This window comes from Acinonyx jubatus, chromosome B3 (assembly GCF_027475565.1).
Source record: "Acinonyx jubatus isolate Ajub_Pintada_27869175 chromosome B3, VMU_Ajub_asm_v1.0, whole genome shotgun sequence".
NCBI classification, from domain to species: Eukaryota; Metazoa; Chordata; class Mammalia; order Carnivora; family Felidae; genus Acinonyx; species Acinonyx jubatus.
Genome location: NC_069386.1, coordinates 94378321 through 94450409, shown reverse-complemented (window position 1 = coordinate 94450409; position 72089 = coordinate 94378321). Strand labels below are relative to the sequence as shown.

The 72089-nt window shown below is 35.1% G+C and overlaps 1 pseudogene; it reads left to right on the top strand.

Moving 5' to 3' along the window:
* The first annotated feature begins 14830 nt into the window (after positions 1-14830).
* On the top strand, positions 14831-63803 carry LOC106985088 (tigger transposable element-derived protein 1-like; annotated as a pseudogene).
* Positions 63804-72089: the final 8286 nt, after the last annotated feature.

Sequence of the window (72089 nt, the reverse complement as noted above, 5' to 3'; positions counted from 1 at the left end):
CTTGCAAAAGAATGACTAATCTCTTTTGGTAGATGTGTAAAGAGTAGGTTGTAGAGGATTTATATCTATCAATCTATCATCTATATATATTTGTATGTATGTATGTATGTATGTATGTATGTATGTATGTATGTATGTATGTATTATTTCTGTGCCTGGTAACTTGTTTCCTTAACATTTGTATAGCAAGAGGCAAGCTACTATGCACTCCTTGGAGTCTTATACTGTCCATGTCTGTGAGGTGGGTTTCAGAGGCCACATCATCGTTTACATCATAAACTACCTGTGTTACAAAGTGTGCTCAAATTGTTCTTTATTCCTGAAGCCAGTAAAGTTTAAATAATTTGACCAAGTGCATACTGAAGCATGTTTGCATTGCCTGAAGCATGCACCATGAAAGATGAAAGCCTCCACCACTATAGATTTAAACCCTCTAGTTTTCCAAAAGTGCAATGTATGTTCATAGTAAAATCTTTCTGCTAGTGCATTTTAATTCTGGTAAAAAGGCATAGCCTATGGAAGTTAAGACAGAGCTCATTGTCCACAGAATTTTACACTTGGCCTTTGTTCTGAGTTTTCCAGAAAAGCCCTCATTAATACCAATTTTCCTGACAGCTTTCATGATGTGGACACATTAATACTAGGAACTGGATTGTGATCACGAACATAAACTACTGAACTGCTGTCAGAGAGCAGTGACTTCAAATCATTTACAGAGGATTTAATGTAGTGAAGGAAATTAACCTCATCAAGAACTTAGCTTGTGTATGAAGAAATATATTTGTTACTTCCTGGTAAAAATGGGGAGAGAACATGCTTTCATGGTTCTAATTGAATACGGAGCATCAAAACATGGGAGTTCCCCTATAATTTCTACTGATGTAGAAATCATTTTTTTACAATTCTTCCTTTAATAGCCCAACAGCAGCAAACTACATCACGACTGTTTAAAATTCTGTGTGTTTTCGACAATAAGACATCTCACCTTGAGCAAAAAGGCTTAATGATGCCTTTTCTTTCAAAATTTATGGAGAAACACCTTTATATTCTTAAATCAGAAATTGGCATTTCCAAATATTCTATTAACATAAAAATGTAACAATAAGTGAAATAGCTTTCAATTTCCATTTTGGAAGTATTCGTCATGGTTCATTAATTTTTAATAATGTATCATCCAAGTATGGTCTTAGGTTTCCTGTGATAACAACTTTGAGGTTCAGCGTATTGATCCCTGTATATAGTCCCACCAGATGGACTCAGACTTCTTGGACCATAGTAAGAGGTAGGGAGCTACATCTAAGGTGCAAGCTACTATAATGACTAGAATTTCAAGCACACTCACACACCCCCAGTTCTATCTTTTCCCATTTGAATCTCCCTCCTCCAATAGATATAACAGGCACTAGAGGAGCCACAGCAATGTGGCTTTGGAACAATTGACTTATGGGAACTCAGAACTACTAAGCCAGTTGAATAAAAACCAGTTTCTATCAGTTACCAATTTCATCCATAAACTAAAATCTGTTTATCATCAATCTCAACTCCCATCTGATGCGCTAACTCCTACCCGGACTTTTGTTTTCAGGCGAAGCTGCCAAGACAATGTGCTGCTTCACCTCTGGTTACTCTTTTCTTCCCTTCTGTGAGGATGTTTCTCATTAAAAAATGTTACCGACATGAGGGGAGGGCAACACTATCCAGATAATCAAGAATGGCTATGCGAAGTGCAGGGCTTGTCAAGGCACTGTCGCCTATGTTGATGGGGCATTATGTTCTTGGTTCATCCCCCTTATGTGAAGAAACATTCTGATAACCTTTGATGTCTCATATGCCTAGGAATATCTTCTTGACCAAGACACTCTTACTGACTAGACTTGATAGTCATGGCTTTCTTTGGACCAGGCCATATTTGCCCAAAATTTCCAGATTCATACATTTTATTTTCATACTTTCAAGGTAAAATCAAAAGTAAGCTCAATTTTATTAAGCTTAAAAAGACCAATCGTTATTGTGATGTTGATAACTTAAAATTTTACTTTCATATTTTTCTCAAAAGTATTATTCTCATATTAAACAGTGAAACGCAATATGAAAACAAAATTCCCTTCTATACTCCATAAATCCTATCACTTACTTTCTAGGGAAAGAATAAGTTATGATTTATTTGATCTAGACTAACACTATACCACATACATCTTCAAACTTATTGTATTTCCTGAAACTCACTTTTAGGAAGGATTCTTTTTTTTTTTTATTTTTTTTTATTTTTTTAACGTTTATTTATTTTTGAGACAGAGAGAGACAGAGCATGAATGGGGGAGGGTCATAGAGAGAGGGAGACACAGAATCTGAAACAGGCTCCAGGCTCTGAGCTGTTAGCACAGAGCCCGACGCGGGGCTCTAACTCACGTACCGCGAGATCATGACCTGAGCCAAAGTCGGACGCTTAACCTACTGAGCCACCCAGGCACCCCAGGATTCTTTTTTTTTTTAAGCTTTTAAAATTTATTTTGAGAGAGAGAGAGAGCATGAAGGGGGGCAGGGGAGAGAGAGAGATGAAGAGAGAGAATTTGAAGCAGGTTCCCTGCTGTCAGTGCAAAGCCCAACATGGGGCTCGATCCCATGAACCATGAGATCATGACCTAAGCCAAAATCAAGAGTCAGAAGTTTAGTCTACTGAGCCACCCAGGGGCCCCTAGGCAGAAATCTAAGTGGGGAGTGGAAAATAACCACTGTGGTTTTCTGGCCTTAGTTATGATTTTGTTGAATTTCCACCCTCTTATGATTTCTAAGAAAGGAAATAACTATATAGTTCACCTAACTTACATGAAAATACAAAAACAAAACAAAAACAACCTTAATATTTAAATTTATAAGAAGTATTCTGAAAATCATCCACTATTTACTGAATGAGTAAAAGGTCACATCAGTAGCTCTTTTCATTTATTTTTTATACATAAAAAATAGCAGGATTTGCTGGATAAGTGTATTTTATAAATTAAAAAGATATTTCATATTTTAAATTTTTAAATGAAGTAACAATTTATACTTTAAAATACTGATCATAGTAATAATAATGATGATAAACTGTCTGCCTTTTTCTTTTGTTTTTGGATTTTTTTATTTTGCAAATATGGCAGGAAATAACGGGTAAAACATGTTTGCACAGCTAATTTTTTAAGTTAGTTTCCTTTTCCTTAGCATTTTTCGAGTTGCTGAAAGAAGACTGTGGAAAATGGATCAATTACTGTTCAGCTAAGAGTCACAAGGTTAAATGTTAAATCGTCACCTTACAATAACAAAAGGTAGTTAGGAGTGTTTAATTTCATGACCATTGTTATTTTTTGATTGAACTTGCAGAGGAATGATACAACAACCTTTATTAGAAGGGTGCAACATCCTTGAACTATTTTTTTTTTTTTTTAAACAAGGACACCCATCCACATTCAGGCCAGAATACACTCTACCATTTTGCACATGAGAAAATGAGCAGCACAAATGCAAAGTGAAAGTGGATATTGACTATTCCTTTCCCCATGCTGCTGCCCTTCTGTGGGTAAGAATATAATCTGATTAGGGCCGACAGAACTCTCAGGGATGGGTAGCAGATGCCATAAAGAGAAACATAAGTGACCATCTGCACCCTTGATGGTAGAAAGAATGATTTGATGTCCTTGCATGTTTTCAAAAGGTTTGCTGCCTAAGGCACAACTGCAGATGTATTATTATATGTGTCAAATCTAAAATTGTATGTGTGGGAGGGTGTCCTGGGAGTAGGGACAAGAACCACCTTCAGCATGGAGAGGACCTGAATGGGATTTGTCTGTTACTCGTCTGAGCTCCTTGGGCTGCTAAAAGGTAAAGTGATACTGTATTTTGACAGATGACAAACATCACTGTAGGTAAGAACGTGAAAGGGAAGCACAAAGAATTTCCTTCTCCTTTCCACCTAAAGAGATCTTTTGTGGTATCCTGAGTTTATGAGGAGATGAATCAAAATATATATGAATAAAAGCTTTTGAGAGTTGTTTTAGGAATAAAACAAGGATAAAAATAACCATGTTAAAAATGATTGGAAGTGTGTGTGAACTGAATTCTTGGGAGCAAAATAAGTTTGGCAGAAATTATACTTGTATCTCTCCAAGCTGTGAGCTGCCCAAACTTCCAGATCTCAGTAAATACACTTTGATCATGACTGTGATTTAGCTCTTCTGGGATTTGTTCACTACTTCATACCGGTTGGATCTGAAGGCTGGCATTGTAAGACTAGTGTCTAGATCCAGAAAAATTGCTATGACCATATTTAATCATGTTTTTCCTAAGGGCTTCCCTCTGCAATTAGAATAAAATCAGTTCAGAAGGTCCTACATGGTCCTGTCCTCTCCAGTCTGCACTTGCCCCTCTTTCCTGCTTCACACTGCCCTATGTTCTCTCCTGCTTTCTCTGCTCCAGCCACATTGGCTTTTCTTTCTTCAAAAGGGCCATCCATAGTCATTCTCTCCACCTGTCATGGCCACCTCCCTGTCATTCACTTTTTAGCTTCAATAGCACTTCCTGCAAGAAACCTTCTTCTGCATACCTTATCTAAAAATCCCCCAAACCCAGCCACTGGCTAAATATAAACTTGCTTTATTTTTTTAAATAGCATTTGTCCCTGAGAGGTTTTTTTTTATTTATTTGTTAGTTGTCTGATTTCCTACACTTTCAGCTCCACATGTGAGCTCCATGAGGGAAAGATTTTGCTTATTTGTTTACTACAGGGTTGTCACAGAGTGAACCCTCAATTAATGATGAGGCAGAGACTGGAACATGTACATATTTGATATACCCTGGAACAGTCAGGGTTGAATAAGAGTTTCTTATTTTTGACTAAAGAAAGTCATAGAAATAAAATTGTTAAATACAGCAGAATAATGGAATGATTTCATAATGCTATGATAAATATGTAATTTTCCATAAATCTTTTCAAAGTATGATATTTCAATGTGTTTCAGACTAGTCTACAAATTATCCCCTGCTATTTTAACTCAACAAAAAGCTTTAGCTATTATAAATTTATGTACACATATTTTAGAATTATTTCAAAAAGTTTTACTTATTTTTCCCCCCTGATTGTAAAATAAACCAGTAAGGTACTATTTATTGCATTTAAAATGGCTAATAAAATAAGTGACTGATCTAGTGGTTTTGTTTTTTAAAGCAGAAAATAACAGGGTAATACTATGCACATATATATTCAACTAGATAAATGTAATCAGCATTGCCAGATGCAGTTTGAACATTTGCTTGATTTATTTCTAAGTCAGACTGTTTATCCATGTCTCTTCTAGGGCTTGTAAGAAGGCATGAATGATAAATTAATTGAAGCGTCCTTACACTCTCATCATCTTTCTTTTGGTCTAACTGCAATAGATCCTCTCCTCTTCTTGAACTCCAGATTTCTCCCCAAACACACCTCACTCCTTGAGTATAATCCAATCTTCTCTGTGACTTCAATAATGCAGAGCTGATCCTATCTTTCCCTTTAGTGATATAAATCAATTGACTCTGTCATTCCAAGGACAAATTCCTCATTGTAGTGCAAAATCTACTCAAGACTTGAACCTCTCTTCCTCATGCGTCCTACTTTAAGCCATATCCTAGTGACCCCTGCTCTCCCTCTCTCGGTATATATATCTGCACCTATTATTTATTCTGCCCGAAATATCTTACCAGTTCTTACCTCTCTCAGATTTGTGTGACTAATTCCTGATCACCACTGAAGCCTGGTTCTCTTATCTTTTCTATTTAGCAATCTCCTCTGAGCCTCTGAGCCCTGTAAAAGTCCTCTAATAGCCTTAGAATTCCTCTATTATAGCACACATCATTTTTTTTTTATAATTGCCAGTTTGTCTATCTGCATCATTCGATTTTGAAATCCTTGAGCAAAGGGAACTTTGCTTTACATTTTATTTCTCTAGCACAGTACTTGAAATGTTATAAATGTTTAATAACATGGTTCTGAATAATTAGTAAATATAGAAAAGAGAAGATAAACAAATGAGCAATTTGAAATGAAATGTAATAGCCTTTAAGCACTGTGAAAATAGATACTATCTTATCTGGATTATTGTATCCATTGGGCCTATCACAGGTCTGACACATGGATGTAATTTGATAAATATATTAAATAAGTAGACAAACCAATTTTAAATTAGACAATATATATCATTTTTCATTCCAAGTGACTCAATGTGGAAAGTCTACCCAGTAGGATGGCAAGGTGGCTAAAAATGAAACTCTGGACTTAGGGGGCTCATTGATAGTAGGGTTTTCTGAAGACTAAAGAAGGCAGTCAATAAACAGCATCCAGCATATGCTCTAACACCTCAGGAGTGGTCAATTAATGTATTACCAATGTTATTTCTACTGCCATGACTGCTTTTCCTCCTCTTCCCTCTCCTTTCACCTGCACTGCTCGATGACAGAGAGTTAGAAACTTAAAAATGAGAAGGATAATGTAAAAATGATGTGCTTTAGTATGTATGAGTAAAAACAAAATCACAGACTTTTTAAACTTGTTACCACTGTTACAGTTGATTTTATATGTCAACCTGACTGGGCTAAGGGATGCCCAGACAGCTGGTAAAACATTATCTCTGGGTGTGTTTGTGAGGATGTCTCCAGATTGCCTTTGCACACAAAGACTTTAAAGATCACCTTCACCAGTAGGAATGAATATAATTCAATCCACCCAGGGCCAAATAGAAGGAAAAGACAAATTTGCTTTCTTTGTTGAGCTGGGAAATCCATCTCCTGACCTTAGACAATGGCACTCCTGATTCTTGGGCCTTTGGATTCAGACTTCTTCTTACATCATTGGTCCCCTTGTTCTCAGGACTTTAGATTTGGGCTGGAACCAGCTTTCCTGGGCCTCTGGTTTGCAGATGGCAGATCATGAGACTTCTCAGCTTCCATAATCACGTGAGCCAATCCCCATAATGAATCTTTATATATCTACACATAGTTCATTGTTCTGTTTCTCTAGCGAACTCTGATTAACACAGCTTTTAAAGCATAAGCCCTGAACACTGAGTAATGTCTTCACAAAGCCAGAAATAATGGTAAATCCTCAAAGCCACATACCTGCATTTTTATAAATAAGCAAATTTTATATTGGCATTAGAACATTTATAGTACATCTCCACAAATGGAATAGCACTAATTTTAGTCAAATACATATTTTAATAGAAATTAAATAGGAAATAGTCAGTGATAATAGTGAATGTTGAGAATGTAAATGTTTATGCCTATATAAAGATGAATTGCCAGGCCACCCACATATCTGCAATGGAATCCAAGAATTTTCAAGTAGTATGATTGTTGCCTCCAGCCTCAAATTCATGACATTCATTTTCTAATTAAACATGTTTGTCTCACTGCATTTTGTGTTGCTACAATCTGATTCAGCACTAAACTAGTTCAAATTATTTTATATTTTCAGTCTTCTGATTCATTGATATGCGTTATATGACACACTCTTTTCTTTCCACACAACCAAGTAGGAAATCCTTCATTTGTATTCCTTACAGTTTGGGTAGCAATCTGGATTTTCTGTCAATATTCCATGATGATATATGTTCAGGAGACTCATTCCCCAGAATGCCAGGGATATTTATAGACTTGACTGGTAAGAAGGGCCAATGTGACTTTGCCAGTGTTCTAACAATTGCTTAGAGTATTTAGCAATGAGTCATCTCATAAGTAGCCCACCATCACAGAAGCTGATTGCTCATTGTACTCACACAGTGATGATAATAAATAGCCTCCATACAAGGGAAGATGAATACAAACTTTGCCATATTCATGTATATTACACTACAGATTTTGAGACACCTAAACTTGAATTGTTAGCACAGTTTTTGTGTGACGTCCCCAACAACAAAACCCCACCTAGTCCATTATTTGTCTTTCTTTCTTGTTTTTTTTTTAATATTTTATTTTTTTAAGTAATCTCTACACCCAATGTGGGGCTCAAATTTACAACTCTGAGATCAAGAGTCACACACTCTACCCACTAAGGCAGCCAGGTGTCCCTCATGATTTGTCTTAAAATAAGCAAATTCTAGATAAGATGAGAACATGAGAAAAAGTACTTAACACCTTTTCTCCGAATTTTCCCATGACTTACATGAATTCTCTACACATGGAATGAAAATTGCAGGATTAAGAAAGCAGTTGGGAAAAAACTCTAGGCTATAACTTATGGCTTCTGGATTGGAGATGATAAAGTTCTATAACATAGAAGATAAGTGTGTGGTGAAGAGGGAATGGAGGAGGGTGAGTCTGAACCTCAAAAAACCTTCACATAGATTCCTTTTTATTTATGTATATGGAAGTTGACTCTTCACGGGGATTCCTACACCAAACAGAGGGCTAGAACTTTCCACCTACCACTTTTTCCTCTCCTGTGTCTTCTTTCTTTTCTTATACCAACTCCTTAACTCTCTACTAGGGACCCTTAATGATGGATGTGTTCAAAGAAATGTTTCTTCTTTTTTATTAGACCATTTTCAATGGTTTTTTGAAGAACAAATTCTCCTTGGTCTTTCTTTTGTACTGATACTAGAGAAGTCTAAAAAATAATGATAGTGACAAAATATAACCTGTAGTTCTAAATATGATCTAATAGTGTTTGTCCAAAAAAAGGAGAACACATTATGAGTATATGAAATGCCAAGATTAATATAGCCTGCATTATGGTAAAATAAATATAGTACTTCACATAGCAAAAAAACAAAATAGGTAAGCAGAGAAGAGACTTGATAAAAACTCCCAAGAAAGAGAGAAAAAGCTTAAATCAGTGGAATTTATAGGAAAAGAGATAATATTTTAAAAATTGTGTATTTTACAACTTAGAATATTTAACGTCTCTGAAAGACAGAATAAAACAAATGAAATCATTTAAGACATGATAGGACAAATATTTCCTTATCTAAAACAAAATAAAACAAAACAAAACATGTCTGAAACCAGCATACAACGTTATAAATAAATTTTATAGAAAGAGATCCATGTTTATACACATGTTTAACCTTCAAAAACAAATAACTAATCCAATAATCTTTCAAGCATGGAAAAGAAAAATGAACATGCAAATGTACCAAACCTAGAAAGAAATAAAAGTCAAACTGACTCAAGACTGTTTTATGACATTAAATGCCAGAAGAAAATTGAGTAACCTCTAACATTTAAAAAGCTTTGGTTAGTGTGCAAGCCACGTTATAGTCTATCTATGAACAAACAAAAAGGTATTTTTAGATATGCAAGTAATCAGAAAACTAATGATTTTTCTGAATAAAATATTTGATTCCTTGTATATTTTTAGATTCCAGAAAGATGAATCTAAACAGGAAACTCAATAGTGGAATGTAAGGGCTAAAAAAGACTAGGCACAAAGAATGAAAACATATAAAGTATAGAAATAATGAAGAGACATAATCTTAGATAAATGTGGTGTGTCTATGTATGTGTGTGTGATTCTATGTGGTTGTGAGTGTGTGCTCAACTGTTCGTTACTTGCTCTACAGTCTTTCTACCATAATCTAGCCTAGGGCTATTCTTCCTTCACTTTGTTAACTAGCTTCCATCAACTTGATATTTTCCACAAATTTGCTTAAAAATTTAGTTTATTTACATAAAACCTTCTCATTCTCCTCACCACAAGAGATTTATTTTGTCTTGGGTTTGTTAACTTTTATTCCAAAGAGATGAGAGGATGGGAAGCAATTCTGTTTGTCAATTTGCCAGCTATTAAAAATAAACTATGGCTCTGTTCCTTATTCTCTAAAGCATATCCCTTTTTTATATGTCTGAATTTGCAGTTATTTGCAGCAAATGAAACCGATATGTATTAGAGGGAGTGAAGGGGTTTTTTAAGTATAATTAACATACTTTGTTCTATTAGTGTCAGGTGCACAACATATTAATCTGACAATTCTTTACATTTCTCAACTCTCACCAGGATAAGTGTAGTCACCATCTGTCACCATGCAAGGTTATTGCAATATTATTCACTACATTCCTTATGCTATACTTTTCATACCCTTGACTTATTTTATAACTGGAAATTTGTACCTCTTAATTCTCTTCATCTATTTCATCTATCCACTTGCCCACTTCCCCTCTGGAATCACCAATTTGTTTTCTATCTTTAGGAATCTGGTTTTTTGTTTGTTCATTTATTTTGTTAATTAGATTCCACATATAAGTGAAAACATATGGAATTTCCTCAAAACACTAAAGATAGAATTACATATGATCCAGTAATTCCACTACTGAGTCTTTACTCAAAGAAAACAATACCAATTTGAAAAGATGTATATCCACCCCATGTTTATTGAAGCATTATTTACAATAACCAAGATATGGAAGCAACCCAAGTATCCATCAATAGAAGAATGGAAAAAAGCAGATGTGGTTTACACACACACACACACACACACACACACACACACACACACACATTTATATATAATGGAATTATATATATAACATATATAATGGAATATTACCAGTCTTAAAAAAGAATGAGATCTTACCATTTGTGACAACATGGATGGACACAGAGGGCATTATGCTAAGTGAAATATGTCAAAGATTAAAGTTTTTTAATATATATATATATATTTAAATGTTTATCATTGAATAATCCATTTTACTTCTATAGTTAGGCATGCCACATTGATGGAAATCATGTTTTTAAAATATTTTAGCAATATTTAAGAAATATTTAAAATTCAATTGTTTCTCTACTTAAAATGAGCTAGGACTTAGTCTTTTTATATATTTTTTTAAAAAGTGAAAGGGGTGATTTTATCTTTTGTAATCCAATCTACATCACATTCCTCTAACTATAACATTTTTATCCTTGCAAGTTTCAGAAACTCTGTATACTCAATTATGATATTTCATGTGGAAGACTGTGGTTCTGGGAAACTGAACTCTTGAGGTTTAGCCACAATTCTCCAATCTCTCGGGGGCTTGGGCATGTTTCAGCCTCCCTATGTTATAGTTTTCTGATTTATAAAATGAAGAACCTAAGTGACTTATTAGGTTCTTTTCTTGTGTACATCTTTCCAAAGTTTAAGGAAGTAGTTTGGCAAGTGTAACATAATTTTTCCAATAGCATTTTGAAGAAATTTATTATGGTTTAATCAGCATTGGGCTGGTTTTATGAGTATCTGTGATTTTATAAAGAAAATTCTTCAAGCAAAGCCATCTAGGGAAGCATACCTTAATTTAAAATTGAAACCATAGGGAGAGACGATAAGACATTAACAAATAATCTAAGAAATGGACTGCCTAGAAATAAAGACTGGATTCCATCTTTGTCTCTGGAGTTGATTAGCAAAGACGAGAGGCGTTACCAAGGGAAAGCAAATCCCTTTATGTTTCACTTTCTTAATTATTTCATTCTACTCTTAAAAATTTATGTATGAATTTCAGGACACCAGAGAATTCAGAATTAAAATGTGATATACATAGAAGTCATAATCTGAAGATATTTTAGGAGGATGATATCATGAACCTCTGTATTAATTTTTTAGGAGGGAAATAAATTTTCCCCTGTTCTTGTTTCAGGGCAGAGTTTCCCCTCCTAGGACATAGTATGATGAACTTTCTTCTTGAAGAAACTGTATTTATATGAAGTCCTTGTGTCTAAACAACAGAATTCTGGGTCTAAGAATAAGTAGGCTCCAAGAGGTAAAGAGTCTCATTGCAAATCTACTCCAAAGAGACAATGAGACATTACAACTTCAGGTGCACTTTTTTTTTCTTCTGGAAAAAATATGTTTGGGTCTTTTAGAGATAAGAAGTTAAGTTTGATAGATCTGGGTTTTAGGGTCGAAGTGCCTCTATGGTATGTGATCACATAGTTATGTTATAAGCAGATTTTTATCCTTTTAGTGAGTGTTTTTTAAGGAAAGAAAAAAAATTCTATATAATAAAAACAGGAAGATGTCTCTGGGCCTAGTTAGAAAGAAAGAAGTTTCTTGTTCTCATGGAGTCATGGGAGGTTGAAGTCTGAGAAGTTACTGAGATGATAATGGAAGCAAAAACCAGCAACTCAAGGAAAGAGTGATGGTTAATTTTATGTGTCAACTTGACTGGATCACAGGGTGCCCAGATATTTGGTTAAATATCATTCTGGTTGCATCTGTGAAAACTTTTCTGGGTGATATTAACATTTGAATCTATAAAGTGAGTAAAGCAGACTTCCCTCTCCAATGTGGACAGGTTTCACCCAATCCACTGAAGGCCTGAATAGATCACAAGGTGGAAAAAGAGAGAATGAATCCTTTTTATTTAAGGGTCTTCGGGTTGGGACATCAGTCTTGTCATGCCTTCAGACTCAGATTAGAATTTACATCATCAGCTTTCCTGATTCTCAGGCCTTAGACAATAGATTTGGGGGACTTCTTGACTTCCACAATCATGTGAGCCCAATCCTTTAAAATAAATCTCTTTACACACACACACACACACACACACACACACACACACACCTCCTATTGATTCTGTTTCTCTGGAGAATCCTGACTAATACAAAATCCCTTGCATAGGAGTACTATTTCTGGATCTCAGGTGACAAAACTGGCAAGAGACCCATTCTCCTACATTTTCACAAAGCTTACCACCACCTTGGCGTTCATGTTAGTGGCGGTCTTAGAGGAATTGAGAGACTTACCCTTGGCATTCAAGTAGGTATTCTAACAGACACATTGGAGGGAACATGAGAAATCTGATAGCTTAAGGAGGCATGCTAAGGAGAATCTAAGTGGGATTGTTACTGAGATATAAATTCAGGGACTCACTAATAACCAGAAAGCACTTAGAAGGCGACCCAAATCTATGTGTAATTTCAGCATTTTATAATAATTTGAATATCAGTGTAAATAGGTCTTAAGTGTACCTTTTTCAGACATAACCATTATATACAATGAACTTGTATGACTAATTGCCTATCCCATTTTACCCAAAATATGTGTGGCCTCATGCTTGTTATCTTTCAATGATGCAGTCATCCAAATGCTTCCACATAGTGAAAAAGATTCAGCAGTTTCCACTTTTAGCTAATTTTATTGAATAACCAAGTGAAGGCTGAAGACTACCTTTGGTTAACAAAATAAAAAGGAAGAAAAATGACCTTTTACTGATCTGGGGATAGAGGGAAATATTTGAGAACATCATTTTTATCAAGATGTTTACTTCACCCACTACAAATGTTGCAAGTTAATCCAAAATGCTTCCTCATTAGGAATAAAGCAATTAAAAATAACTACAACTGCATAACTGTGCCACTGTTTTTAGATGCCTAATTACAGAACCTCTTCAGGGCGATGGAAATGTCAGCTCATTAGAACACAGTTTTTATTATTTGAAGCAGACTACAACCAATATAAAAGATGCCATCTTAAAGTTAGCCATTTTGCATGACAGGATAGATGATTAAATTATTATTTCTAATCCCTTAACTATACATTGAGACTAGTTCTGGATGAGCTTTATTTCTTACAGGGACAATGTGAAGGGTAAGAAGAGAAAGTAGATTTAAGTTATGTCAAAGTGTTTAATAGGATGATTTGAAATTCATACTTTAAGAAAAATTAACATATGCCTTCATTTTACAAAGACCATCAGTTCTCTTTCACCCTGATCTATGTCATTTGAAGTTTTGCTGGAGCTGGGTAGTATTTCAATTAGGCAGCTGTTTTCCCTCACTGAAATTCTTTCGATATCTTGACTAGTAGAGCTTAGTGAGGATGAGTAGTATCAGACACATATACTCAGGAAGTGAAAATCTCATATTGTTTACCCCCTGGAATATACATGACACCTACCCTTGAGTGATTCTATGAGGCTCCATCGGTAAGTCTGAAAAGCCGGGCAGGTGATGGACACTGATGCTTATTTCATCCTGGCAGAGGCAATGAAGGAATTCTCCTGACCGCATGGTATTCAATACTGATGCCGGCAAGTGCTTTACTATTTCTCCTGTCATAACTATGAGTGTGTTATTCCAGTGAAGCATACATAGCTCATTGTGTGTGTAGTTTGACAAAACAACTTTAGAGTTTCTGTGGAAATCATTTGTCGTTTGTTTCTAGTTCTCGGCTTTCCAATATAGCTGGGAAACCTTGAGCACATCCTTCTCCATTCTGGACTTTGGTTTTCTCTGATGGAAAATCAGGCTGGACTCATAGTCTCTGAAGTCTCTTCTGGTGTTGAAATTTAGTGACTTCATTTTAAGAATTCAGTCTCTCTCGGTTGTCAAAAGAATTGCACATTCCTTTGGTACTCATTAAAGTGATTTCTACTGCTACCCTCCTTCCATTATTTATATTTGAAGAACAGAAGTCTGCACTCCCTCCCAGTCAAAAGGAGATCTACATGCTCTGTAGGAGAACAAGAGGGTTTTATATTTGTGGTGTTAGTATGGGAGAATAAGTATCAATTTCCTCTGGCCATCTATAATAGCTAGTTGAACAAGTGAGTCACATCAGGATTCTATCTTGAAGTGACTAATGAGGTCTTCCAGAGTATGGAACGGGATTTAGCCTATTGTCCTAGAGTCTAAAGCTGAGGACAAAATTACTACGTACCCAATAGTCTTAGGTGAAAATACTATGGAGCAGGTGAGAGCAGACAATTTTCTTTGGGGTTAAGAAGTTTAATAACTCAGCTCCTTGCTCCTAACTCTACCCTCAAGCTAGCATAAGAAGATGGTTGAGAATGTTATCCACCTCTTACAAAGTACAGGGCCCAGGGATGAGAGGCCTAAAGCCAAATGGCCCCCCAAATCACTTGCAAGCAAAGACTAAGTATACTTGCAAACAGTGGAGTCAGAAATCGTATTCTCCATCTTTATGTTTGCGGAGCTTTAGAACCTGCTGATGCCTCTGGCATCCAGATAAGAGCAAAAGGTGGAGAAAATGCTCCCAAGAACATTTTGGGAGCTTGGCCTTATGGTTTTTATGACTTGTTAATTCTTCTCCTCTACCAAGGGAAAGAAAAGTGTGATATTCGAACTGAATGGTAGTGTCCATCTCTGATTTTTGAATAAGGATGAACTGTTGAGCCAGTGTGTGCCACAAAGATAAAGGGGGAGGTGGCTTTGGTATGCCTGAGAAGGACGTGGAGGGTCATTTCTCTTGTGCCTGGGGCCCAGGATGAGGGAAACAAAACTTCAGCTGTGTCTGTGACTTCATAATGAAGAGCAGTGGGCTTAGCTGAGGAGAAGGGGCTGTGGGCAGCTACTGATAAAGGCATGCTCAACTTGCTGGCATATACCGAGAGCATATCATGTGAAGACTGTCACCTAAACAGAGATCAATAAAGATCAATAAGAACAGACTAAATCAGAGTCAGACCTTCATTGGGAGTCAGAAGACCTTGCCTTGGCCTAATCCCTATTCCTGCAACTTGAGCACCACCCTGGAGCCCATGCATAGAAAAGAGACATGGAAGAAATGTTCTAAGGCCATGTCAGATCCTTTTTTATTTCAGGGAGCCACAGCCAGGGAGGTAATCTGACCTCAGGTACAAGAAAAGATCAAACTTTGAACTGAGTTGAGAATAATTTTTAAAAATGAAAATAACGAAATTTTATATGTAAATCTTTACATGAAAATAAACAAATAACTACAGAAATGAAGCTGTTCTATTAACACAAGGTGACAGAGATACTGAAACGGAGCCAAGATATCTTGATGTGTTCCCAGCATGATAGAAGGATTCATTAGAATATAGTTGGAGATAGTTATCTGAAAACACAAATTATATTTAGACCTTCAAGAGTTAAGCCTCCTCTAAGAAAAGAGCCAGCCTTCTCCTTTACTCACCTAGAGACAGATTTGGGATGGAACTCACTACTTTGGCTTTAAAGCCACAGAATATACTTTCAGTTTCCCAATTTTTCACAGCTGTTCCAAAATTCTTTCTCCAAGTTGAAAGATTCAGAAAGGAGAGTATGAATGAGACACAGATCATTTACTGAGGCACACATGGCAAAATTCCATTTCTTAAATCTTAAACCTGGAGGTAAACAATTTCTTCTTGTAGTTTTCTAGACCCCTACCTTACTCCCAACCAGACCAAGTATTTGGTCTCTGACCTGTCTTAGAATATTAGGCCTCCTATTGCAGGGACCTTACCCATTGACTTACTTTCAGTTACACTTGATGACTTTCAGAGGCGGATTCTGTTGCATTCTCATGCTAGTGTTACACAATCTGACACTGTGTACTTACAGCTCCTGCTCACTATCTCACTGAGACTCACTGCTTGCTGTTTTCACAGAACATTCTTTGAATATAAAACAACTCACTGGTCCCTATGGGAGAATAGGATATATTGACCGTTGACTGCTTCTTTCATCAACACAGGATTTCTCATGCAGCATTTAAATCTAAATATTACAAGGAAAATATAAAGAAAGATACTATCTTAAACCTAGAAAGATTTTAGGAGGAACTTTTTATTATTAAAACTGGCTACCTAGACAACCTACAAAACAATCTGAGTGAGGAAAAACTCTTTCAAGCTAGATCAGCTATAATAATAAACTTGTAATTATCAGATCTGAATGAAGAGATAAGTAATCTTTATTGTAAGATGAAAGTCTGTCTATGCATTTCAGTTGTCAAAACCATGACTGAGTCCGTTGAATTTTTCCATATCTCAGATGTTAAAAATTTAAATCTCCACTCTGTCTCTTTCTAGCTGAGCTCAAACTTAGTCCCATTTCCTTTTAAAATACCTTCTAATTGTTTACTGCAGAATATGGTGCATAGAAAATGCTCAAGAAAATCAGTTGTTAATATTAATATGGTCATCATCAATAAGATATGATTTTAAAGATACTGATATGCATAGGCATACAACCTGAGTATAGTTTTCTTTCATGCCGTGCCTGCATAGGTGGTTTGTGGCTTTAATCCATTTTCAGAAACTATTAGAGGAAGATGGATACAAGTCTTCCCTTTATTATAAAGAGAAGGAATGAATTACTCATATTTTGCATAAACTTCTGACTCATTACATTGCTTTAGAAGAATTTTGTGGAAAATTAAGAGTGCTACATATATAAAAAGCCATTTGGAACAGAACTACATTATTGCTTATGCTATAAACATTATAAGCAAATACAGTAAAATAGTTGTTTTCTCCATATTTCTTACTTTATGCCCTTGGCATCTATACCCTGCATTATTACTAATACAGTTTTGAGTTCTATTTATATTAAGTGAACAGATTGTGAATGAATTGGTTGGCTAAGAAATCATAAAACAACAAAAGCAACCTCTGAAGGCACTATGGCCTTGCTGCTAAAGTAGAGGCCAGGTGGCTATAAAAATAGACCTAAAAAGCCAGTGGCTTAAACAAAAGAACCATTTATTTGTGCATCGTGCAATCACTAGGAAGTAGGCATGCCGGACCAGGTGTTAATCTCATACTCAGAAGGAGGAAGAAAGAACCAGAAGAGAACACATTTGGTTCTGAAGGCAACTTCCATATTTGGCACATGTCACTTCACAGATATTCTAAAGACCAGGACTCACATAGACACATGTGGCCACACAATATCATCTTTAACTGTGTGCTTAATACTGTTAATATTGAAGACAGAGATTGTGGGAATGTTGGCTTAAAACCTATGTCCAAATATATCTTGAGCTACGTCTACATTCACAAAGAACTGATTAAAAACAAATAAACTGGAAAATTTCTGAGTTTTCAAAAGAATTATATTGTTAACCATACCAGAAATTTGGCTTATAAAACCCAATGGTTCCACCTCTAAGATAACATCAGGGCCCAAACCCACAGAAAGGAAGTGTGAAACGTGTAATATGGCAAAGGAGACAGTACTGTGTCTAACTCATATGTGGATATGTAGAATAATACAAAAGGAAGATTTATTCCAATGGAAAGTTTAGGTTTACAAAGGACGATAAGCAAGAAAGCTCCCCCTTGACAGCAGGACTTAAGTCTCAAGAAGAAACTTAACTCCATGTCTACGGAAAAAAATGCCTCATGATTTTGCCCTGTATGTTATCAGCCAATTACACCTCAAATTTTTCCATTTTCTAAAGGGGAAAATATTGTTTTATTTTTATTTCCTTTTTTGTCTTGCTTCTCTGATTGTTCTTATGGTTATCTTGTTTCTTCTCCACCCTCATGTATTAGCAATGTGGTACCCAAAATATTAATTTATTAATCACTGGACCAGGCAGCGTCAAATCCAGACCTAAGGGAGAGGCTGTGAGTGACTCAGATTTGAGGATGGCATGGCTTCTCGACCAGTCCTAAACTGCTTAACTCTGGAGCATTATCTTCAAGGTAAGTGGATGTGTATCTTGCCAAGTTACTATATTTGGGGGATCTCTTTATTACAGTAGTTTAGTCTGTGTTTTAAACCAAGGGTCTACAAACTGTGGCCCATAGGCTAAATCCAAACTGTCACATATTTTTGTAAAAAAAAAAAAAAAAGTTTTATTAGAACACAGCCATGCCCATTCATTTACATTTACATACTGTCATGCCTATTTTTATGTGACAGGTGCAGAGTTGAGTAGTTTTAACAGAACCTTTGGCCTGTTAAATCTAAAATATTCACTATCTGATGATGTACAGAAAAAGTTTATTAACTCCTGGTCTGAACTCCAAGCAATGTAAATATATGGGGAAAAGACAATGTACAAAATGGCTAAAATAGCTATTTCCCTGAGTCATGAAGATCTATCTCCTTTTCAAAGGTTTTCTGGTGGAAAAGTAAGAAAACAGCAGGAAAGAGAGAGGGTGAGACAGAGAAAAGGCTCTGTATTCTTCTTGGAGTAAAATAATGAATTTGATTAGCTTAATTAACATCTCCAATGTTTTCTCTTTGCTTATGTATTACTACCAAGGTCCTCAGTTTTGCCTGTAGGCCTTGGCCTTCACTACTACCTTGGTAGAGAAAATCATCTTAGAGTCCCATGCCTTGTATAAACAGAGTTTAGCATTCTCCAGGTGTGAACAACTTTTGATAAACCTAACACTCAGGAGAAATTTTCCAGGTAAATGGCAGTAATTTCTCTTATCCTGGCAATCCTACTTCTGCTTTACCGCTTTTACAGTCCTTTTAGTATTCAGTGTCACTTAGGAAAATGTTCTTCAATCATCCAGGAACCTTACTAAAGCCGTTGCTACATCTTGATATGAGCCTACGGAAGCCTACTGAAATGTAGCCTCCTTTAAAGTCATTTTGCCTAAACTTTTACTCATCTTGCTATGGCCTTCATTAAATATAGTTGTATCTTAGCTACAGTGCACATGACCTTGAATATGCCTAACCAATCTGATTCCTTTCATCACACCTGAAACTTACTTCCATTCATTTTTATAATTATTCCAGTTACTTACCTATCATTTTAAGAAAATCCTGCCATCTGGCCACTTTATAAAACCACTTTAACAGTTAAAACACTATATTACATTTTATAAGATATTCACTTTGTCTTTTCAAATTACTGTCACATGCCTAATATAACTGAGGGGATAGTCAAGAGAGTAAGCTCCTATAAGCATATTGAAAGCAGTAAAGTCTAACCCTCATTAGCACTTGGGAATAATTGCTGCTCTATGTTGCTAGAGGAATGCTGGGAGTCTGGTTGTCTTTGCAGCTTGGGTAATCTAATGATATCTCATACTGGGCTTCTAAAGATAACATTATCTAGAAGTTCTTAACATCTAATTTAATCACTGATAAACTTGATGCTCTACTGAGTTTTTATTGAAGTGGGTTTTCTCAGGTTTTTTGTTTTTGTTTTGTTTTCAGCAAATAGTACTACCCCATCTATACTTTCTCCTGAGTTGTGTTTCTTCAGCCAACCTACCTGAAGTTATCTAATAATAGTTGAAATTTTCTACCACAGAGTATAAAAATAATAGATTAAGGTTAGTAAACATAAAGGAAATTAAGGGATGGTAACTGGATATAAATCATGTTACACCAAAACCATACTTTGAACCTTTTTTTTTTTTTAATCAGGGAAAGGAAAGAAATTTTGGAAGTCTTTTTCAAATATTGTATCTGTTCTCTTTATGTACTAAAAAGCACTTTGGACAAGGTTTTGCACATGTTTTAGTAAGAATATTTTAGTCTGAACTCCTCACGTTAAATTATTGTACCTTGCTCTATTGACCTTTAAAAGGCATAACAGTGTGTGGGCCTCTATAAGTTGTGAAAGCATATATTACATGTGGGAGTATTCTTTCCATCAATTTTTCAGGTGAATTGGAAGCTTGAGAAGTTTGTATGAGACCCCAATAAAGTCTGGAGGCCTTATCCAGTTAGGTCCAAGCTGTAGTCCAAGATCACATTTAATGTTATAGTTAATATCCATGTTTAATAAGGATTCTGTATGTAATCTCTGGCAAAACTCAATTAGAGAGTCACAAAACAGAACTTCTAGGTTTTAGGAAAAGGCCAAGATGTCAAGATGAAAGAGCTCACTATTTGAAACGTTTCACTTTCTGGCATGCTACTGAGCAGTAACTGAAACTGAAATTAATGGCCAAATGACCACAGCTACTTATCATGAAATGGGTATTGTGCAATTCACCAACTCATCATTTTGGGCAGGAGCATCAACATTCCATTATCTGATAAAAATTGTGTTGTCAGAATTGAACCCAAGCACTTACAGAGGGCCCAGAAAAATTACACAAACAGTTGGTTCAGAGATTTATTACATCTGCTGCAGTAATCTCTCTTCCTTAACTTAAAACTATGGCTTCATGGGAAAAAATTCAGGCCTGATATACACTAAGGAGATATGGCCTAATTAAAGATATACATGGGTAGCTGGGTAGGGTGCATGCCTCTTTGGTCAAAATCTAGAGGAACAAATCATTTGGGGTTAGCTCAGATATAAGGTAATACCTAAAAGGAAATAAATTCAATGCCATATAGGTTTGATTCAATGGTACTCTCAGACAAATCATTTGCTGGTGGACATCCATCCTGAAGACCATGTTTGTAATTAATGTGCAAGCTATTTTGATACTCTTAATTCAGATTCTCATTATTTCCTACTCTCACGTGCTTTGGTGAATTTAGCACAATGTTATCAGTTAGACTCCAAAAGTATCACTTTGACTGTGTTTACTCCATATTTGGAAAGACTAAGTGGTAGATTCTCTACTGTCCAACAAACTGAAAATCTCATTTGAAGTCTCCATCTTAACATCTCTCTAAATTGCTCTTCTATCTTGATTTCTATTTATTTAATAATTCAAAATCTACATATTTTAAAAATATAATAACTGTTTCTCCTGAGCTGTGATCACACCTCAATTTATACAAATATATTTTTGCCCTATTCCCAAACTTTTATCTAACAAAATCCTAATGAAGATTTAACTGTTATTCCATAAGATTTATTTTGTTATGACTCTAAATTGGAGGTGATCCATTCTGGATTTTTCTGTGTCACCTGTTCACACAGCCCTTGTATGCCACAGGGTATTAATGGCCCATGAAAGTCTTTTTTTTTTTTTTTTACTTTTTATCATTTAACTTTAATTTCCTTATGATATACCAAATATATGAGTCCAAGTTAACCCTAATATCATGTATTATAAATATCAATGTTTCTTCTCTCATCCAACCTGACTTCTAGATTATAAGTTATTTGAATGCAAGGTATTTATATGATTTTTGTTTCAATCTTTTGTTGCTATAAAGAATATACCAAATCTTACATACACTGGCCAAATCATTGTAGAATAAACAAGTCCTTAATGTCTACAGTGAGTTTCCTTTGGAAAAAAGTGGTATTAAAGTACGTTTCCATTGCTTAACATAGTCCATTAACACTACAATAAAAGATTTCTTATTACATTTATTCCAGGATAATTAACTATTTGAGTGGTAGAAATAGTGTAGATATATTTATCATTTTTGCCATTACTATAGAATTTGTTTGTAAGAAGTAAATAACAAAATGAGAGTCAAAGAAAGAAGACATTAACTTATTCTTGACAACTGTTTGACTATGAAAAAAGATTTTTTTGAACCATAAAAGATATGACATAAATGCTTATATAGCAATATGAAAGTGTTAAAATCCATTAACACTCAAATTGGAATAATAATTCAAGTCTATTTGTTGCAACATAAACACGATTATGCAGAGAGAATTTATGTACAACTTTAATATTCTTTAAATGTCATAAAATGTTTTGAACATGATTAAATTAATAGAATTTGAAAGGCAAGCAATGTCATTTATGTTAATGTAGGGTTAATGACATTAAATGGAAAATAAACTTTTACTTCAAAAAAAAATAGCAAAGTCCAGCTAAAAGGTAAATAAATGCTGGAATCTTGAAAAAGCTACACAATACTTGGTAAATTTGATAAAATACACATAGCCTAAAAACTTTAAGCCATGTATAACTCTGTGTGCCTATAAATAACACTGTCTAGAAATAATTACTGAATTCTTAGCAAATTCAATTCAACAAATTGAATCTCAGATTATAATTTTATAAACCTTTACTCTGATAAGGATGATAAATTGGGGAAAAAAAGCATATTGTCTCTTATCTTATGCAAAGTTACCAATAGATTTAGATAGCAACATAGCAATTTATTCATGGTCACTTATAGACTATGGATGGCCACACACATTACTAGCCAACAAAAACTGGAGCTGGGAATTAGGCCAAATATAAAAGGGTTTTGCAGGTACATTCAATCAAGTAGTTCAACGGACAAGTCCAAAGAGGATAATTAAGGGCAGATGGTAATTTTGCACATTTACTCAACACTCAGAAACAGAAAACACTAGAGAAATAGCAAAATTAGTAGGATGATAGTGTGCTCAATGTGATACTGGCAAAGTTTGAGGAGCCTGTTGCAAAACATCCGAGAGGAAATGTGCAGTAAACAACCAGATCTGTGTACCTGGAATTCAGCAAAGGTTTTTGAAATAGTCATCAGTATTTAAATGATTATTGAAGCAAGAGGAGACAAGGGAAATCAGCAAGAATAATCAGCATGGAAAGAGAAGATTAGTTAAGTATACAAAATACCAATATGTAAAAGAAGAAAAGGGGAGAAAGAATCACCCATAAAGGAGATAGAGTGGGAATAGCCAGAGACATAAAGGAAAAAAAATCAGGAGAATAGGATATCAAGAAGGAAAAAGTTATACATTTCTCAAACACCGCTTAGAGGGCAAGATGTATGAAAACTGATGACCTATGTAGTGGCCATCGGAATAAAAAGACATTGATGATCTTGGAAGAAGAATTTTAGTGAAGGAAAGAGGGGCAAAGATTTCCATGCATTGAAACAAAACTATGCTCTATGTATCTCAAGAACAGAACACATAAAAACTACACCAAGACGCATCAAATTAAAATTTCTCAAAACAATTTTACAAAGAAAATCATAAAAGCAGTCAGAGCAAAAAAAATATATTTGTATAGGAAAAAGACAAGGATGATAAGCAAATTTTTTTCCACAAACAATGGAGGAGAGAAAATCATACAACAACATGTTTAAAGTATTGAAAGGAAAAAAAACCTGACAATCTAAAATTTATACCCTTTTTAATATCTTCCAAAAATTAAAATGAAATACAGACATTTGAGACCTATAAAAACTTAAATAATTCATCAAAAACATACCCTCACTACAAAAAATAATGTTGGGGCGTCTGGATGGCTCAGTCAGTTAAGCATCCGACTTTGGCTCAGGCCATGTTCTTGTGGGTTGGAGCCTGAACTGTGTTCAGTTCTGAGCCTGTGTCTGACAGTTCAGAGCCTGGAGCCTGCTTCAGATTCTCTGCCTCCCCCTCTCTCTGCCCTTCCCTTGCTCATGCTCTCTCTCTTCCTCAAAAACAAATAAACATTAAAAAAATAATAATGTTAGGAATTACTTGTCTGCAGAAGGAAATATGGATCAACACAAAGGAATGGAGAGCACTGTAAATGGAAGTTTTTTAAATGTTTAACCCATTACATTTCTAGGTATTTACTCAACAGAAGGAACATGTACATCCACACAAAGACATACAGGATTGTTCATAGCATCTTCCTTGTAATACTCCCAAATTGTAAAGTTTCTAATGTCCATCAACAGGCAAGTGGTTAAACACCCTGTTGTGTATGACACTACTCAGCAATACAAAGGAATGAACTAGGGGTACATGCATCAAAATAAATGAATCTCAAAATAATTATCCGGTTTAAAACAAACCAGATGTTACAGATAAAAACTTTTATTTTTACAAAGTCTATAAAAAGTAAACCAATCTATAGTATAGAAAACCAATTAGTAGTTGCCCCCAGGACCTGCATTAATAATTTCAATATCATATGAAGAATCATTAACAAAATTAGCAGGCGAAACACATATGCACCAATAGAGAACAAAGACAGTTGTCTAATTAAAAGATGCCTTGTAATTTCAGCAGTGTAAAACTTTGAAGTTCAAACCCACTGGAAAGGAAAGAGGCTGCCACAGGAAAAGTGTCTTTGATAAAATGGGCAATTAAACACAACATGCCCCCAAAAGAATATGATTAAAACTAATATTTGGCTGTAATATGTATTTTGGAAAATGATTGAATCATGTACAAATACAGGCATTAAAAGCTTGAATGTGATATTACTGTGATTTTACTTTAACCAAAATTTTACTTCAGTAGTAGGAGGGCTTTTGATTCACTTCCTTCCACTGCCCATGCTGGTTATTCAAAAGGACCTTAAAATGGCATTTCTTTCTTATTTGTTTCCAGGGAACACAAACGTGCATGTATAGCAAATGGGAAAAATCATGTCTGTCTAATCAAATAGTTGTACCTGTTAAAAGTATCAGGAAATAATGTAGTGAGAATGTGATTTTTTTAAACTTTATTTATTTTGAGAGAAAGAGATAGAGAGAGTACATGCACACAAGCAGGGGAGAGGCAGAGAGAGAGGGAGAGAGAGAGAGAATCCTAAGTGGGCTCTGCAGGGCAGAGCCTGATATGGGGCTTGAACTCACAAGCTGGGATATCATGATCTGAGCCAAAACCAAGAGTCAGACACTTAACTGACTGAGCCACCCAGGCGTCCTAGTGAGAATGTAATTTTTAAAAATAGGTTTTATATAAAATGTGTGTGCTACATAAGATGTGGGATGATGATCTCTCTATTACATAGCACTATAACTCACAAATAGTAGATAATTAAATAAACATTCATTTATTTCCATCCAATTTCAGAATATATTAGTAATGGACCATGTCTATTTTTAGATGCTTGCATGATAGTGCAGTGAAATATAAATATTATACACTACATTGTTATTACTAATTCTTTGCCATGAGTGACACAGAACAGGCACTATGACTCAGAATCACCAAATTATGATCATTAATGAACTCACAAATTGTCAAAGTCCCGTTCATCCAGATATCTGACCATTTCCTGATTTTTTATGTACAAAAATAAATTGCATTGATTAAACAACTTTTGACTTCATCCTAATTCTCAGTTTCTTTTCCTTGCTATTTGGCAAAGAGGTAAAATAACTATCTGGTGGTGAGCCCAGCCCTCTTTGTAATGGCCTCTGTGGGGATGAGTCACATGCCATGCAAGATCATATAAATTAGCCAACATGTTACCATTCATTTTCCCTTCCTGGAAAAGCAAAAAAAAAAGGCTAAAGTAAGTGTGAACATTCTGGTCTTCCAAAGAAGCATGGGTGATAAAGCCTAAATTTTCCAATGGCATGGCTAGTTTCACTGCTAACATCCGCACATACACATTCATACATACCCACCAACAATCAACACACTCAAGATACAGCAAGAAGGCAAATGCACATGCTATAAAGACACACTTTTTAAAGCTGGGGTGGAAATGAAAAGAAATGCCAAGCTACCAAGATTTCTACCATACCCAACCGAGTCCTAGTATTACAATTTCTTCTGAATTCATGTAATGGTCTATCTTCTTCACTGATATGAGGCCTGACCCAAAGTGTTAACAGAGTTTTTGGGCTTAAGGTGTGTTTTGCAGTTTCAAGCAATTTTTTCAGACCTTACATAAAGTAAAAATTCTGACTTACAGCAAATCAAATTCTTTTAAAAATGCATTTCAGAGCAGTACATGGTACAGGGGAGCCTTCTTGGGAACTCTCAAAATGCTACCACATAGATGAATGCCTACCACCTTTATGAAATCTCCAGAAAAGTCTGGAATTAATTGTTTTTGGAATTCTGAAAGGAGGTTTAAGTTCACAAGACTTTGAAGAAACTCTTTCAAATAAAGAATTGTTCACAATGCCAAAACAATAAAAATTAGAATCTCAAAGTTACAGAGAAAATTAACTTGTAAATTAATTTAGATTTAAAATCTTTAGAAATGGAATAATGGAAATGTATAGTATATCTGCTATTTCATTGTGAATCTTAATATTCAAAATTGTATGTCATATTCAGTTTTAAATCTTAAAAAAGCTATTTTAATAAAAAATTACTAAGCATGTTACTTTTGCCATTAAGAAGTGATCATGGATTTTTAAAAGATAAATGATTTTTTCAGATGAAATTATCTCTCATGTAAATATTGATGACAAATATTTTTAAATACATGTTATAAAGGTAAATGAATTATTACATCGCTACTCTTACTGGTGAACTTGAAATAGCAATATTTCAAAAAGTAGGGAAAATATCAAATAGCATTAAGTCAATCTATCAAAATTTCCATTTCTCACCCTCTTTCCTAAACCAATTCCAGAACTAAATGTACCAAGTTGTTAAATCAATAGTTTGAAAGAGCACATCTCCAGATAAATGCAAACGATGACAAGACTAAATAAATCTGATTACATCCTTGCTACAAAAGTTATCTCTGAGACCAGTAAGGCATACATGAATGCCTAATTGCTTTTGCTTATTTAAACAAAGATGTTTAACAATTGAAGAAGCTTGTAAAAGTCATTTGGTCTCTAACAGAGTAAAGCAGGGAGAAAGTTTATTTCCGTATTTCTACCATCTTCGAAAGTACCGCGAGAGGAAGTCCAATTATTTGAATGGGCACATATTGTGTCCAAAAAGCTACCTACTATTGGGCTGCAGGAATAAAACAGCCAAGGAAATATACCTTTTCTCTAGATTCTGAGAAAAATCACACAGGTTTTTCAAGGCCAAATAATAAGGAAAATGTTTGCTTCAAATAGGTATTGCAAAATATATATTACATTAAGATCAAGGGAATTTTTTTTTTAATTCACTTATTTCTTTTGAGAGAGAGAGACCGTGGGCGTGCATGAACGGGGCAGGGGCAAAGAGAGAGAATCCCAAGCAGAATTTGTGCTGTCAGCGGAATCTGACGCAGGGCTGAACGCCACGAACCTTGAGATCATGACCTGAGCAGAAACCAAGAGTCCGACGTTTAATGTGCCACCCAGGCACCCCAGGATCAAGGGATTTTTTTTAAATAACAATAATGTCAATGTATGGGGAAGGAATAGATATTGGTGAGAAAACAAATTGTCACATTTCTGGTGGAGGGGAGATATAACATATAAATCTGTAAAAATATATGTATGCTAATCTATCAATTTTACCTCTGAACATTTATCTTAAGAAAATAATCATGACTATATATAAAACATTACCTAGAAGAGTGAAAATTTTAAGTACCCCAAATGCCAAATATAGAACATTAAGTAATGTGATATATTCATATAGTAAACTACTGTGTGGTTATAAAATGATGTAAAATGTATTGAGATAGAAATATATTAAGGAAATATTGTTAATTGAAAAACAAACATTATTTATTCCCATCTTTTTGAGGTTAATGTAAAAATTAATAATTAGAGAAGGCATATATTGAATTATTTCTTAGCAGAAAATTAACTGCTCTATTTAGATATCATGGATCCTGTTCCAGATCCTCAGGATTCATTGTAAGGATGCATTGTTTATAGATCATGGAACCTTACTCTTATCTCGACCATGTCTGATAAATCCAGGCAACCATGACCATTTGGCCAGTCTGGACCAATTACATCTTTCTCAAAATGTCTTCTGAGAATGTATTCTATAATTTTGTCTGTAATGTGTAAACTTGTGGGATGTCAGAAAAAACCTCTGTTTCCATGTCTGGAAAACAGAGAAAGATGATCTGTCAGGAAAAGAGATTGAAAACATTAACACTCAGGGAGAAGAAAATATCAGAGGCTGAATAAAACAAACAAAAAACAAAAACCAACCAAACAAACAAAAAAACCCAGAGCATTCTGGTCTGTGAATCCAGCTCATGTCTCAGTCCTAGCTGCAGTCTTTTTTTTTTTTTTTAATTTTTAATGTTTTTTTTTTATTTTATTTTTGAGAGAGAGAGACAAAGTATGAGTGGATGAGGGATAGAGAGAGAGGAAGACACAGAATCCAAAGCAGGCTCCAGGCTCCAAACTGTCAGCACAGAGCCAGCTGCGGGGCTTGATCTCACCAGCCGGGAATAATGAGCTGAGCTGAAATTGGACAGACACTTAAACCAACTGAGCCACCCAGGAGCCCTAGCCCTAGCTGTAGTCTTAAGTTTAATGCAAGAAAACCTTGTATCCACATAATAAATTCCTCATTTCAGCTAACGTTACCTTCAGTAAATTTCTATGATATGTCAGTAAACATTTTCTCTGCAAAATTTCTGGACAGATATTCATCCAAATGTTAATAGTGGTTATGAACATGAAATAGAATAATAGGCATTTTTTTCTTGTGTATATTGGTATTCACAAGTGAAACTTTTGGAACTTTATATGACAGATGTTTATCAGTGGTTACTTCTTGGAAGGAAAGAACCACCTGAAAGTGATGAGTCAAGGCTCAAATTTGGTGTCTGGGATGGGGAGACTTTTTTAGCATACATACTTTTCATATTTTTAAAATTTCATATGTCATAGTCATATATACTCTGCTAATTCTATTTCAAAATTGAGCAAATATACTTTCCCATAAATCATATAAGAAAATCATGGGGGCCGTGGGTGGCTCAGTCAAGCGTCCGACTTTGGTTCAGGTCATGATCTTGTGGTTTGTGAGTTCAAGCCCCACATCGGTCTCTGTGCTGACAGCTCAGAGCCTGGAGCCTGCTTCAAATTCTGTGTTTCCCTCTCTCTCTGTCCCTTATCTGCTCATGCTCTGTCTGTCTCTCTCTCAAAAATAAATAAACATTATTTTTTTTAAAAGAGAAAAATTATGAAGGCAAAGAGAGAAAGAGACAGACACAGAGTGAAAGATCAAATGAGACAGAGAGACAGAGAGGCAAGGAAATGAAAATAAAAAGCAATAGATGGAAATAGCTTCTCTCTGACTCTTGCGTACGCACTTGAGTACATTGATACTGTGTGATTAAAAACCGATAACACTAAAATTCCTTTCTGAATCTGGGGAATAAAATGAATTTGTTATTCTAAATAAGAAGACGTGACCTTCTCTTTCATTGGGATACTAGGGTATCTGCATTGTTCACGGGGGAATGAATTTGTTTCAACCGTATACAACTGTATTCTCAAAATAGTCATAAAAAAACCCAATTATAATTTTCAGCATTTACCAGAAACTAAATTAACCCTACAAAATGCTATTTCAATTCCATTTCTATGTCTCTGCCAGTGGATTATGTGATTATTTATGAGGCTGCACAATGAAGCTTTCAGCTGCTACATGTTTTGAAAGTCCATTTTCAAGATTAAAAGGCTATAGAACTGAAATTTATTTGTTCAAATATAAAAATTTATTTGTACTGCCAAAAATAGCAGTACACTTATAAACAAGGGAAACTTTATAGGTATATCAAAACAGAAAGTGTTGGTTCTTTAATTTCTGAATTAAATTTTGTTCTCACTTATATAGAATGACCAAAATATTAAAACCATTACCTTTTAGAGATAAGAATTTCCTGATGTAACCTAGGAACTGGCAGCAAATCCTAACACTAAAACAAAATAGAATTTTGTCTAGTGATTTTCTTGAGATTAAGAGTCATATTGAAAACCTCGATATCGATTAATCTCTGATGAAAAACAGCTTAATGAGATTTTTTCCTTTAAAGTCATTTGCTGTGAGAAGTATGTATCATCTACTGCTCTTGACATGAATTCAATCTATTCTATCTTCCATAAATGCTTTCCTGGGTACAATATGACAGTAAGCCATAAAATGAAAAGGGCTTTGCTGTGAAAATCAGCATAAATCCATTCGCTTATTTTAAAAACACTCTTCCACTCTCCATAGTCATGAGAAGAGACTTTTTATGTCAATGAACTTCTCTGTTGCAAAACAATTCATTGCTCCTGTGAGACAAAGCAATGAGTGTATCCACTAAAATTGCAGGTGTCAGCAACTATGTCAATCAGATAACAAGTGAGTGATGCTTATTAAGACAGTGTCTCTCCATCTTAGTACCTGAATATTCCAAATTTGTAAAAAGCATGCTAACACATATCCTTTATTAATTTTCACAATTCTGACTGAGTAATGAGGAAAAGTTTGGTGAACACTTTCATTCACCTGCTACATATTTCAAGGAGGAAGTGGTTAAAAAATCCATATTTAAATCCAAAATATTATCTTTGCATTTTCAAATAGGTAGTAATATATCTTAACATTTTTATGAGTCCCAGAAGACACATTTTCATGCCTCTTTTGACAAGTTTATGGAAATATAAATTTGTTTTCTCTTTGGAATAAGACACCTTGTCATTGTCATTCCTCAACTATTTATCTTTGTATTTATTCATTCCCACCATAAGTGTGTTGGATTTAGATTAATTTAATAGGAATATGCTGGAGTTTACCATTGTGTATTCTACTGAGATAATGGACTTAGCAACAATCATTAATGCACCTTCCGTAAGCCCCACTCATAATAGTGCCCATACCCTCTCTTTTCATTTTGTTATGAAGGAACACAAAATAATGTTTCATTCTAACATTTAAAAAATACTAAATTACGGATACATTAAAAGTTGTTAATAAGACCTACCCACCCATTATAATGCTTCCCATACGTAATTTTACATGACTTGATAGTTATATTTCAAAATCAAGATATATTTTGTTGCTTGGATGAAATATGATCTCAGTAACAACTGTAACAATAACATAATTCAGAATAATTATTCAAGATGACACTCTAAAGCAACATGGTAATTGCATACATTTTAAATTCATTTTATATGCATAATTTTTTTGCAGAGAAATATAAATGTATACTTACTACAAACTTTTAACTTATAAATGTATATATTACCAAAATCTGGGAGGAAACTGCCTGGAAATATGAGTCCAAGGAGAAAAAGAAATGGCCATTAAATAAGTTGCAATTCATGTGTATTTTTACATGGGAATAGAATTACTATGATATAGACTCTATTTATTTCCTGGACAGTCTGGATTAAGTGTAAAGTTACCCCCCATTCTAACTTTTACCTATTAGAAGAGGTTGGAAATAAAGTACATTTTTAGCAAGGAGATGTACTCTTGAGATTTGAAGGATGGAATGAGCCCCAAGTCTATTTCCTACAACTTCTTGCTGTTAGGTCTGGTAAGTAATACAGGGGAGACATGAAGTCATTCTGTAGCAAAAGTCTTTCCAGCGTCCATTCTCTAGCTTCCCAGATGGGAGAAGTAGTTATATCAGGAATGACTGCCGCTTCTCGCCGTAGGCACACACTAAATGCAAGCCTCTGTGGAGCAATCCAGCATTATTTTGTGAATCATTCTTAGATGATCCAATCTAGAACTTTCTCCCTCAGAACTCCCACTAATATTGTAAACACCAACATGCCTGTTTTAATTCCTTTCCTATTTAAAAGAACTGGAGTCGTTTGAGCTTCTGACGTTGATCTATGAATGATGCAGTATTTCGTAACAGAATTGAGATAGGATGGCTCCTTGTAATGGAACTTGATTTAAAAAGGTAAATGACAGGTTGTAAGTTTTAGCTTCTCAGCTCAAGGCAAATTCTGTGGACCAAATTTCTATTCTTATGACTACTCTACAAGATCTTACATCTTGAAAATCTTGCAGAGGAAAAAAAAAAAAAGACAATGAATTCTGATATGATATGGCAAGCACTGTATTACAATGTAAGTTAAATTCACAACCATTCCAGATGTACTAAGTAAAATTTCCCTTATTTATCAGAAAGACTGAGACCTACATAATTGTAGTAAAGACATCTTGATGAATTGAAATGAGTGTGCACATCTTGGATACAGATGTTTCTGCTTTTCCCGTGTCCATTAAGACTAATCCTATCTTGTATGAAGACCTCGCAATTACTTTACCTTAAGTATTTTCCTTACAAAAGAACATGCCCTATACCTTACACATTTTTACCACATGTTTCTGCATCCAGTCCTAAATCAGAGCTGGATCTCTAATGACCTAGCAAACGATTTTGAAGTCTGAAGGAGAATATCTAGATTTTGCTAATTATTATCAGAAGCCTGAAGAATATATGTGAGGTTATGGTAGCGATAGACAAGAGGGAAAATAATAAATAGATTGGATGAAGACAGTAACTGATATGGACATATTCGTTGATATTTTGCCTAGTTCTAAGCATTATTGAAAGTGTAATATTGAATCTGTATTATTTTTGAATTACCAATTTTTTCTTTCTATACTGTCAGCTTTTGCTGTATGTACTTTGGGGCTCTCTTGTCAGGTTCTGTGTGTTTATAATTGTCATATTTTCTAATGGGTTAACACTTGTAGTGTTTAAAAAGTTCCTCCTTATACCTTGCAGCACTTTCTGTTTTAAAGTCTGGTTTTTTCTTATAATACTATCAGCATTCTAACTTTTTTATAGTTGCTATTTGCATAATTTATCATTTCCATCCATTACTTTCAATCTGTTTGTGTATTTGCATCTAAAATGTGCCTCCTATAGACAGTACATAGTTAAACAATGTTTGTTTGTTTGTTTACTCCTATGTAAAAACAGTTGTCTTTCAATTGGGTTTTTAATCCATTCACAGTGTTAAAATGGATATAGTTGGATTTATATTTACATCCTGTTTGTTTTTCTCCTCTATTCCTCCCTAAGTGTTTCATTTTTCATTGAGTATTGCCTAGGGTAACATATTAATTTCTTTGATGATTTTTTTCACTGTATTTTTTTAACATTTATTTATTTTAAGAGAGAAAGCATGTGTGGGGGGGGAGGGGCAGAGAGAGAGGGAGGGATGAAATCTCAAACTGATAGCACAGGGCCCAATGTGGGATTCCAACTCATGAACTGTGAGATCATGACCTAAGCCGAAATGGAGAGTTGGCCGCTTAACCAACTGAGCCACCCAGCAGCGCTTCATTGTATTTTTTTTTTTTTTTAATTTTCTTAGTGGTTGCCCTAGGTTTACATATATATCTTACCTTATCTGTATTTGTATTAAATGTATAAATAAACTTAATTCCAGTGAGATTAAAAAAATTTTTTTTTAACGTTTATTTATTTTTGAGACAGAGAGAGACACAGCATGAACCGGGGAGGGGCAGAGAGAGAGGGAGACACAGAATCGGAAGCAGGCTCCAGGCTCTGAGCCATCAGCCCAGAGACCGACGCGGGGCTCGAACTCGCGGGGCTCGACCTCGCGGACCGCGAGATCGTGACCTGAGCTGAAGTCGGACGCTTAACCGACTGAGCCACCCAGGCGCCCCCAGTGAGATTTTAAAATGTTATTTCCATATAGCTCTATTTTCTCTTTCCCCTTCTTATGTTATTACTGTGATACATTTTACATTTATAAATGTCACAAATCCAATAATGCATTGGTATGTTTATTACTTTGTATAATTTTAAGTCTTTTAAAAAAGCTTTGAGAAGAAAGGAAAACATGCGTATATTCAAAGAGCTTGTTTTATTAATCCTATTATTTACCATTTGTTTATTTATTCATTTCACTTACACATAAGCTATAATCATTGAATACATGGTTTCTACTATTATTTTGAACAAATTGAGAATCTGATAGGACTCTTATAGTTAAAACTGACAAAAGTGTGAGGGACCCATGTGAGACTGGCCCTTCCTGGAGTTTTTAATCTTACTTTTTCATATGAACCTCCAGCAACTTATCAATTACAGCATAGGTATTTGTACCTGGGTACTGGTTCCCATTGAGGTTTCTCCTCTTGGCAAGTTGTGATTCTCATGACCTACCTGTCTGTCTCTATAATTTTGGAGGCAGTGGTTTGGCCTATGACCTCAATTCCCTCATGGATCTAAGAAGAGTTGTTGATTTTTAATTTGCTCAGCTTTTTTCTTGGTGTTAGGATGGAGTGCTGACTTCCAAGATCCTCTCATGTCAAACTGGAAACCAGAAGTCCCTCCATTCTTGTATTTTTTTCATCACATAATTCAGTCAAAGGCTTCAAACTTACAGAAATTTGAAGTCTATAACGTTATAGTATGTCTTTGAATCTGGTCACATTGTGTCTTTGAATGATGTATCTGTGGTAACATATATATGAATAAAAATGCATTGAAGAAAACACTAATGTCTTTATTCCAACTGAGTCTCAATCATATGAAAAAAAATTTAAAAATCAGTGAATGGCGGTTAATTCTCATTTTGTGCCTCACTGCATATGGTATATTTAAAATGTATATATGGTTTAGCCTTAATAATTAATAATTATCAAGAGAAAGTACCTTATCATTGCAAAAATTTTTGTGTACGTTAATTCACGTTGCTTTTTTATTCCTCTATTTATATGTTGTTGCCTATAAGGTAGCATGTGTCTCAATACCTGGAAGTTCATTTAATAACCTAGTTCGTTATACACTTAGTGGGCCTCATAGGCAAAGTGGTGAGTATGTGGTTTTACCCTATTTTATTATTTTTACATATAATATGTGATTGTGTACCTGATCTAAAGCTACAAGAACTACAAGGAGCTCCACTAATCCCATTAACCTGCATATTGAAATCCAAATTGTTTAAGAATAGTGAAATAAAACAATTTACAAAATACAAAAATAGAAATATAATTTCTCAATCTACAGTTCTCAATAAAGAAAATTTTACTTAATTGTTAAAGCAAATCAAATTTTAAAAATTGTGTCAATCAAATGTGTAATGAAACTTGTGAAGGCCAAGATGAGATTAAAAAGACTAACTTTACCCTTCTTCCTTAAACAAAGTGTAACTTAAACAAAATATATGAAACAGCAAATTTCAAAATATATGCACTTGGGTCACCTCCAAGGCAAGACAGTATCCAAGAAAGAAGGCAAGCTATCAAGGTGAGCCCAGTGAGCTCTCTAACTCTCTTCTGATAGATCATTTCTAGACTGAAGAATAACAAGAAACCCATACCAAAGTACATATCATTCTTTAATTGTTGAAAAAAGTGATAAAATGAAAGTATTAAAAGCAGGAAGAGAAAAGACATTATATACAAAAGAGCAAAGATAAAAGTGATATCAGTCTTCTTGCCAACAATGCAAGCTAAAACACAGTGGAGTGCCATATTAAAGGATTAAGTAAGAAAACCTTTTTAAATAAGAATATATATCCCAGAAAATTGTTTTCAAAAAGAAAGGTAAGCTTTTCTACCCTTGTTCATAATGTAAAGCATTGCAAAGTATATCATTCCTAAAAAATAAGAAGAAAAATGCAAATAAATTCCAAAATCTTAGCTGTTTTGGTGACCATCAAACAACTGAAGTTGCCTAGCACCAACAAACAAGCAATGATATTTCGCTACTGGGGAGGGGCAAGAGTGTGGTGTTGGGAGCTCTCTCTGTCAGGTGTAGACCCCAGAAAGTTGAGAACAGAGCATGAGCATTAGATTAGGAAAACTTGCAGGCAACCAGTTCCTGCTCAAAGCAGAAGGTAAGAGAAGCTCATCACTAGAAGACTATGAAACTGTACTGCACTGAAGGTGATAGAAGCAATAATGGTACCCAAACCCAGATCATCTTCCAACTAGCTTGGCCCAAGTGCCTGCCCTGAGAGCATAAGAGGAGAGGAGATATAAGTGCTATTTATCTCATTCTTTACTGTTCTATGTTCAATGTCCAGCAGGAAGTCAAAATTATGGGATACACTTAAAACAAAAATGAAAACAAAAACCTCTTATTGAACAATAAAGAAATCAACAGATTTGGAGCTGATTCAGATGCTGGAATAATTGCAGAGGAACATTAAAATAACTATTATTAATATATTAATAGACTTAGTGGAAAAAGACATCATGTCTGAGGACAAAGAGAAACGATGACTCAAATGGAAATGCCAGAAATAAGAGATGGACACTATCTGGGTGACTAGGTGGCTCAGTCAGTTAAGCATCTGACTTGGGCTCAGGTCATGACCTCACAGTTCGTGGGTTCAGGCCCCACATCAGGCTCTGTGCTGACAGCTTGGAGCCTGGAGCCTGCTTCAGATTCTGTGTCTCCCTCTCTCTCTCTGCCCCTCCCCAGCTCATGCTCATACTCTGGGTCTATCAAATATAAATAAACTTTAAAAAAAAAAGAGATAAACAGTATCAATAATAAAAATATTAACGGTACAAAATAAAATGAGAAAACATTTATTTGATATGCTGTTGATTATTTTACTTTCAGTAACCCAGAAAGCCATATAGGTATGTGCTTACTGATGAATTTTCCCATTCACAGCATTTCCAATTACATTTTCGTTGTTCTATTTTACTGTCTCTGCATCCTCAGTATCTTTTCTCCCCCTAAATAGGAGGTAAGACAAGCAAGTGAACTTCTTAGTTTTCTATCTTGCATTGGATATATACACTCATTTATATATTTTTCCATATATGTATTTATGCATGCAAATATGTGTTATACGTGAGTGCATGTACATGTGTGTATATATATGTGTGTACATGTATATTCACATGGATTCTGATTCCGACAGTTAACATACTTGACCTCCCTTTCAATACTAGGCCTCTCATGAATTTCTACAGAGCTATCTTTTTAAAACAGTAAAAAATACTGTTTTTCTTCACATAGTCTCACTGTTCCTCCAGCAAGCAGACCTGTGTGAACTGAGTTCACACATAATTTGTGAGTACCCTGAACAGGAAGACCTTCACAGCAGAACACCCTGAGGTTTATGGAAATACTTCTCTTAGGATCCAAATATCCTGAGTAACAGAAATATTGTCCCTTGTGGCTCTCCCTGGCAAATCTCCTTGCAAACTACTCCAGCAAACTGATAATTTAGCATACATTTTCACAGAAAACTTATCAGGCTTGAACTCCTCCTAAGGTTTTATGAGTTGACAAAATTTATGGAAGCTTGGTATTGGCTAAGATTTTCCAGCAAACAACCAATCAAATAAATGCTATTTGACTGCTTGATTGTATATGGATATGTATGGAGGTATCTATGTATGTGTGCACACATATATCCTGGCAGTGAATTCCCTAGTCCTAGTCAAACCTTCATTCAGTCCTGGCAAACACCATAAAAGACCCCTTAATAACCACTCAGCTGAGTCAGTCCTGAAATCCAGCTTTTAGAAATTGTTAAGGTAAAAAGAGAGAGGGAGGCAAACCATCAGAGACTCTTAAATACAGAGAACCTGAGGGTTGCTGGAGGGTATTGGGTGGGGGGATGGGCAAAATGGGTGATGGGCATCAAGGAGGGCACTTTTTGGGATGAGCACTGGGTGTTATATGTAACTGATGTCATTAAATTCTACTCCTGAAATCATTACTATCCCATGTGTTAATTAACTTGGATTTAAATAAAATTTAAAAATTAAAAAAAAAAAAGAAAATGTTTTGACATCTTTTTTTTTTTTTTAATTGACGCACAGTTGGCATACAATGTTATTTTAGTTTTAGGAGTACAACATAGTGATTTGACAATTGTATGTATTACTCATTGCTGACCACAATAAGTGTAGTCACCATCTGCTGCCATACAGAGTTATTCAAATATTACTGACTATTAAAAAATAAATTGTTCGAGTTAGTAAATATTTATTGTTATAAGTCACTTAATTTTGGAGTAATTTGTTATGCATCAATTGATAACGGTCCAGTGCCAATAAACCCATATATCACCACTCAATTAACATTAATTAGAGTCTTTGCTTTCCTAATAGGGGATAAACGTAGTAAATGCCTTTTAGTTGTAAAGGTCTGGCAATATTACTTGTCCTTCAAACCTCACCCGAGTGCCTAGTCAGGCACTGTGCGGGATCAGGTTTCATGCCTGACAGTAACACTATTTCATTCAGCACTGAATATTTAGAAACTACTTGTCTGTTTTGTTGTTGTTGTTGACAGCATCACTGTAAGGTCAGACTCCTTTTTAGCAGATTTTTTTTTTCCTGGCCAGTAATTTCCCTTTTCAATCACTCAAGACACATCATTTTTCTAACTGCAGGTGATCTGTCAAGTTTATTTCTTAATATCAGCATTTATTGCTGCAGTTCACACTACTTTTGGAGCACCTATGTACACGGACTAAACAGATATTAAATTCTGTATTTTCTTTATTTGACCCCCCAAGAAGTGTTTGAATAAGAACTGTATCTCATTGTTTTGTATCCTCAGTGTCTCTTTCTTTCTTTCTTTCTTTCCACATTTATTCAGGATATAGTTATGTAGAATAACTTAGTAGTTCCTGAGCTCCTCATGAATATATCAGTAGAGAGAAAACAAGCAAAGCACCATTGAGTAAGCAATCACATCATTTCATGTTACAAATAGTTATAAACATAATGGAGAGTGGACTGTAATAGAGAAAAGTAGGAAAAATGCAGATCCTATGTCCCTCTGAGGAGGCAATACTTATATAGACTTCTGAAGAAAGGGAATAATTCAAGCAGATAAAAATACAAGGAGAGAAGCCCGAGATGAAGGATACTATGATGCAGCTTAAGGAGTTACCTCCTAAAAAAATCACCAAAATAACCTGTTGATTAAGCAGAGCCTTGTTGATCAATTACTGTATAAAGAGAGACATCGGCCTTGACAGATACCTAAGGTCAAGGTTAAGGACAAGATATTTTTTATTGCTGCAGTCCAATTTAAGGCAGAGGTTTCAATGTAGAGCTTATTTTCATGGACAAACTTCCTTATATAAAAATTCTAAGGTTGATAGAAACAGAGTTGAGGTTTTAAAATGCACTCAGAAGAATAAACAGTTGTTTGATAAATCCAGTTGAGTGAACTATCATTCTGATAAAAGAGTCTTTTACCTTGATAAGGCCAAGCTAAGTAACCTGTTTTTCAGTTCTAGAACTTTTTGAAACCTAAGATTATTTTTCCCCCTGGGCAAGAATTTGTGGACAGTAAAATCATGTTTAGGGAGCCAGTTTTCATTTTTTTGTCCTTTTAAAATGTGTGGCTCTAATGTAGATAATTTAAATTTTCAGTAAGAGTTAAAGTTGTAAGAATAAAAAGACCAGATTCTAGTGCTTGCTTCAATAGCATGTATACTAAAAAAAGGGCCAGATTCTATTTAATACCCATTAGAGCAGGAGGAATACATGCCCAGTGCACAAAATCATCATTGCTGTGTCTTAATGAGAATATGATCCTGCTTGCATTCTGTAAATATCATTCTAGCTTTTGGGTAGAGAATGGATCAGAGAGTGAAAAAGGAAACAAAGGTGACATTTTGCCTCCAGTCTAGTTCTATACTAGGTCGAACACATCAAGTTTCTCAAACTATGAGAGTTTCATATTTCTCAAAAGAAAAGGGTTATATTTCTCAAAGGCCTACATTTTAAGATGACCCCAGAGTGGCAGATCTTCCTAAAAGCAACCTTGAATTACAAAGAAATAGAAAATGCTTCATAAATAGGAATCATGTGTTTTTAAGAGACATTCTCTCTCTCTTTTTTTTAATGTTTATTTATTTTGAGAAAGAGAGAGGGAAGGGGAGGGACAGAGTGTGGGGAGAGAGAGAGAGAGAGAGAGAGAGAGAGAGAGAGAGAGAGAGAGAGAGACAGGGAATCCCAAACAGGCTCCCTGCTGTCAGCACAGAATCCCATGAAGGGCTCCACTTGAGGAACCAAGAGATCATGACCTGACCCAAAATCAAGAGTCAGACACTTAACCAACAGAGTCCCCCAGGTGCCCCTTTAAGAAGCATTCTTAAAGCCTTGCTTCTTGAAACCAGCATAAAATAAGAATGTTCCTGTATTTTGCAATTGAATATGGATATTTTTTTCCTTAAAAATAAAAACACTGACCCAAACTGTGTTCAATCAGAATTGCTGACAGCCTTGAAATGACTAGACCTATAGGTACCATCATTGGCTCTTTCTGCGTGGGAGACTTTGATTTTTTTTTCTTTTTTAGTGTATTTCTCCTATCTGAAATGAGTGGCTTTTCTCCCTCATCATTTCAAACTTATTTTTGAGAAATTTTGTTTGATTGTTTAACAATAGAGAGAGAAGTGGGGCAACAAATAGAGAAGTTATTGTAATTATACAAGCAAACTACTATATTTTGGATGAGTTTGGAGGAGTGTTAATAAAAAGAAATCAGTGAAGGGGCGCCTGGGTGGCTCAGTCGGTTAAGCGGCCGACTTCAGCTCAGGTCATGATCTCGCGGTCTGTGAGTTCAAGCCCCGCATCAGGCTCTGCGCTGACAGCTCAGAGCCTGGAGCCTGGTTCGGATTCTGTGTCTCCCTCTCTCTGACCCTCCCCCGTTCATGCTCTGTCTCTCTCTGTCTCAAAAATAAATAAACGTTAAAAAAAAAATTAAAAAAAAAATCAGTGCACATGTTAGACATTAAAGTGTGTGTAGCGAGTCAGTAATTTTACCATCATATCCTTCGTCCATTTTTTATATATTAGTAAAGTAAGGAATATTGGAAATGAACCGAAACAGTTGATAATAATAATTATTCTCCTTTTTATTCTATTTAACTTAATTTTTATCATGGGCAAGTTTATAAAATTTTCACACCGCAGAAGTTTTCATCTATATCATCACAGCCAATACTTGTGTAATCTTAATGCCCAACTTCAATTCTTTTACTTGCTCTTGACTTCAGCTATGAAAAGGTAAACTATGAGTTCCTCACCATTGTGGCGGTCACCCCACGGCAGGGCGACCACTTGATGAGGATACTGCTCAATGAAACAGTGGATTTCTTATGTGCCAGGAACTGTAATCCACAGAATAAAACTATTTAAAAAAACACCCTTTCAGGATTTAAAACATCTTTTCCTTTTTTTCATTTGCTAGTACAGAGTTTAGAGCAGATGGGGTAGAACGACCTGGAGGCCACGATAACTTTGTGAGATCCAAGATCGTTATTGATCGTGCCTGTGCCAATGGCCAGGAATAGTAGCAATAACTCCAAATAGTAGTAAAGACAGAGGGGGTTGAGCTACTGCCAGAGGCTGGTTGCCAATCCAAATATCCTAGTGTGTCACCATCTGGTACAAGTGTTAAAGGTTGCCAACCCCTTAAGTTAGAGCAATCATATATATCAGCAGGTTTCCTGTCTTCTCTGATCGCCAACAGATTGGTTCAACTACTACATTTTATTAAAATATGGTGCTGAGATACTTTATGTTGTTATGAAAATAACATTCAAAATAACTTGTTTAATTGTCCTTGAAATTAAGTATAACATTCATATGGTATGTAAGTGTCTTTATAAAGAGTAAAGGAAGTATTGTTGCCTTCACGTAATAATGAAGTTGCTTATTAATGGTAAAAAGTACAGCTTTCCTAAAAGAAACTTAAAAAAACACTTTTTAAAATAGCACTTTTCATTCTAATAAACCACCATTGATAAGATAAATGTGGTAATAATAGCGTTATAGGTAGTTTTACAATATTTTCCAGAGCAAGACATTGTCAACATCACTGAAAGGAAGTTCTGACCTATTTTTTTTTTATTTGCTGGAAAGCCTACCTTAAAATTTTGAAAATTATATTGAATAACTATGAAGATAAATGTCTAGTGTTCTCAAAAGAGTAGAAAAGAAATATCCTGAAATTACAACATTCAAAGGATTTATCTCCATGAATGGAAAATAAACTCAAAAAGGAGATTATGTTAAATAGGTGACAAGAAATGAGGCTCTTTTCTTGTGATTTTAAAAGATATCCTTTAATTTTCCTTTCTTTTATGTAATTAGTGAACATTGAATTTATGGAAGAAATAATATTTTTGCCATTACCAATGTCAATATGCATATATATACTTTACTATTAAAATAAAGATGGCGATCTTCATATGCATATCTCTTGGCATTTAAAATAATACCACTGTAGACACAGTCAAAATTTATAATGCAAGATTAAAAAGAACAAGGACAAAAGATGAAATTGGTAAAAAGAAGAATGATCTTTTACAGCAATTATTCAAAAGGCCCAAGGACTAACGATAGGATAAGTTCATTTCACTGTTAAAATAAAAGCTTTCGGGGATTAGTTGGGTATCTGGAAATAGACCTAAAATTAATGACAGGCTTTCATAATAACTGAATCTGAGTAGGTATAACACCACTATACCAACAATGTAATGGAAAAATAGAGCATATTACAATAGAAAAAGATTTCAGTTATCAGCCTGGTAAGATAAAATAATAGTAATTTACATTTGTGTGCTAATTTTCAAGTTTCGAATATTTCCCCAAATATCTCCAGAACCTAGAATTCTAGAGAATAAACATAATCTTGTCAAGGATAGAGAAGAATGTTTAACTTAAACATAAGTCACTTAGAAATGTGTCAAAATTCATATAATTAGAACATCACCTAAAAGTTTTTTTCCTACCTAAGTTATTTTCGCTAAATATATATTTTTTTTAAATTCCATTTCCAGTATAGTTAGTGTATGGTGTTATATTAGTTTCAGGTGTACAATAATAGTGATTCACTAATTCTATTCCTGGTTCAATGATCATCATAATAAGTGTACTCGTAATCTCTTTTACCTATTTCACCCATCCCCCCACCTACCTCCCCTTGGGTAGCCATCAGTTTTTTGTCTATAGTTAAGAATCTGGGATGTTTATCGGTCTTTGTTTTCTTTGTTTCGTTTCTTAAATTCTACATATGAGTAAAGTCATACAGTATTTGTCTTTCTCTGACTTATTTCACTTAGCATTAAGATCCATCCATGTTGTTGCAAGTAACAAGATTTCATTATTTTTATGACTGAATAATATTCTATTGTCTGTATATATCTGTGTGTGTGTGTGTGTGTGTGTGTGTGTGTGTGTGTTTACATGTTACCTCTTTTTTATCCATTCATCTATTGATGGACATGTGAATAGCATCCATACCTTGGCTATTTTAAATAATGCTATGGTAAACACAGGGGTGCATGATGAATATATCTTCTCAAATTAGTGGGGCTTTTTATTCTTTGGGTAAATACTCAGTAGTGAAATTACTGGATCATATGGTAATTGTATTTTTAAATTTTTGAGAAATCTCCATACTGTTTTCCAGAGTGGCTACACCAGTTTTCATTCCACATCATCACCGACACTTGGGTCTTGTGGTTTTAAGTTTAGCCATACTGACAGGTGTGAGGTGATATCTCATTTTTGTTTTGTTTCATATTTTCCTGATGATTAGTGACATTGAGCATATTTTTTAGGACTGATGGCCATCTGTATGTCTGTTTTGGAGAAATACCTGTTCATGTCTTCTTCCCATTTTTAATTGGATTATTTGTGGTCTTTTTTTTTTTATGTGTGTGTATGTGTGTTGAGTTGTATGAGTTCTTTATACATTTTGGACACTTACCCTTTTTTTGCATATGTCATTTGCAAACATCTCCCATTCAGTAGGTTGTATTTTAGAGTTGTTGATAGTTTCCTTTACTATGCAGATACTTTTTATTTTAGTGTCTTCCCAATAGTTTGTTTTTGCTTTTGCTTCCCTTGCCTCAGGAGACATATCTAAAAAAATGTTTCTAAGGCTGATGTCAGAGAAATTACTGCCTGTGCTTCTTCTAGTATTTATGGTTTAAGGTCTCATATTGAGGTCCTAAATCCATTTTTAGTTTATCTTTGTGTTTGGTGTTGGAAAGAAAGTGGTATGGTTTCATTCTTTTGCATGTAGCTATCCAATTTCCTAGCACCTTTTGTTGGAGACTTTTTCCCATTGTATATTATTGCCTCCTTTGTTGAAGATTAATTGACAGTAAGAGTATAGGTTTATTTCTGGGCTCTCTATTCTGTTCCACTGATCTATGTGTCTATTTTTGTGCTAGTACCATACTGTTTGATAACTATGGCTTTGTAATATATCTTGAAATCTGGAATTGTGATATCTTCAGTTTTGTTCCCTTTCAAGATTTCTTTGCTATTCAGGGTCTTTTGTGGTTCGATACAAATTTTAGAATTGTTTGCCTAGTTCTCTGAAAAATGCTATTGGTATTTTGATAGGAATTGTATTAAACATGTGGATTACTTTGGGTAGTATGTATATTTTAACAATATTTATTCTCCCAATCCATAAGCATGGAATATCTTTCCATTTGCTTGTGTCATTTTCAATTTCTTTCATCAATAGTTTTCAGAATACAGGTCTTTCACATCCTTGGTTAAGCTTATTTTTAGGTATTTTATTATTTTGGGTGCAATTCTTTTCTTAATCTCTCTTTCTTCTACTCCATTGATGTATAGACATGCAAAGGATTTTTGCATATTGTTTTTTTCTCCTGTGATCATAGCGAATTCATTTATTACTTCTAAGAGCTTTTTGGTGGAGTCTTTATGGTTTTCTACATATAGTATCATGTCATCAACAAATAGTGAAAGTTTAACTTCTTCCTTACCAATTTGAATGCTTTTATTTCTTTTTCTTGTTTGACTGCTATGGCTAGGACTTCCAGTACTATGCTGAATAAAAATGGTGAGAGAGGACATCTTTGTCTTGTTTCTGATCTTAGGGAGAAAAGCTCTAAGTTTTTCACCATTGAATATGATGTTATCTGTGATTTTTCGTATATGGCCTTTATTATGTTGAGGTATATTCTCTATAAACCTGCTTTGTTGGCACTTTTACCACAAATGGATATTGTACTTCGTCAAATGCTTTCTCTGCATCTATTGAAATGATCATATGGTTTTTATCCTCTTTTCTATTAATGTATGTATCATGCTGATTGATTTGTGAATATTGAACCACCATTGCATTCCTGGAATAAATACCACTTGATCATGGTGAATAATTTTCTCAATGTATTGTTGGATTTGGTTTGCTAATATTTTCTTGAGTAGATATTCATCAGAGATATTGGACTATAGTTCTCCCTTGGTTGTGTCTTTATCTGACTTTGGTAGCAGGGTAATGCTGGCCTTGTAAAATGAATTTGAAAGCTTTCTTTCTCTTCTATATTTTGGAACAGTTTGAGAAGAATAAGTATTAAATCTTCTTAAATGTTTGATAAGATTCTCCTGTGAACTCATCTGGTCTTGAACTTTTGATTGATTGTTTTTTTCCTTACTGATTTGGTTTTTGTTGTTGTTTGTTTTTGCTGGTAATCAGTCTGTAAAAATTTTCTATGTCTATCTAATTCAGCTTTGGGAGATTATATGTTTCTAGAAATTTTTCCATTTCTTCTAGGTTATCCAATTTGCTGGTATATAATTTTTCAAATATTCTCTTGTAACACTTTGCATTTCTTGGATGTCACTTGTTTTTTCTTCTCTTTAATTTCTGATTTTGAGTCTTTTTTTTTTTTAATTCTGGCTAAAGGTTTATCATTTTTCTTGATTTCTTCAAAGAAACACCTCCTGGTTTCACTGATCTGTTCTAGTTTTTTAAGTGTTTATTTCATTTATTTTTGCTTTAATGTTTATTTTCTTCTTTCTACCGGTTTGGGGTTTTGTTTGATCTTCTTTTTCATTTCTTTTTTTTTAATATTTATTTATTTTTGAGAGAGAGCTGAGGAGAGTCTAAAAGAGAAGGGGACAGAGGATCCAAAGCAGGCTCTGCACTGGCAGCAGAGAGCCCAAAATGGGACTTGATCTCAAAAACAGTGACATCATGACCTAATCCAAAAAGGGTAGCTTAACCAAAAGAGCCACCCAGGCACTTGTGTTCTTTTCTAACTTCTTTAGTAATAAGATTAGGTTGTTTATTTGAGATTTTTCTGTTTCTTGAGGTAGGCCTGTATTGCTGTACACTTCTCTCTTAGAACAACTTTTGCTGCATCCTAAAGATTTTGGACGATGTGTTTTCATTTTCATTTGCCTCCATGTATTTCTTTATTTGCTCTTTCTTGAATGACCCATTCATTGCTTAGTAGCATGTTATTTAACTTCCATGTATTTTTCTTCCTTCTAGATTTTTTTTCTTTTGGTTGATTTCTAGCTTAATAGCATTTTCAGAAAAGATGCATGGTAGGAATTCAATCTTTTTTTAATTTGTTGAGACTTGTTTTGTGGCCTAATATATTTTCTATTTTGGAGAATGTTTCATGTGCACCTGAAAAGAATGTATATTTTTGCTGTTTTAGGATGGAATGCTCTAAATATATCTGTTAAATCCATCTGGTCCAACGTGTCATTCAAAGCCACTGTTTCCTTGTTGATTTTCTGTTTGGATGATCTATTCACTTATATAAATGGGGTGTTAAAGTTCCCTACTATTATTGTATTACTATTGATTACTTTCTTTATTTGTTTGTTATTGGCTGCTTTACGTGTCTGAGTGCTTCCACGTTTGGTGCATGAATATTTACAATTTTTATATCTTTTTGTTGGATTGTATCCTTTTGATTATGTAGTGTCATTCTTTGAATCTTATTACAGTCTTTGTTTTAAGGTCTATTTTGTCTAGGTAAGTATTGTTATCCTGGCTTTTTTTAAACTTCAATTTGCATGATAAATGCTCTTCCATCCCTTCATTTTCAATCTGCATGTGTCTTTATGTCTAAAGGTAGATTTTTGTAGGCAGCATATAGAGAGGATTTACTTTTTTTTTTCTATTCTACCACCTACATCTTTCAAATGGTGCACTTAGTCTATTTATAGTCAAAGTAATTGTTGATACTATGTATTTATTACCATTTTGTTACTTGTTTTATGATTGTTTTTATTGTTTTCTTATTGCTCTTTGCTCTCACGGTTTGCTGGATTTCTTTAGTGATATACTTGGATTCCTTTCTCCTTAATATATATTGCCAGTTTTAAATTTGAGGTTTCAGTTAAGTATATGTGTGACATATTATGCATTTAGCAGTCTATATTAAGTTGACAGTTGCTTAAGTTTAAATCTATTCTTTACTTCCCTCCTCCTGTCCACATTTTAGGTATATGGTATAATACTTTACATCCTTTTATTTTGTGAATCCCTTGACTGATTTTAATGGATATACTTAATTTTTCTTCTGTTGTGCTTCTCACTTTTCTTATTCCTATTTATGGTCTTTGCTTTCCTCTTAAAGAGTCCTCTTTAGCATTTCTTGCAGGCCTGATTTAGTGGTCATGAATTCCTTTTTGATTCTCTGAGAAGCATTTTATCTCTCTTCTATTTTGAGTGATAGACTTGCTGGACAGAATATTCTTAGCTGCATGTTTTTTCTCTCAGCATTTTGAATTAATCATGTCACTTCCTCTGGCCTGCAAAGTTTCTTCTGAAAAATCAGCTGATTGCCTCATGAGGTTTCCTTTGTATGTAACTGTTTTTTCCTGTGGCTTTTAAAATTCTGTCTTTGTCACTAATTCTTACCATTTTAATTACTATGTTCTTTGGTGTGGGCCTCCTTGGTTTGATTTTCTGGGGTCTCTCTGTGCCTCCTGGATCTAGATTTGTTTCCTTCTCCAGATTCAGGAAGTTTTCAGCTATTATTTCTTCACATCAATTTTATGCCCCCTTTTTTTTCTCTTTTCTCCTTCTGTGATTCCTATCATGCAAATGTTATTATTCTTGGTGATATTGCTGAGCTCTCTAAGTCTACTTTCATTTATTATTTTTTTTTCTAACTCTCTAGTTCATCTCAATTCTTTACATTACTTGGTCTTCCATGTAATGGAATGTAATCTTCTGTTTCCTCTAGTCTACTACTTATTCCCTCTAGAGTATTTCTAATTTTATTTATTGAATCCTTCATGTCTGATTAGCTCTCTTTTATGTTTTCTATCTCTTTATTGAGGGTCTCCCTGAACTCCACTTTACTCAAGTAGTGAGTATCTTTATGACCATTACTTTAAATTCTCTATCAGGCATATTACTTATCTCCATTTTGTTTAGATCTCTTGCTGTGCTTTTGTCCTGTTCTTTCATTTGGGAAATATTTTTTGGTCTCTTCATTTTTTCTAACTCTGTGTCTGTTTCTATGTTTAGGAAAGTCAGCTACATCTCCTGCTCTTGAGAGTAATGCCTTTGAAGAAGGTCCTGTGGTGTCCTATAGTGCAACATTATCTGTTCACCAGAACCTGGCACTTCAGGTGTGTTTCCCAAGTGTGTTGCATGTGCCCTACCCTTGTGGTTGGGTCATGTTTGCTTTTAATGTAGTTGTCTACAATGGTTCTCTGTGCCTGTTGAGGGCAGGGTTTGGTCCTTATGTTGTTAGTGGTCAGTCTGGAGTTGCCTTGGGCTTGACTTGAGTCACACCAGGTGTTTGCCAGTAGTGCAACAGAACTGAACTACAGGACACTTTCCCTACATTGTCCCTCGAGGAGCTTTAATTGATTTATGGGGCCTGCAGTCAGCCTAGATGTCTGCCCCCAGCCCACTGTTGGGGCAGCAGTTGGACTGCTGTATGTGGTTATCTTCCCCTCTCTCCAAGGCAGGAGTCACTTTGGAGTGGTGCTGGTCCCTGTTAGGGCTGCTTGCATACTATCAGGCTTGTGACACCACTTTGGATGGGCTGTGGCCAATGGCATATTGGAAATTGGGGGCATTTGCAGGAGAATGTGGGGGCAGGACATCTACCGTTTCAAAGTCTGTGCTGGTCAGCTGAAAGAGAGGAACTACAGATTCCTGGGAAAACTCCTGCCCAGGCTTGGATCAACCATGGGAGAACATGGGGGTGGGGAACACTGTTAGTAAGCTAGGTGGAGAGGGTTCATGCTGAGTTCATCCTATAAGGGTCTATGTAAGTAGGCTGCAGGACATGGGAGGGAAATGGTACCCACCAGCTGTTTTATTCTTGGAGAAGCCCCCAGGGATCCCTGCCCCTCCAGCACATTCTCTGAGATTAGTAAATATACTTTCTTCTTGTATATCCCAGGCATTTTTCAAACCGCTCTTCTATGTTGTATCTCAGTGGGGCTATTTCTTGTGCTGTCTTTTTAAAGGCAGGGACTGCCCTCCTGAGCCCAGTGGTTTTTAAAGTTCCAGGTGTTAAACCCTACTGATTGTTGGGCTCCTCTGGTTTTCAAAGCAAAACATCATGGGAATTCATCTCTGTGCAGGTCCCCTGTGCTGAAGTGCCTGTCTTGGGGATGTGCTCTTCTCCCCCTTCCACACCTGCTGCACCCCTCCCTCCCAGGGACAGTCCCATTGGTCCATTTAGCTCCCCACTGTGTCTCTTCCTTTCCTACCCTTTTGAATGTGGTCTCTTGTATACATTTAGCTGTGGAGAGTCTTTTTTGCAAGTTCCTGAGTTGTTTTATGGATTATTTACATGGATGTAGGTGTTACTAGCTGTATCCATGGATGAAGTGAGATTAGGATCCTCCCACTTTGGCATGTTTCCCAGAAGACTTAAAATGTTTTAATAGGAAATTTTCCAAATGTCCTTATCTTTGCATGGAGTACCTTGATTATATATCTAGTAGAGATATATAGCTGAAAAAGTATCTAAAATTACAGTCCACTAATAGCTAGTGGTAGGAAAATGGCATAACTGGAGACATTTTAATATGTGTATTAATATTTATTAAAGTATAATTTTCAATATATTACAAAACATGTCTCTCATACAACACACTCATTTTAAAATGTGTTCAACTAATTAAATAATGGGGATAATGTGAGGTACACAGTTTAATAAGTAAATGAGTTCTTCATTTACTTATTAGTAAATAATAGTCATACTAGTATATGATTCCTCCATTAGATACAAAACCATTTAAAGTCCAACAAGGCTATAATCTATAACCATTGGAATTATTGGTTCCACCTTACAGGAATCAATTACCTCTTTACTCTGGAAAGCTCTGTAAGTTAGTATGCAGCATTATAATGCCTGGGACTATAAATCAGTAGCACACAAGGTCATACTAAGTTAATCTCCAAGATAACCCTTGAGTTGTTTCTCATTAAATAACAGCTAGAAATACACTTTCCACTTAAATTTCAGATCTGTTTTGACTTTTTATCACCTTATCATCATAAGTAATCTCCAAATATTTTTATTGTTCATAAAAATGTGATTTGTTTGTAATTACGTTCATAAATGTGTTTGTGTTCATAAACGTATTCACAAATGTGAATGGGCTGGATTATTTACATTCATTATTCATATTGAATAAAGAATATTCATTAACCATACAAATCTTCCTGAGTTGGCTCTGTACAGGCACACTTCATTTTACTGTACTTCACTTTATGGCACTTCACAGATTTTGAGTTTTTTTACAAATTGAAGGTTTGTGGCAAGCTTGCACAGAACAAATCTATAGGCACTTTTTTTTTTTTTTTCCAACAGCATTCGCCGTTCATGTCTCTGTGTCACATGTTGGTAACTTTTACAACGTTTCAAAGGTTTTATTTAGTATTTATTATCATATTTTTTATAATGGCCTGCGATCAGTGATCTTTTTTTTTTCGTTTTTATTTTATTTATTTTTGAGACAGAGAGAGACAAAGCATGAATGGGGGAGGGTCAGAGAGAGGGAGACACAGAATCGGAAACAGGCTCCAGGATCTGAGCTGGCAGCACAGAGCCCGACGCGGGGCTCAAACTCACAGACCGCGAGATCATGACCTGAGCCGAAGTCGGCCGCTTAACCGACCAAGCCACCCAGGTGCCCCAATGATCAGTGATCTTTGATGTTACTATTGTAAATATCTGGGGGCACCACAAGTTGACACTTTCATGAGATGGTAAAATTAATGGATAAATATTGTGTGTGTTTTAATGCTGTACCACCTAGATATTACCCTTCTCTCTTCCTCTCCTTGGGCCTCCCTATTACATGAGACACAATATTGAAATTAGGCCCATTAAAAACTCTACTATGGCCAAAAAGTGAAAGGAAGAGTGGCAAGTCTCTACTTTACATCAAAAGCTAGAAACTATTAAGCTTAGTGAGAAAAGCATGCCAAAAAACAAGACAGGCCTAAAGCTAGCTCTCCCATGCCAAATAGTTAGCCAAGTTGTGAATGTAAAGAAAAAGTTTTTGAAGGAAATTAAAAGTACTACTCCCATGAACATGCAAATGATAAGAAAATGAAACTGATGGATTCACGATATGGAAAAAGTTTTAGGGGTCTGGATAGATCAAATGAGCCACAATACTCCCTTAAGCCAAAGCTTAATTCGGAGCCAGGCCCTAACATTCTTTAATTCTATGAAGGCTGAGTAAGGTAAGGAAGCTGCAAAAGAAAAATATGAACCTAGCAGAGTTTGGGTCATGTTGTTTAAAGAAAGAAGCCGTTTCCATAACATAGAAGTGAAAGTGAAGCAGCAAATGCTGATTTGGAGCTACAGCAAGTTATCCAGAAATTTAGCTAGGAGAACTAATGAAGGCGGATATAGTCAAGAACAGATTTTCAGTGTAGACAAAACAGCCTTCTATTGGAATAAGGTGCCACCTAGAACTTTCATAGCTAAAGAAGAGAAGTCAATGCCTGGCTTCAAAGGTTCAAAGGACAGCCTGACTGTATTACTAGGAATCAAAGCAGCTGGCGGCTTTAAGTTGAAGCCAATGTCCACTGACCATACTGAAAATCCTAGGGCCCTTAAGAATTATGTTAAGTCTAGTTTACCTGTGCTCTAAAAATGCAACAAAGCCTGGGTGACAGCCAATCTGTTTACAACATGGTTTACTGAATATACTAAACCCACTGTTGAGACATACTGCTCAGGAAGATTCCTTTCAAAATATTACTACTCATTGACATTGCCACCTAACAGCTTGGATGGAAATGTACAATGAAACTAATGTTTTCACACCTGCTAACACAGCATCTATTCTGCAGCCCATGGACCAAGGAGTCATATTGACTTTCAAGTCTTATTATTAAGAAATACATTTTGTAAAGCTATATAGTTGCCCTAGAGATCCTCTATCCTCCTCTGATGATTTGGCCAAAGTAAATTGAAAACCTTACAGGAAGGACTCACCATTCTATATATCATTAACAACATTCATAATTCATGGGAAAAAGTCAAAACAGCAACAGTAAAAGGAGTCTGGAAGTAGTTGATTCCAACCCTCATGGATGACTTTAAGAGATTTAAGATTTCAGTGGAGGAAGTAACTGCAGATGTGGTGGAAATAGCAAGAGAACTAGAATTAGAAGTGGAGCCTAAAGATGTGAATGAATTACTGCAATCTCCTGAAAAAGGCTGAACAGGTGAGAAGTTGCTCCTCATAGATGAACAAAGAAAGTGGAGATGGAATCAACTCCTGGTGAAGACACTGTGAAAATTGTGGAAATGACAACCGAGGATTTACAATATGACATAAACTTAGTTGATAAAGCAGGGGCAGTGTTTGAGAGGACTGACTTCAATTTTGAAAGAGGTTCTACTGTGGATAAAATGCTATGAATAGCATCACATGCTACAGGGAAATTGTTGGCCCATGAAAGGAAGTCAATCAATGCAGCAAACTTCATTGTTGTTTTACTTGAATAAATTGCCACAGTCCCTTCAACCTTCAGCAACCACCGCACTCATTAGTCAGCAGTCATTAATATCCATGCAACACCCTCCACTAGCAAAAGATTACAATTTACTGAAAGCTCAGGTGGTAGTATTATTTAGCAATAAAGTATTTCCAAGTTAAGGTATGTATATTGCTTTTTTAAACAATGCAATTGCATACTTGGTAGACTATGGTATTATTTTAACATAACTTGCATACGTACTGGGAAACCAAAAAAATTCACGTGATTCACTTTATTGTAATACGTGCTTTATTGTGATGGTCTAGAACCAAACCCACAATATCTCCAAGTTATGTCTATAAATCTAGAGCCATTCATTATTGAGCAAAACAAATGCCAGAGAATCAACTTCTGTCTGGAAATTTTTATACTAAACCTCAAATTAGGCTTGGAAAACCTTCTCTTATAAAGCTAGAAAACCAGCCTCAAGAAAATTTCTCTGCCAGACTTCATGCACAATACTCATAAATTTGAGTAAATTTCTCTTTTCTTGAGGGACCCCATTTATGTCCCTTACCTGTCAGGAATTAACCTCTTTTACCACTTGTCAAAATAGGACTCTGCAAATCCAGTAATAAGCCAGAGCTATATTCACATGTTTCCATATGTCACATGACAAAGCATTTCACAAAATCCTTGGTGAGTATGGTCTGGAAGTCCTAGCTCGACATATGAAGTCAACCATTCTTTCTCTTTTTATTTATTTTGAGAGAGAGAAAGAGAGAGGAAGAAGTAGAGCAAGAGTGAGAGAGAAAGCACAAGCAGGGGAGGGGCAGAGAGAGAGGGAGAGAGAGAATCCCAAGCAAGCTTTGTACAGTCAGCACAGAGCCCGACACAGGGCTCAAACTCACAAACGGTGAGATCACGACCTGAGCTGAAACCAATAGTTAGATGCTTAACTGAATGAGCCACCCAGCACCCCATGCTTAATAGTGGGCTTGCCATGCCTAATTAAATAAGAATCATTTTCAAATGTGATGCCTTGGCTACACAATCGATTTGTCCAATTAAACATTAATAAATAGGAAGGCAAGTTTTTATTGAATGCATGCAAATGTCTCTATTTCCCTAAAATGTAAGCAGGCTCAAAAAAGTGTTTGTCTTTAAATTCTGGGTAAGGGCAAGAGAACAAAGAGGTTCAGTGACAACCATATACATTAAAAATATTTCATTTCAGTTCAAAAAATATAGTCTACTAAATTCAGGGTTACAGATAGTTACTCCTTCACATATCCATCAAAATAGAGAATTAAAATGTTGTCAACAGTATTCCACACAAATTACCATAGTTAAATTTTATTCATCAGTTCTTTAGTCCTGGATAATTAATTCTTATTCTGCTGTATTATAGGTCAGCAATGCACTCTCATGGAGCACATCTGTTTCTGGACTATAAAGAAAACTGGTCCACTGGTAGAGACTAAAAGTTACATAAGTGATGTGGGCTTCAAAGCCTGTACACAACAGTCCATTTGAATTATCACTAGTTCAAAGTACTTGATACAATTCTTTCCACAATGCATTGTGATTGTCCTTTTACTGTTTAATTTACAAATTCTAGAAGCAGCTTAAAGCAGAGCCTTCAGGCAACCATCAGAGGGAAGCAAAAACCTGTTAGATAATTATACTAAATGACTGTGGTCAATTTATTACACTCACTAACCATATCAGAATGTGGGAGTAAAATTCTTTTTGAGGTACGGCATATAGCTGTTTCCTAAGAATTGGGTCATGTTTCCCAAGAGAGTAAGAAAAAGCAATGAAATACAAAGTCATTGATAATTCTCCCAAGTATTTATAGAGTGTACCAACAATGAAATATTTCTATTAATGATATTTTAGCTACATAGTCTTAACTTAGTGTAGTCTAAGCATCTTTTCTGATTTGAAAACTCATATGCAGGTCTTACAATTGTACTGATCTCATTGAAAATAGGGAGCATAACAAGCAAATCTATTTCTAGTGTATTTTTTTTATAAAGGAAAGAACATATCTATATGATTTTCCAGAGGCTTTCTGGGAAACATAAAAGACAATTTTAGGTAAAAGTATTTTCCTTATAATTTTTACTTTTTCTAGATGGAAGGCCTGATATTGGGACAGCAAAATCAAAATATTTATCACAAGATATGTGGTCACTAGATTAAGATAAGCACAGGGATACCTGAACAACATAATTTTAAGAAAGCTGAGTTCTTCCACATGTGAGGAAACTTTGTTCTATTTTTAATAATGAAGGGCATGATAAAGTTATCTCGAGATAAAATCACTTCAGTGGGCCATGGAAGCACTACTATCTGGGCAGATTGCACAGAAGGTGAAAGATGATCGTTTATCATTTTAACAGCGAGAAAGCCAAATTCCAGTTTGGCATTAATATTCGGCAATTAATGCCTCACAACATTTCAAAAATAAACACATCAAACTGATCCAATTTTAGCAAAAATATTTGTACAACCCTTTGTGTCTGTACGGATCTAGTATTTGCAGACATTATAAGCCAAGACAAGTAAAAGTTTCCTTTCTGCATGCCTTACAAACATTTTCATAATATTCATTCACGTTTTGTTTTTCACTCTCTTCTTTTAGTTATGGGATCATCAGACACTTGAAGACTACTCTATTAATATATTGATTTAAAAAGCTACATTTTTCTACTCCCTATTTATGCTTTTCAATAACCATTTTCCCTAGGATAATATGAATTATTCATATTAATTATAACTTTTAACCAAAAGAAAAAATATCATTTAAAACAATGCTCAGCGGTGGTTCATTGAGGAATGGCTATCATACTTAAGTATCTTAGTAGGCTATCAAAGTTCATGACTGCATATAATACAATTTCCCACTGTTACATGCATTTATTTTATATCTTTTTAGGGTGGCAAAATGAGGATCTTCTTTAACATTACCCAAAGGTATAATCTCTTGAAACACGTAAAAATAAAAAGCAAAATGTAGAAGTCTAAAATCGCACTTGGTAGTCAATATTTCACTATTCCCAATTACTGAGAAATTAAACAGCTATGCAAATGATATTAATATATTAAATTTATTAAGTATTTACTCACATTCTTACATTACTTAGATTCTTAGAAATAATATTTGAACTGATATACAACAAATATAAAAATATCAGAATTGTGATTCAATCTTGTTGAACACTAATTCACCTTTAAAAAAGATGAGTAGTCTGCTTATGTGATAAATAAACCCCAATAAGACATATAGGAAGTTCAGACTAAAAAGGACTCTATGATAAACTTAAATCTCATCAAAATGAAATGTATTCTTGTGCTATACTTCACAATGAAAAAGCAAAGAGAATACATAATGTTGCCTTTTCATTCTTCTTAGACAAAAATTATTAAACCGTCTGATCTGTTCAGAGATTCATTTTAATTATAGTAATCTGAATTCATTAAATGTTCTGAAAAAGCAGTTTTACTGAGAAGAATGTATGTTTTAGTCAAGCATTTTATAATATTAAAAATTCTGTTTCCTTGATTTCTGTCAATTTTGGAAATACTCTATATGTCAATCTGAATATAGCCCATTTAATTTAAATGCTGTAATAATTCAATTTATTAATTCACTCCAGAGTTACCAAATACTTTATATTCACCTAAAGAAAAGAAAAGATGGAAGCCTTCACCTCAGTGACACACTCAGGGCTATGACTGAGCTTATGGCTTCAGAGCTGCAGCCTCCGCCACAAATAAAAGTTAAATCTGGCCAAGATCCAGAAAACTTCTCTCTTTGCCGGTGTTCACTAAAGTCTTAATTCATTTGAACTCATAAGTAGACAAATCCACAAAAATAAATATAGACTAGATTCTCGGTCATCTTTCATGTGACAGGATTGATCTCCACTATTCACCTACTAGAGATCATCAAATGGTCAACCATCATACTCAGTTTTTACCCATAGTTCCCACCAATGGAAAATAGCTTTTCAGTCTGCATGAATCAGAAACAAAAAGACAAACAAAAACCGTAATATAGTAGAAATAACAACAGCAAACCTTACGATTCCCAGAGTCAGCAAAATTAAAAGTTTTGCTGTTACACTCAGATTTTACTCTATTAACCAACCAACCAAGCAACCAACCAACCAATCAACAAACAAAAAAAGCTAAAAATTTAAATAGCCCTTTAACTACATACACTGCATACACTTCTCCAGCAAGGCAGTTTACTTGGCTCCATAAGATAGGCCCACTTGCATATTTCAGTGGATGACCTACAAAAGTACTACACTCTAATTTTCAAATGGTTCAATTACATGCCTGCCATGTAAATATAAAATGAATACATTTCACATAGATTATTTAATTTTAATCAATAAGAGAAGAAAGAAAGAAGAAAGACAGACAGACAGAAAGATGACAGAATGAAGAAACAAAGAAAGAGAAATAGCTAAGACGTAGAGATCAAGGTAGAGGTGTAGATATATAATTTAATAAAAAAATGTTTGGGAAAGATAACTGGGTTAAATACAACTGTTTTATGTCAAATAGACTGTCAACTGTAAGTTTTGGTAATATTTATTCTACTGGATAGAAGTTATCTGCATCTCTATCTGACAAAATTCTACTAGTTGAGTTGTAACTTACTAAGCCTGGGGCGTTCAATCAACAGTGAACAGAAAATTGCACTAAGTATCTTTATCTAGATAACCTTTGGGTGACCTTTGCCCTTGTATGACATGGTAAGGAGGTGCCACTTACATTTTTTGCCTTCTTTCTAAGTTGATAGTTTTTCTAAAAATGTTTAAATACGTTTCAAATTTTAATGATTGATTTTGTAGAATGAATTAGTCACAAACACTTAAACTCTCCTTATTCTTTTCCTTACAGTCATCAATCGATTATAAAGCAACTGAGTAGCCTGCCTTGTTCTCAAATATATTTAAAAGACTCAGAGAAGAAGGAAGGACAAAGTTCCTTGGAGGAACCTCTTACCTTGCTGCCACTACTTTAATTGTTGATCTCATTAGATAATTACTTAATGCATTGTTTTCTTCAAAATTTATTTTAAAGGAATGATAATCAGGTATCTGAATCATATATAAGTGATCCATATTCAAGTTCTTGAATGATTTAGTTTTCTGAACCATAGAGCTTTGGTTATGTAGTTTTGGTAAGATTACTGCTCTCTGATTACAGCAACCTGAATTATAGGTTTAATTATAAAATAGAAGCATTTAGAGGCCAACGTGGCCAATTCATTCCTGTTTTAGTGCAGGAAAAATATATAATCAATGGTTTACATTAATGTCAATTTTATTGGGTCATTTAGGATTCCTCACAGAAGAGGATTTTTCAGTTCTTTATAATCAAGCATGGGGGTTTTGTAATATGAAAAGATATGTTCTCTTGCCAGTCCACCACAGCTCTGGCCCCTTTCTTCCCCCTTGGAAAGAAAAATGTCTAGAATCTGAAGATGTTTAATGTTAAGGGTAACAGATACATAAGCTGTTGCCCTTATCCTTTATGGTGACAATTAGAAGGATAGCAACCCCACTTTCTTGTTTCATTTACCACTTAGGATCAAGTAAGACAGTAAAGTATGTGCTATGTAAGGTATCTGCCATGTAAGTTGACAAGTTATTTTTAGGTCTGATGAACAATGGAAGAAGAATGCACCAACTTTTGCTACAACTTTCTGATTCCGTCAGCCAACAAATCTCACCTTCCATCTCTACTAAAAACATGATATAGCCCTGCAGTGTGTCAGTGAGTAATTTATAAAAAGATACATACATGTATGCAGCAGTGGAAAATTGTGTTATATGCATTCATGTATTTCATGAATTTTCATGAATTTTGAGAATCTCCTAAAATGCTTGAATATGATAGTAGCCATTCCTCAATGAACCACCACTGAGCATTTTTTTTTATTCGATATTATTTCTTTTGGTTAGAAGTTATAATAACTATGAATAATTCAGGGTCACCTGGCTGGCTCAGTTGGTTGAGCGTCTGACTTCGGCTCTGGTCATGATCTCACAGTTTACAGGTTCAAGCCCCGCGTCGGGCTCTGTGCTGACAGCTTAGAGACTGGAGCCTGCTTCGAATTCTGTGTCTCCCTCTCTCTATGCTCCTCCCCAGCTCATGCTCTGACTCTCTCCTTCAAAAATAAATAAAAAACATTTTTAAAAACTTAAAAAAAGATATATATATATATATATATATATGATATATATGTGTGTGTGTGTGTGTATACACACACACACACACACACATATATATATGTATATGAATAATTCAGATTATCCCAGGGAAAATGGTTATTGGGAAGTATAAAGGTATAGACAGAGTAAAAAAATGTATTTTTAAAAAATCAATATATTAAGTGGCGCCTGGGTGGTTCAATCAGTTAAGCGTCTGACTTCAGCTCAGGTCATGATCTCACAGTTCGTGGATTTGAGCCCTGCATCAGGCTCTGTGCTGACAACTCAGAGCCTGGAGCCTGCTTCAGATTCTGTGTCTCCCTCACTCTCTGCCCCTCCCTGCTCATGCTCTGTCTCTGTCTCTCAAAAATGAATAAAGATTAAAAAAAAATTAAAAATCAATATATTTAATAGAATAGTCTTAAAGTGTCTGTTTATTCCACAATTTGAAAGTCTAAAATGAGTCAGTAGGGCTGCACTCCTCCAGTCATTTTAGGGGAGAAACTGCTTTCTTGCCTTTCCAGCTTCTAGAGGCTGCCTGTGTTTCTTTGGCTCTTGCCCTTCCTCTATTCACAAAGCCAGCAGAGTAACATTTCAAATCTCTCTTGCTTTCTGCTTCCACTTATGAGGACCCTTGTGATTACATCAAGCACACCTAGATATCCAGGATAATCTTCCCATTTCTAGATACTTTCCTCACACTTACAAAAGTCCATTTGTCCATGTAAGGCAACAAATCCACAGATTTGGGGGACCAGGACTGGAAATCTTTGGGGATCCAGTTTTCTGCCTATCATACCAATCTATTATCAATTGCTTCTCAACAACAGATAGTGATGCTTGTTTTCTGAATTTCGTGTCAATACATCACTTTTTTCTTTGCTACTTTTATGCTCACTTCATTACATTCAATGGCATGAAAATCTTGTCATATCTAAATCCTCTTGGGAAATAGAAGAAGAAAGGGAATGATTGAAATATTCAGAAGACCTCGGAGGGAAAGGATTTAAGAGAGAAAGGGGATGAGAACTATTTTGATAAACCAATATTTGAGTCACAAAAACAGCTAAGGTAATACATTTTTAGTGTAATGTTTTAATTATAATCCCTAAACTTATATTTTATTAATTTTCTACTGCCATGTAACACGACTTAAAGACTTAAAACAACATGCATTTATTATCTAACACTTTCCATGAGTCAAGAGTCTGGGAAGATTATTATGATCCTCTCCTCATGGTCTTGTAAGGCAATTGAGGTGTCAACTGGGATGTATTCTTATCTGGTGGCTTCACTGGGGAAAAATCCACTTTTTGTGATTCTGATTATTGGCAGAATACATTTTCTTGTGGTTGTATAACTAAAGGCTCCTGATTATTATTGGTTGACTGTCAGAAGCAACCAGCAAATCCTAGAGGTAGTCTCAGTTCTCTGTCATGTGGCCTTCCCCAGGAACAATTCACAAAGTGGCTCCTTGGTTCTTCAATCCCAGCAGAAGAATATTTAACTCTTACTGAGTTTTACCCACAATAATATAACCGTGGTCATGACATCCCATCATCTTTGGTATATAATGTAAACTAATCAAGGGAGTGGCGTCCCATCACCTTTGCCATTTTTAAATATCCTGGGTAGAAATAATTTATGCATTCTGCCCATACCTAAGGGGAGGGGTTTTTATAAGATTACAAAGAGTATGATGCATTGAGAAGTCTCCTTAGGGTCTGTCATATAGCTATATACTTATTCTTAAATAATAGAACTTAAATAATTTTAAATAAATTTTTAGAGCTGATGCCATCATCTTGTTAAAAATTAGAGGACCACAGGTGTACCTGGGGGGCTCAGTCTGTTAAGCATCTGGCTGTTGATTTCAGCTCAGGTCATGATCTCACAGTTCATAAGTTCAAGTGTTGTGTCAGGCTGTGAGCTGACCACACAGAAACTGCTTCTCTCTCTCTCTCTCTCTCTCTCTCTGCCCCTCTGTTACTCGCTGTCTCTCTCTCTCCCAAAATAAATAAATAAACATTAAAAAAATAGAAGACACACAGAGAAAATAACTGACACCATAAAGACATAGGATCTTGAGATTTTAAGTAACTTAGTTAACCATCCTCATCAATCTAGGATGAAAGTACACTGGATTCTCAATGGTATTATTTGTTATGAATTCAGTTATCTGTTAAAATGATGCTATTGAGTACTTAATTATATACCAACTATCAAATGTTAAAATACACATAGGAGCACAATAAGTCATTATCCTCAAAACCTTAGAGTCTGCTAAATGTAAGGACACAACTAAAATGCACTGTAATAAATATTATAATGGAGGAGTTTGTGCGCTGGCAAAAAAAAAATCAAACACCTTTGGTATCAGGAAAGGCCTTGCTGGAAAAGTTGGATTGGCCTGGATTCTTAAGGCTAAGTCAACATTCCATGGAGGTCACGGGGAACCTGACCTCATTATATATACATATATAAATGAATCTTCAAGCTGAGCAAGAAATCAAGATACGAAAACTGACATCCAGTCAGAAACTGGGATCCCCAAGAAAAAGAAACTGAGATGAAGAATTTTGAGGAGGTATGTTACTTGGGCAGTCATTCCAAAATGCAGAAGCAAGGCACCGGGAATGAGAAAAATGACATAAAGATGTGATGGTTAAATAACTGCTATGAGAAATGGGAGTTGGATTCTGCTAAGTCCTTCTTAGAAAAGAATACAGTAGCTCCCCAATTGTCTACTCAATGGTGGAAAGCTGGAGCACTTCTCTTCTGCCTCTCTGACCTCAGTAACTGAGCATTTGCTCCAGGGATGTTTCATCCTCCTCGCCTTCCACCTGTGCTGGTCTGAGGCCTACAGTGGCACCTAAGGTGCTATAAACAGTGCTAGAGTCAAACAGGAAGATGGGCCATAATGCCTGATCTATTACCAATGTGAGACAAAAACCCACAAAATTGTCCATGGCATCTGCAAGTAAAATTAGAGGTGAACCGAGGGATAGGAAGTGGGGAACCAAAAATGATTATTAATGAGGTTAAAACAATAAGGTGAGGGGTGCCTGGGTGGCTCAGTCAGTTAAGCGACTGACTTCAGCTCAGGTCACTGTCTTGTGGTTCGTGGGTTCGAGCCCCGCATCAGGCTCTGTGCTGACAGCTCAGAGCCTGGAGCCTGCTTTGGACTTTTGTCTCCCTCTCCCTTTTCTCCTCCCACACTCATGTTCTGTCTCTCTCTCTCTTTCTCTCTCTCTCTCAGAAATAAAGAAACATTAAATTTTTTTTAGTAAAAGAAAAACAAGGTGCGTTCAAGAATCTATAAGAATTTAGTATAACTGAAGCATTGGATATTAGAAATAGTGCAGGGAAAGAGTTTTGAATGACAGCGCAATAAGATATAAAGGGACAAAGAGTTTGGCCACAAAATGACACTTGCACTAGGAATTGAAAAAGGAATGAAAAGGGGCGCCTGGGTGGCTCAGTCGGTTAAGCGGCCAACTTCGGCTCAGGTCATGATCTCGCGGTTTGTGAGTTCGAGCCCTGCGTCGGGCTCTGTGCTGACAGCTCAGAGCCTGGAGCCTATTTCAGATTCTGTGTCGCCCTCTCTCTGACCCTCCCCTGTTCATGCTCTGTCTCTCCCTGTCTCAAAATAAATAAAATGTTAAAAAAAAAAAAGAAAAAGGAATGAAAAAATATCTCATAATTCCACTAAATAATTTGGCAATATTGATATATCGATTATTTCCCTTCAGTACACTCCAATATATAGCTCTTGGTTGCTTCTGAAAGTATCAGGCTAATGTTAACGTGTTACATCATTCTATATATAACATATACGCATACATATATGTACACATACACACATATATATGTATATGATGTGGAAATATAAAATATTATAAAAAATTCCTTTAAAACCATCATTCCTAATGTTTCCTTAATATTTTTTCCTGAATAAATATCTTAATTTACTTCTTTTTACCGAGTTATTCTCATTTTTTCCAAATTTATCTGAAGGACAACATCTCTATGAAATAATTATACTTCATAACTTGGATTATTCTCTTAGAATAACTTTCAAAAGTACAATTATTTGGCTAAAGACAACTGGTAACTTAAGTGTACTAACAATTTCTTTTATGTCTTTCCCAAAAAAGATTGAAACAAATTGTTGTTAAAAAGAATAGATGATGATAGGGACAGGTGGGTGTCTCAGTCAGTTAAGCATCTGACTCTTGATTTTGGCTCAGGCCATGATCTCATGGTTTGGTTCATGGATTTGAGCCCCACCTTGGGCTCCACACTGACAGCATGGAGCCTGCTTGGGATTCTCTGTCTTCCTCTCTCTCTCTGCCCCTCCCCTGCTTGTGTTCTCTCTCACAAAAGTAAATAAATAAACATTAAAAAAAAAGTATAGATAATGATAGTGATGACTATGTGGATGGTAATAATCAGGATCACAGAGGTAATGATATTGTAGCTCTACTTCCAAGATTGCTCACCCCTTAATAATCACACCCTTAGTTCTCAAACTCTTATATAATTTTCTCCCCTAAACCTAGGGTTGTTTTATGACTCATTTGTAACATAATGAATCCCCTACACATGATGCTATGTGGCTTCAATGGCTAATTCAAAATATTTTTACAGCTAAACCCTGGGCTTCAGGTTACTTACCCTGTGGAAGGCCAGCCTCCATTTGAGAAATCAATTTATCCCGAGACTGCTATGTTGCAAGAACTTCAAGCTGCCAAGTGAAAAGTTCAAGTGGAGAGATGCCTGGATAGTACCAAGGTATTCCTTATATTGTAGATGAGATACAAGACATGTGAATCTAGAACAAATTATCTTAGATATCCAGCCCACTTGAGCCTTCAGATAATTCCAGTTCAGCTGTCAACTGATTACACTCATGTGAGGGACCACAAGTGAGAACTGCTCCACTGAGCTCAGCCAACACAAAAAACCATGAAATATAAAAAATAAATCATTGCTTTGAGCCATCAAGTTTTATGGTGTTTGATAAACACTGATAACTAGAAAATAATAAAACAACAAAAACAAAAATGTATTGAGGATTTACTATACTCTAGGCATAATGAGGACTTCATAAACATTAATTTATTTCTTTTCCCAATAACCCTAAGCCATGTATACCATAATTTTAATAAATAAGGAAATGTAGGCTCAGAGAGTTTTTGCAGCTTGCTAATGGTCACACAGACAGTAAGAAATAAGGATGAGCTTTAACTCAGGTTAATCTGAATATAACTCTGCTTTTAGTCATGTCTCTATTAAAGTATCTATAGCAATGTCCCTTAACAGTATTTACATTTTTACAAAATTTATTGATAGAAAATGAATTCTCATTATGGTTTTAGGGTTTCTATCTTTACTTTTTTAGTGAGGTACCTTTTAGTCCAGGAGAGCAGGAAATAAATCTGTGAATGGACAATAATATCAATAAAGTAATAATAGCATGCATTTATATAAGTCATTTTTCTAAATGTTTCTTGTTTTTTTTTTAAGTTTATTTATTTATTTTGAGGGAGAGGGAGCATGAGCAGGGGAGCGGTAGCGAGAGGGAGGGAGAGAATCCCAAGCAGGTTCCATGCTGATAGCACAGAGCCCAATGTGGGACCCAGTACCATGAACCATGAGATCATGACCTGAGCTGAAATCAAGAGTCAGAAGTGTAACTGACTGAGACACTCAGGCACCCCTAAATGTTTTGTTATATCTCACTGAATTCTCCCAACACTCCTATGATAGGAACTATTAACAGACATATTTTACAGGTAACCATTTGAGGCACAGAAATATTCAGTATCTTGCTCAACTGGTAAGTAGCAAAGTCAGGCTTTGAACAAAGGCAGCCTAGGTCTGGGGTAGAATGAATAGTATACTGTGCCACATAAATGTATTATAATGTTAATATTTAAAACAAAAATTCTGACTCTCTTAAAAGTAACTGAAAGCATCACAAAGTACTAGTATTAATTTTTGAGAATTCATGTAGTCATAATAGCCAAAAGATGGAAACAGCCTAAATGCCCATCAATGGATGAATGCACAAAGGAAAATTCACAAAGAAAATGTTATTATATATATATGTGTTATAAAGAAAATGTTATTATATATAATATATATGTTATATATATATATATATATATATATATACACACATACACACACACATACACACACACACACACACATATATATATATGTAATATATATATGTAATATTCAGCCTTAAAAAGAGGGAAGTCCTATCATATGCAACAGGATGAAACTGAAGGACTTTATGCTAAGTAAAATAAGCCAGCCACAGAAAGACAAATACTGAATGATTTCAATTATATGAGGTATATAAAATAGTCAAACTCATAGAAAGGGACAGGAGACTAATGGCTGCTAGGGACCGGAGCTGGGGGGAGGGAAATAGGAAGCTGCATTTCAATGGATATAAACTTTCAGTTACACAATGGTAACAAGTTCTAGAAATGTGACCCACAACATTGTGTTTATAGTTTAAAATACTATATTGTGCACTTAAATATTCAAGAAGGTAGGTCTCATGTTAAGCATTCTTACTACAATAAAAAAAAAAATTCATGTAGTACCAGAGACGATATGTCTTATGACTAACAATTAAGAACATGCTAAATATCACATAATTTAGATGATAGATGTAAAGGATTACATGGCTACAAAGCATATCTATGTTAGTTTAACTTTTTATCATCATCTTTAAATATCTTAAGATCATGCTATTTTTGTTTTGTTTTTGCCACTATTTTTTTTGCTATTGTTTAAGTCTAAATAATAAATAAGATCCTGATAAATTTGCAGGATATGTAATACGTACCAAAGAAGTGCAAAAATCAAGTCCTATCAGCTTAACCTGATTCCTTATTAGTACATGATTAAATCTGTGTTGTTTCATTGATTGTCTGTTGTGCACGCTGCAAAAGGCTCAATGTTTATTGAATGCAGATTTATGACTGCAGATGAGGAATGATCCAACAGATAGAATGTTCCTTAACAGGATTAGTGTTTGAATTTCATGTGCCCTCAGTGTCAACAAGAACAGTTTCTCCAAGACTTTTATAGGTGAGGTTTATATTCAAGGCCCAGTAAATGGAAAAGCAGGTACAATGTCAGGCTAAAGGAAAACATTTATCCCATTTAGAAGATTTCATGTCTAATGATGCCTATTTGCCTAAATGCTTCCTTTTCCAGACAGTCATTTTATTATCTATTTCAAACCTAGGTTCACCAACTGTATACCTATTGTATATAAAAGAAATAGTTTATTGGAATTGTAAACTACCTGTTTAAAAAAGAATTCTAATTATATTTTAACACTGCTCCAAAAGGCTACTGTATTGGTTTGCTAGGGCTTTAATAACCAAGTATCACAGAGTAGGTACTTAAACAGCAGAAAGTCTCCTTGGCCATCTTCCCCCATGAGTGTTAGTGTCTTAATCTCCTGTTTTTACAAGGACACCAGTTGAGCTGGATTAGGACCCTCTGCAATGATTTTATCTAATTTTAATTACCTCTTTTTAAGACCCTATCTCCAAATACAGTCACATCTGTAGTACTGGGTGCTAGGACGTCAACACTGAATTGAGGTGAGGACAAAATTTAACCCTTAACAGCTATCTTTCTCCACTGTCACTCAATCCTATCCACCATAGGTGTTTTGTGTTTCCTATAGAGAATCTACAACAAAGAATCTGATCTTGTGGCAAATCTGCTCTCCTTAAATCAGTGACCGCAAAGATGTGAGAAATCATCAGAGAGGAAAAAATAAGTGAAGGCATCATATGCCTTTTCAAAGACTTTTAAAAGTAAGAACTTCCTAAATATTTCAGGACTAACCTACTCTATCTACTTCCAAACATGATGGTAGCTTCTGTGAAATTTTTCAGAAGTAGACTACAATTTTCAAATACTACCTGACACAATTCTATTAAAAAAACAGTACAAGTGATTTATCAAATTAAGTACCTGTTTTTCAGTAAATTACCTCTTCTTAAACATTGTGAAAGAGAAATGTTAAAGTACTGAATGGAGTTATAAGATTTTACAACATCCAAAGTATGTTGATAGAATTAAAGACAGCATCATGGGAAATTAAAAAAAACTGGGAAAAATGGAGATTAGAAAGGCAACTATTGGGCACCTGAGTAGCTCAGCTGGTGAAAGGTCCAACTTCGGCTCAGGTCATGATCTCACGGTTCGTGAGTTTGAGCCCCGCATCAGGCTCTGCGCTGACAGGTCAGAGCCTGGAGCCTGCTTCGGATTCTGTCTCTCTCTCTCTCTCTCTCTCTCTCTCTCTCTGCCCCTCTTGGTGCATGCTCTGTCTATCTGTCTCTCTCAAACATAAACATAAATAAATAAATAAATAAATAAATAAATAAATAACAAGAAAGAAAGAAAGAAAGAAAAAGACAAAATAGGCTTTACAAACATTACAAATTTCCTGTGGATGGCAACAGCTGATGGCCATTGCACTCAGGATTGTGTGCTAATTTCTCAGTGTTTATCTTTTCCCTCTGTATTCAAAGAGTCTGTACAACTTCCTCAGGACAAAGCTGTTACAAGTACATATTAGCCCTTCTCTCTTATTGCAATCCTTTTTCTATAGTTGGCCAATGGATATTGCCCTAATCCTTCAGTCAAGCCAATTCATATTAATCTGACATATAATGTATAAAGCAAATTTGTCACTGGATAATATTAATGAAGAACTTATTTTCCGGGGGGGGAAGTGTGATATACAAAGTGTAACGAAGCAAGACAGAATATGGTAGAGCAATAAGCGTTGAAAACAAACAAACAAAAAAAACAAAACATGTCTAGATAGCTTCAGAATTCTGAGGAAAGAGCTCTTAGCATGAATTGAAATATTTGGGAAGGATTTGTGATAAAGAGAAGAGTTGCATTGGGTTATGAATTGTAAAATAGATTTTAATTCCAAGAAAAAGAAATAGCGTGAGAAAACAGAGAAGGCAAAGAGTGAAGCTTCTGTGAAGAACAGTGAGATTTGTGTGGCTAAAATAAAGAGCAGATGAGGGCAACAAAATTGAGAAATTTTGACTTAAACTTATGAAATTTGAATTTCATCTTTTATGTAAATGAGATTATTCTGAAATGTGGCCTCTAAAAGGAAGTGAGAACACAAATTCTATTGCTTCTTTATTGGGCTCTAAAGTTATAGTGGAGCTAGTCTTTGAAATTGATTTTTTAAGAGGAGAAATGGTGTAAGGAAGGTGAATTCCAAGGAGAGAGGAAATGTTGGAGTCATAAGACATTCTGCCATTATAATTGCATAACTGATGGTGGTGAGTCTTCTGTTTCTCAGAAAGCCCAGTTTATTCATTCCTTTAAAAAATATGGACAGAGCGGGGCTTGGGTGGCTCAGTCGGTTAAGCATCCAACTTCAGCTCAGGTCATGATCTCCCAGTTCATGGATTTGAGCCCCTTGTCAGGCTCTGTGCTGACAGTTCAGAACCTGGAGCCTGCCTCAGATTTTATGCCTCCCTCTCGCTCTGACCCTCCCTGCTCACACTCTGTCTCTCTCTCTCTCTCTCTCTTTCTCAAAAATAAATAAACATTAAAAGAATATATGGACAGATATACTTTGGTTTGACACTGATGAAGCAAAACCAAAAAAAAAGTCACTAAATATTCTTAGTATATATTATTGTGAAAAATCATGTGACAATGGTAAATGAAATTTTATGGAAGATAAAGAGAAGTAATGGTTGTTGAATTCCTTTCAAATACATTAGAGCTGTGTCATCCAATATGGTAGTCAGTAGCCATGGTGACTATTTATGTATAAAGTAACTAAACTTAAAGAAAATAAATTTCATTTCCTCAGTCATACTAGCTAAATGTTAACTCCTCACTCAATAGCACATGTTGCTAGAACATTTCCAACACCACAGTATTGGACTTTTGCTGGTTTAGTGCTACTTTGATAGATGAACAAATTAAGAATGTATAAAAACAATTTGAGATTTAGGAAATGTGCAATTAAAACACAAAAACATACACTGATGTTTCATTTTATTCTGTCCTGAAGCATAATGTTAAGTGTTTAAATAAGGTAGTTTAAGAATAAAATTTAAATATATACATATATAGGCACATCTAGTTTTGTTTAAATAATGCATATTTATGGAAAGCTCACATTATATATCAATTATTGAATAAACATTTTGCAAAATAGTATGTTTTCTTTCTGAATATTTGGAAAGTTCTGAGTATCAATATATTGAAAATGTTTATTTTGTAAATGTGTACTTTGAGATTACATATGCAGAAGTTCAGTTGAAAATATTCATCCATCAGAGTATGAAACACACATTTATAACCTTTCTTCCACTGAAGACCACTGGCTAAATATATTGTCAAGAAGAGCAAAATTAGGGGCGCCTGGGTGGCGCAGTCGGTTAAGCGTCCGACTTCAGCCAGGTCACGATCTCGCGGTCCGTGAGTTTGAGCCCCGCGTCAGGCTCTGGGCTGATGGCTCAGAGCCTAGAGCCTGTTTCCGATTCTGTGTCTCCCTCTCTCTCTGCCCCTCCCCCGTTCATGCTCTGTCTCTCTCTGTCCCCCAAAAAAATAAATAAAACGTTAAAAAAAAAAGAATAGCAAAATTAAACAGCCCATCTGAGGGTTTGGTTATAAACTATTGCTAAAAATGATTTGATTCATAAAGTAACATCAAACTGGAATAATCAAGAAATTGTGAATGAAAGACCTATTTACTTGTTGTTAGAGGCAATGTGTTGCTTTAACATTAGTGTCACTCTATGTATGTTTGTGTCTTTTTGATTTTTCAAAACATCTTAGTTGCTTCTTATCATTCTTAGGTGTTGTGGGTTGTTTTGTTGTTGTTGTTGTTGTTTGTTTTGTTTTCTGCAGTGGTTTTAAGTGGATAGATTACCAGACCTCTTGGACTCGAAGGAAAATCAATTATTTTCTAATGAATTCTTACATTTCATACATTTCTTGCAGTTACAAAATTAATTGACTGTAAATGAACAAATTACTTATCTTACTTTCAATTTTTAGTTAGAGATATGACCCAAGAAGTATTGCAGGATTCTCTGAGAATTCATATTATGGAAATTTTACAAAACTATAATGGCAGAGAACATTAAGTCCCAAAATTGCAGCTTTGCCTGAGGATGACCTTTATGAAGTCTAGTAATGTAAAACTATATTTCTGAAAATACGATGCCTTGGGTAACAAATGGAACTTTCTCTTCAACTAGATACAAGAAAACTTATTTTCCTTGCTGATGATGCAAGAATCCAATATGTACAACATGTGTACACTGTTGTTAGGATAAAGCAAAGAATTTTCACCTTAAGGTTAATGTTACCCAAACAATGGAAACTAATTAGCAGAAGCTAATGACGTCCATTTCAATCATATAGCTGTTATATTTCTAATTTGCTCATTGATATATATTATTTCTCCTTAAAATGTATTTCTATGATTTCATTAACAAAGGGAAAGTGTATGAAATGGATGTGACCTATCATAAATGCATTGATTATGCTAAAATTATTTGAATTTTTTGAACTCTAATTAGAAACAATGATTTTAGAGAAATATTTATTTAAATCAACATTTTACAGCATTGCATGTTAACATTCTAGATATAATTTTATTGGTATATTATTTGTAAAACTTATTTTATTATATTTTGTGTGTAACTTTTGTTTGTAATTTGTAATTGCAGAATTATAATCCTAAAGTTTTAATAAACCTGGATGTTCATTATTCACACATCCCCCATTTTATTTATACCTATTGCTCAATTCAGGGTAAGAAACTTACTATTTCTTTTTTTTTTAAATTTTTTTAACGCTTATTTATTTTTTGAGAGACAGAGACAGAGCATGAGTGGGGGAGTGGCAGAGACAGAGAGAGAGAGAGAGAGAGAGAGAGAGAGAGAGAGTCATAGAATCCAAAGCAGGCTCCAGGCTCTGAGCTGTCAGCAAAGAGCCAGACACAGGGCTCGAACTCATGTAAGGTGAGATCATGACCTAAGCAACTGAGCCACCCAGGCTCCCCAAGAAACTTACTATTTCTAAGGTAGATTCTTTTACCTATGGGGAGGAATGAAAGTTCTTCCTTATATTGAGTTATATTTGCAGACACTGGTTGTAAGTCTTCCCAAGTAAGTGCATTAGCTATTAAAAAAAATCTCCTAAAGTAGATTTCATGTTGCTTTGTAATTTTCCTTTCTAGCTAATATTTATTGAACATCTGAGCCAGATCCAAGGTTCAAACATGCAGTAGACACAGAACTTGATCTTTAGAAATTTAGAACTATAGTCAATTAATACTTAACCACTCATCTTTACGTCTTTTCCTCCTCGGTTTCTTATTAAGTATCTTGATCAAATTTTTAAATTTTTTTTTACTGTTTATTTTTGAGAGAGAGAGACAGACAGACAGTGAGCAGGGGAGGGACAGAGAGAGAGAGGGAGACACAGCATCTGAAGCAGGCTCCAGCCTCTGAACTGTCAGCACAGAGCCCAATGTGGGGCTCGAACTCATGAAATGCAAATTCATGACTTCAGCTGAAGGTGGATGCTTAACAGACTGAGCCACCCAGGCACCCCTTGATCAAAAAAATTTTTGAGGTCTAGCTGTCCTCAAAAAATATGTTAGTATATTAATTCCTGGTTAGTTTCCCCTTCCTTTCTCCATCCCCTTTCTTTTTTTCTTTGTTTCTTCCTTCTTTTCTTCTTTCCTTCCGTCTACCCAATGATTGCTGTTCATTGGGATGAACTGAGTTATTTGCCATTTCATTTTCCTCATGGTTTGGGCAATGATACTGATTTTCCAATTATTTTCAATGAAGATGTAGTAATTTTCTTGTTTTTAAATTTTTTCTTGGCTTTTCCCAATTAAAAATAATATGTATGTTAAAAATACAGAAAAATACATCATCATCAGATGAGACACTCTAATTTGTATCAACATAATTACATTTACATCCTTTA